This window comes from Lontra canadensis, unplaced genomic scaffold, assembly GCF_010015895.1.
Source record: "Lontra canadensis isolate GAN:19392208 unplaced genomic scaffold, GSC_riverotter_1.0 scaffold6, whole genome shotgun sequence".
NCBI lineage: Eukaryota > Metazoa > Chordata > Mammalia > Carnivora > Mustelidae > Lontra > Lontra canadensis.
In genome coordinates, this window is record NW_022631000.1 from 29,457,298 (window position 1) to 29,529,386 (window position 72,089).

At 41.9% G+C, this 72,089-nt stretch overlaps 1 protein-coding gene across 2 annotated transcripts; it reads right to left on the bottom strand.

The window, feature by feature from the left end:
• Positions 1 to 371: 371 nt before the first annotated feature.
• On the bottom strand, positions 372 to 30,125 carry ERICH6 (glutamate rich 6). Of its 2 annotated transcripts, none has more exons than XM_032852491.1 (14): positions 29,720 to 30,125; positions 28,841 to 28,898; positions 23,514 to 23,605; positions 20,884 to 20,946; positions 20,572 to 20,627; positions 20,364 to 20,480; positions 17,802 to 17,915; positions 16,682 to 16,839; positions 16,172 to 16,242; positions 15,064 to 15,209; positions 10,045 to 10,130; positions 7,987 to 8,142; positions 5,268 to 5,496; positions 372 to 650 (listed from the first exon to the last, which is right to left on the bottom strand). In XM_032852491.1, exons 1-14 carry the CDS (start codon positions 30,123 to 30,125, stop codon positions 387 to 389), a joined length of 2,016 nt encoding a protein of 671 aa, XP_032708382.1. In that variant the 3' UTR covers positions 372 to 386. The 2 variants fall into 2 exon arrangements, with proteins under 2 accessions (XP_032708382.1, XP_032708383.1); XM_032852492.1 differs by having other exon boundaries at positions 17,805 to 17,915; positions 29,720 to 29,743.
• Positions 30,126 to 72,089: the final 41,964 nt, after the last annotated feature.

Here is a 72,089-nt window from a genome sequence, read left to right on the forward strand (position 1 = left end):
AGATCACAAGTAGGCAAGGAGGCAGTCTGAGAGAGGGGAAAGCAGGCTTCCTGCTGAGCAGAGAGCCCGATGCAGGACTCCATCCCAGGAACCTGGGATCATGACCTGAGCCGAAGGCAGAGGCTTTAACCCACTGAGCCACCCAGGCACCCTGCTTTCTGTTTTTCTGATAGAATTTTGATAATGGACACTTAGGAATGATTATGCTCATTTTCTGGTGTCCTGAAAGTGAGTAGTTTTCCAACTATGAATGTAAGCTACTGATGACTCAGGATGTGTTCTAAATTTATAATAAACCATATTTCTTGGTATTTCCTGGTCATTACACTTTTCTTGAAATCTCTCACACTCCCTCCCAAAATAACAAAAAATGAAGATATTATAATTTAAGTATTTTCATTTATTATAGCTGATATTGTGTTCATTGTATCTTTTTTTATACCAGAATTGTGACAAAGGGCAATTAGTTTTACAGAAAGTGAAGAAAGATAGGAAGGTTGCTTTAATTTTTCCCAAACCTGGCTGGAGGGAAAATTCGCACATCCTTCAAGTTTATGAAACAGGCGCCGAATCTTTATTAAGTTGGCCAGCAGCAGCAGATCATCCCCATTCAGGTACCGGAGAACTGGAATCTCCTCAGGGTTAGGGAACTTTGCAGCAAAGAGAAAGAGAAGGGAAGCTCAGGGCCCCACCTGTGGCAGTGGGGAGTTTGTGAGGAGGCACCACCAATTTGCAGTAGGATTCCCTTGATTCCTTATCTACAAAGCCGGGTGGGAGGGGGGATAAGGTTGGGCTGCGGTGTTAATCTAATCTGAAGGAGTGAGCTAAAATGCTGTGGAGATTTGAGAGACCAGAGCAGGCCTGACCACATAGAATTTGAATACTTTCAAATGCTCACATTTTATTCAAGTAATGTATCAGCATATGCTGAGGGGAGCACCAAGATGCGTCGAGCACAGCCCCTTGCTGGAGAGATGCCCAGTGGGGAGAACATGGTCAGTGCTGGACTGGAGGCTGGGAAGGCGCTGACCAGGCGGCCTTCCTCAGAGAAGGGTAGTTTTCCTACCTGAGTTTTCAGATAGGACCTGGACTGAAACTCCTTTCCTTCTAAAATGTGCCCCTGCCCCGAGGAAGCCATTCCACGTTAACCTTTCCTTGACCCTCCCTTGGCCTCTGCACTTCCACTTCCTCACAGCCTTTGGTGATTTCAGGCTGATGTCTGAATTCCTGCAGCTGCAGGAAGGGGAATGATCTGTCAGGACGGTTTTGTCTGTGTGTACCCACATGTGGATTCAGGACCAGCTTAGGAGGGGCGTTTAGCCTTAGTTGGGGTGGGGTAAATGCAACCTGCTGCCATCAGTGTTACCACCTACCTACAAGAGACTCAAGAACTCACAGCATTCCCTTCTGCATCGGAAGGTAAGAAGGGAGGGAGGGAGGAACAGGGAGTATGAGACAAGAATAACAAGGAATGGGCCAGCATTTATAAGTTCCCTTCAATCCCGATTCCATAGAATCACATAAAACTTTTTAAGAGAGTAAATCAGTGATGGTTCTAGGAAATAGAAAAGATTCTGATCAGCAGGAATAATCTTACAGAATTCCTGAATATCAAAAAACAGATGGGACCATATCCATAGAGAGGTAATATGATCAAATAAAACCGCTAACCCAGAACACATCCAGAAATGAGGAGGAGGGACCCTGAGGTAAATACTAGAACAATCAGTTGATCAGTCGGGAGGCAGCCCTTACATGGGTGGGGCTGTACCTTTTTTCAATCATCGTGCCCCCGGGGCTGCACAGGCTGGAGCTGGAAGTCTGGCCCTGGGGCTAGCCTTCTCCCCCTCAACATATACCACTTTCCCAAAGGCCCCACAAACAAACTTCAGTAAGTAAAATAGGCAGGAAAGTAGGGATTCTCAAATACAAAATGAACACACAACCTGGAATCACCAAATATATGAGGAAATTTGAGGCTGTGAGAGAGAGGCCAGATAAACCTATCAGAGATACCAATATTCAAAAAGACAGTAGCCAGAGGAAGACTCTTGAATATGGATGGTTAATATTTTCTGAGGGAGAGAATTCTTGTCAAAGAGAAGCAATAACTAGAGGACTTGGAAATTCTATGCACATAGGAAAAAAGATGTGTTAATTTTTTTTAGAAAAGATTTATTTATTTAATTGACAGATGGAGATCACAAGTAGGCAGAGAAGAAGGCAGAGAGAGAGGAGGAAGAAGGCTCCCTGCTGAGCAGAGAGCCTGATGCAGGGCTCTATCCCAGGACCCTGGGATCATGACCTGAGCTGAAGGCAGAGGCTTTAACCCTCTGAGCCCCCCAGGTGCCTGATGTGCTAACAATTTTAGAGTGGTCATTAAAATGTATTAAAAGGTTGAGTCTGTTAGGTTGAGGAAAGCAACAAAATCCAGTTATATATTGTTTGCAAGAGACACATCTAACTTAAAATTGTATAAAAACATTGAAAATCAAATAATGCAAAAAAAAAACCCCAAAAAAACAAAAAAACCACACCAAGCAAATGCTAACTAAAAATAAAGCTGGTATAGCAATTTAACATCATACAGAATAGTATTTAAGGCAAAAGTCACTTGTAGGGACATTGGGAATAATACATGTTGAAAATATATTTTTGTCAAAATAAAGACAACTTCACTGATAACACTGAATCTCATAATGGGCGGAGCTGAAGAACTAATAGGTGAGGTGAAGATCAGGCTGGCCCAAGGCAAAAGGCACAACGCACCAAGGAGATAGTCAACATCTTGAATTTCCTAACCACAGCCTTAAGAGTCAACTGGGGAAGACCAGAAGCAGGGAGACTCATTAGGAAGCTCTTATGATTTAAACAAGAGATGAACTCGGCACAAAAGGCAGACAAGAGGGTTGATGTTAGAGCAAATGAGAAGTTTTGAGACCAAGGCTTTGAGACCGGAGGGGTAGGGGACATGGGGTTTATAGGACCTGCAGGGAATAGATGTGAGGCTCTGACGTGGAGAGAAGGAATACTGCTCCAAAGTGGCCTCAGCAGGGAAGGAGTGCAGGTGTCACTGTCTGAGGTGGAGAAGACTGGGTGGAGGGGGGTGGGCATTCTCTAGGATCTAATTTCGCCAAGTTTTTAATGCCCTCTTACACATGCAAATGGGGATGCCGGGTTGGAATCCAGATGTGAAAGCTAAAAGTTCAGGAGAGAGAAAATGAGGATCAAGATGGAGGTGGTATTGAAGGGCGGGAGACTCCATGAGACCACCTAAGGAGAGATTCACCTAGGGATATGAAGAAGAGCCCCCAGGGGGAGGCCTGGAGCCCCTCAATATGTAGAAAATGCAGAGGTGAAGAGAGCAAAGAAAAAGGAGAAGGAACAGTTACCGAGGTGGAAGGAAAATCAAGGGAAGCAAGGCAAGAAATGCTTCCAAAAAGAGGAAGTGAATAACTGGCTGGTACCACTGGGAGGCCACTCCATGTGGCAAAAATTATACTGCATATAAAATGTTATGGAGCCATTGAGAATAAAATAGACAACACTTGGAAATGTAGACATGGAAAAACCTCTAATACTCCTTAAGTGGAAACCAAAAACAGAATCCCCCCCAACAATACAAGCAATATGATCCAATTTTTATTGTAACAAAGATGTGTGTGAATAATTTATAAATACATTGAACAGAGAAATACTAAATTTGGGGTAGTAATGACCTTTAAGAAAGGGGTTAGAATAGATGATGAAAGGATGAAAGTGGAATCTTGACTTTTCACTCTATTTCTATATTACCTGAATCTTCGAATATGAGAATATTTAACATATCACTTTTGTAATTTTTAAAAACCTAAAGAAAGGCTGATCATGAGGATAATGAGAAATGGAACATCAATTTTTTTGGGGGGGCATCAAAACGACTCTTCTGATTAAAATTCATTTCTAAGGAACAAAGGGGGAGAGAACATTTTTTACATTTTTGGTAAGAAGGCATTTACCATGAATGTAACCAGAAAGAAGCCTATCTCATCAATTTCTAACAAAGAAGCTTGTCTGGAGCATAAATAGAGGACCCCAATAGCCAGACAGATGGAAAGTGGCTGGAATAGTGCTGAGTGCGTGGTAGACTGTCTTGAGGGTTTGGAGTTGGCAGACTCAGAAGTGTCCCTTTTGATTGGTCTCTATGAGATATTCCTGCCTGTGCTGAATATGGAGGTCATATTTCCACTTATTTAAAAATGTAGAAGTTTTCGAGGTTGACAACACCTTTGAAGTCTGGAGCAATCTCTTCCTTTTAATAATTGGTGAAACAAAGGACTTTGAGTTTAAGGGACTTGTTCAGAGCCACACCCTAGATATGCTACATAGACCTATATTTATCTCTCTCTCTCTCTCTCCATATATATATTTCAACATTATTGAGTTATAACTGACAAACTCTGTGTGGAGCTATCATTTATTGAATACTTAGTTGGTATCAAGCACCATGCTATATGATCTATACTTTGTATTCTTGTTGAATATTTGGCAATCTATTTGGTGGGAATCATTATCCCCATCTTATAGATGAGGGAACTGAAGTTCTATCACCTACTTAGCTAAGTGGCAGAGTTGAAGTATGAAACTATGTCCCTGTAACCTGAAGGCCACGTTCTTAACCACTGCCACTCACTGACAGTGTATTCTAGGCCATGCCCTGGGTAGGGTAGAGCAATCCATAAGGCAGAGATTTTGTCCTGGAGCTCACCATCTGGTAGGCAAGGCAGCCACAAGGGCAAGTAAGGCAGCATGGTCCATCAAATGCAGGGAGAGAGGTGAGTACATGAACACCCCCAGGGAAAGCCATGATGGACCCTGATTGGGCAAAGGTCTAGGTTGTCTGGGAAGTGTCTCCAAGGAGACGGAACTTACACTTGGTCTTTAACATGGTTGGAACCCAGGGTCTCCTGACTCAGCCCAGGGCTTTCTGCCAGAGCACAAAGGAAAAACAAGCACAGTACAAAATTGTAAACCCAAACCCCCAAAGTAGCACTACTTGGTCACAGAGTAAACACAATAAATGTTAGTTTTATCCACTCTGTACTACAAGGAATTTCTGAAGAACAAACAATAAGGTTTTTCACTTTGTGTTTTTTTTCATTGAATTCTAAAACTCTTAGTGGATAGCAGATTACACACAAGTATAATCTCTCAGTCATAATACTAACAAGAGTCATTTACTCTCATTATTCTAAATGCTTTGAACTGTTTTCAAAAAATGTACCTACCTTCACTTTGGTCCCAACACTGATTCTTGCCTGTTGGCCCATTGCTAGAAAAGTGATTGAAATCTTGTCTTGTTCTAAGATGCGAATTCCAATGTAATGGTTCAAAGCCAGAAAGACAGGTTTAAATGAAACAAAGGGTGAGGAAGCAACAGAACTGGACCAATTCCAAGCCCTTATTCTGTTGCCAGCTTGATCTGAGTATTGACCTCCCAAGATATTGATGTATACCCTGGGCAGAAAGGAAATTGAAAATTATAAACCATCATATTTTACTTTAACCTTGAAATTAGCCCTGTTGCTTGCTAGCCAAGGGGAGCAGAAGTTTACGCTAGCCAGCGGCATACAAATAGTGCAGAACCTCAGGTAATCTTGTGAGTGGTGATACTGTGACTGGATTTTATACTAATTTAGAGTGGTGGATCCAATCCAAGACCTACTGATAAACCAAACTGGGTCCCAAAGATGGAACCACGATGGTAAAGGGATCTGGAAAATGGTGTGCTAGGAAAAATGAAGGGGGAGCAGGAAAGGTTTACTTTGGACAAGAAAACATGGAGGTGAGGCAAGCAGGCTGTATCTGAAGAGGGGACAAGACCAGTGCTTAAATTTTCCCCAGGACACAATGAAGACCAGTGGCTGTTAAGTCCTAGAAGACCCCATTGGCCTCAGTACGGGACAGCGGTGTTCTAACTACCCAGTGACTAGGAGCCAGGAGTCCTCCTAGGAGGGTTCTCGTCAGGGTCTGGGTGTGGGCAGGAGAGACTCTGGGAACATCTCTGAAATGGCTCAGGATGCCAATGAAGAGCCTTGTGATGGAACACAAATTAGTGCTTGGACTAACGGGGCCTCTGTAGTCTCTTGGTATAGCTGATGCCACATTTACTACATTATATACATATCAGGCCCGGCACAGCCTGAGCCTCAGTGGCACTAGGGACTGCCATTCTACTTAGTTATCTCCTCGTGCTCTCTCACTCTCTTCCAACTTGGATCTCCATCCCTTTCTTGAGAGGGAATACGTACAGCTCTGGGTATTTAGAAAGTTTGCTGAATTTGATAATAAATTATTTTTTTAAAACTAGATGAATTGGCCATGAGGGGTCCTAGAGTAAGATAATATCTTATTTCTCCACTGCTGATTAGTGACAGTAATCTAATAACAGAAGTGTAAATGAGAAATTGAGGTGATGATCTTATTGTATGTGGGAGGAAGAAGTTTCCTTTCATCTTGAAATGTGGATGAAAATAAAACTTGGGTAAAATTATGTAGACAAATTGTTCACTTAATAACATTCTTTGAGTCTGTATCATGTACATGCTTGTAGGGACAAAGATTCAGAGTGTGACCTCAAAGACCATCTGTCCACGAGGGGAGATGGACTCGCTACACGAAAGGCAGAGGCAGGTAGAAGGGGCTATGAGAGTATGCAGAAGTCACATTAGAGGGTCGGGAATTCAATTAGTGGGTCAGGGGACTTCACAGACAGGAGAACAGTCCTAGAAACCAATGAAAATCTGGTGACAAATAAGACAGTGCCCCACCACATGTAATATAGAATTGTTATTGAACCCTGAAGGATAAATAGAAATTCTCCAGTACACATAGGGATAATGGACTGCTGCTTTAAACCTAAAAAACACAAGTGTCTTAACTTTCTCAAGTACTGATAGAATCTCCAGACTTTGTCAATTATGAACAGAGTTTCTCAAGATGAGATAGTTATTCCTGTACATAATTCAAAGGGAGAGTGTATGTCTTCTGTAAAGTTCAGGAAGTTGGAACTGCATTTGAAGTTAGAACCCAAATTTCACTTTCTCAGGCTAAATAATATGAGGCAAAGTCACAGAGTAGATAAGTTCATAGATCAAAATGGGATCAGGATCTGTAGACATTTTGTAGGTATGTTATTGTAAGTTATAGCTATAGGAATATTGGAATAGTTATAGATATATCTCAAAACATAACACACACAGAAAAACTATAACAACACAGTATGGCAGCTTCCATTATATTTCCGTAGATGATGTAGTATAACATTATCAGGCATCTTGTATAACATTATCAGGTTTCTAGAGAAACCACCTGGGTTCGTATCCCAAATCCCTCATGTGACCATATAATTTGTTTGGAGATTTTTTTTTCTAATACTGAAATACTGAAATCACAAAGTTCATATATTCTTACTGTTTATAGAAAGAATATGATGAGTTTTGTGTTATGTAGCTGTCTGGGATTTTTCCACTGAGAAGATATGGGACGACATTAAAAAAAACTTCTCTGAGTTGAACATTACTATCTAAAGACCACTAACTTAAAAAATTCTTACATTCTGTTTACTTTTATCATTTGAAAGAAAAAAAAGAAAACCTCCAGCTATAAGATGAATAATTTCTAGGGATTTAATGTACTGCATAGAGATTATAGTTAATACTGTATATATATTTGAACATTGCTGAGAGAGTATATCTTCAATGTTCTCAACACAAAAAAGAAGTGGTAATTATGTGACATGATGGAGGTGTTAGCTAATGCAATGTGATAATCATTTTGCAATATGTAAGTGTATCAAATCAACACATTTTATGTTTTTAACTTCTACAGTGTTATGTCAATTATATCTCAATAAAGTTGGAAAAAATGAAAGAAAAATAAATTTTCAAAACCAGTCCCCCCTCCCAACCCCCACAAAATGGCAGCAGGAGAAACCTAGAAGCCTACCAGACATTTCCATTGGGATGATAGCATGAACTTCTTCCAGAAGAATCTAACAATGCCAGGATCGCAGGGTCAGTTGGCATATCTTCTTGGACTATACAAGTAAAACCATTTATTTTATTGGGCACTCGGATGATGGCTAGGTTTCCAGATGGGTAACTGAGATCAGATAAGGTCCTTTGAGTTGTTCTAATGGCCCTTGACTATTCCGAGAATAAATTCAATTTATGAGAGAGGCTTTGAAACCATTCTAGAATAGGAGCTACAAAAAGCATTTTATGCTTTTTATGGGATCAAAATACATTTAAAGATGCAAAAAGTCTCAACAAAATACCAGCAAATGGAATCTAGCAACGTATAAGAAGAATTATATACTATGCCAAAGTGGAGTTTATCCCAGGAATGCAAGGTTGGCTTGACATCTAAAAATCAATCAATGAAATGTATTGTATTGATAGAATAAAGAGCAAAAAAAAAAAAAAAAGTGATAATCTCAATATACACAGAAAAAATATTTGACAAAATCCAATACTTTTCATGAAAAATAACTCAATGAAGTAGGAAAAAAAGGGAAACTTCTCAACCTGATAATGTCTAACAAAAACCCACAGCTGACATCATACTTAATGGCAAGAGGCTGAGTGATTTCCCCCTAAGATTAGGAAACAAATGAAAATGTCTATTCTTCCCACTTCTATTCAACATTACACTGAAGGGTCTAACTAGAGATATTTTATGAAAGAAGAAACGAAAGGCATCCAGATTGGAAAGGAACGATGTGAAACTATCCTGCTCTTGTATATAGAAATTCCTAAGGAATCCACAGAACAATATATTAGACTAATAAACGAGTTCAGCAGGGTTATAGGCTACAAGACCAATGTACAAAAATTAAATTGTACTTCTGTATACTAGCAGGGAACATTCTGAAAATGTAATTAAGAAAATAGTCCCATTTACAATAGCATCAAAACGAATAGAGTCTACTGAGGATAATTTACTGTTAATACTCAGTCCTATCTAAGCTGATCAGAGAAGATTAGAGGAAAGGTAAACACAAGATTGACTCTGAGTCATTTTGAAAAGCAGCCAGGGCCTTCAAGAGAATTAAGAATTAAAGACAGGGCCTGAAATGATAACTAATGATAAAAGCTGGAGGGTGTTATGTAAAATTTATTGATGTAATTAAAACAAGACCTACACTTTTTCTCATGGGGCCTTACCTAAAACTTCATTATACTTCGTATGCCATGAAAGTCATTTTTCTGCTTGATTATTGGGGTTTGATTAAACTTTTAGGAAACTATAACCAAACATGTCTTTCTCCTATAAAAGTGGGGCCTTCAGCCACCAAAAATCTCTCCTCATTTCATAGCTCTGTTTTTTACTTTCCTTGATGTATTAAATGGCCTTTATGTCAAAATAGTCAATGGCTTGGCCATGAGGTGGAGGTTCAAGTGATGAATAACTTAGTGTTCCATAAAATGGATATCGAATTTTTTTATTAAAAAGTAATGTGCTGCTCAGAGATGTATAAATTGTTACACATTTTCTGGGGGACAAAATCTATCAAAGCTTTAAAATGCCTAATTTCTCAGTCAGAGTTTCTACCCCTAGACATTCAATTCAAGGAAATAAGTGAAAAGTATACAATGAAGTCTGCACAGAGATGTTCATTTAGCTGTTGCATATAATAGCAAAAAATTGTGATACTGCCTTTGAGGTTAGGTTAAATGAATTATAGGACATCTCTATAATGAAATACCTTGTGGTTATAAAACCAGTGGTGTATTTCTATCTTTATTACATATTATATGCTCATAACATTGTTATTTAATATTATATAAAGAGGGCAAGTTGAACAATATGAATAATGAGTTGAAGAATTGACTTTTAAAGAATTATATATATATATGCTCATAGAAAAAAGGAAAGGTGTATAAAAAAGATGTTAACAGCTTTTCTCTAGATGACAGGGTTTGGGGTAATATTCTTTCTTTGTAGTTTTGTATATATCATATATATAATAAAGCTAATAAAAATAACTCATTGAAAGGATACAATATTTGTGTTGTTCCATCAGGAAATGAAGTCAGAAACTTGCTCCCATGTTTGTAGTGCTTCTCCAAGAGCTCTTTCCTCATGATCTATGTATGTACAACAGAAAATGAAAGGTCCCTTAATGTTAATTGTTCCAGATACAGTGTATTAATTATGATAATAACAGGCATTGGTTGCTTGCTAGGCAGTGATACAAACCATTTCTTAATTTAAATTTTTGGCCCTGCAAGAGTGACAAGGAACAATCTTAAGAATCATTAAAGATTATTCCTAGCCCCTGCAGATAACTTGATAAAAGCTTTCAGGCAGGCATCTGACATTACATATCTGTTTGAAAGGCTTTAAAAAAAATTTTTTTTTTTACCTTATTCACATATTACTCTAGAAACAGAAAATTAAAGAGCAGCCCTAGCACAATGGAAATATTCTATGTGCTGATTGTAGTAGTAGTTACATAACTGCCAAAATTCAGAGCACTGTACATCTAAAAAAGGTGAATTCAAACTGTATATAAATTATACTTCGACAGAGTGACTTTGAACTCAAGTACAATCTGTAGCATCTGGTCTCTCTTCAGGATTGCTCTTAAAGTTATTTGAGTAAAACACTGATGGCATATGAGAAGAAGAAAAAAATACAGGGAGATAATCCTTATTATATCTCCAATTTTAACTATTTTATATGTAGTACTTAATAGGGAAATGAATTTGTGCCCAGTAACATTTTATAATGAAAGATTCTTTTTAATCCTAATCTTGTATTGATTCAATACAATTGATTATATTGAATTACAATTGTATTGAACTACAACAATGTAATCGATTCAAGGATTTCTAGGGCTAAACAATGAAACTACTGAAATATGTAAGTGTTGCCATTTATTTTGGAAGTTAACACATTTTTATTCATTTTTAAAGTTATGAATATGAAATACATTAAGAACAGTGCTAAAACATGCTGTTTTGTTAGTGAGTAATTATAAAGTGAACACCCATCGTTATCACCAACCAGGTCAAGAAATAGAATAATACCAGTACTCTAGGAGCCCCTCTGTGTGTCTATCTCAAAGCCTTTCTTTCCTAGACATAACCGCTACTCTGACTTCATAGTCATTTCCTTGCACTTTTACAATTTCTAAACAATATAGCTTTAATTTTTCTCATTTTGAATTTTACATAAGTAAAAACATACATCATGTGTCTTTAATATTTTGTTTCTTTCTGTTAATATCATGTGTGAGTTTCATGCATGTTCCAGTGTGTAGCTGTGGTCCACTAACTTCCGTTTGTGTATAGTATTTCAGGGTATGAATTTATCCCTATTTATTTAATGGTTGCCTGAGTCATTCCCAGTTTTTGACTATTGTAAACTGAGAACATTCTTATGCATGTATGCAGGTACTCAGTTCCCCTTGGATATTATGACCATTTGAGAAAAATGGGCCAAAAAAACTCTTGAACACTTCCGAAAGGAGAAATCTCAAATGGTCAATAAATGAAAGGTGCTCAACATCATTAGTAACCTGGAAAATTAAAACCACAATTAGAGATCAGTATATATCTATCATACTAGCAAAGAAAATGTAAATTCTGATAGTACTGACTATTGGAAAGGATGAAGAACAAGAGTCACTATTGTTTGCCTCTAGTGGATCAATGTAATACAGTCCAACAACTTGGAAATCGTTTTGGCTTCATCTAGTAAAGTGAAAGACAGGCATAGCCTGGGATTCAGCAATTCCATTTCTGGGTATAGTATCTGAGAGAAGGGTAAATATTATAGCTTAACTTCAGACTTGGATAAATTAAGTTTACTTGCTGAAAATTTCTAGGGTAGCCAGAAAAATAACAGGGGCAGAGAGTATAACTCCCAAGCTTGTAGAGGTAGAACAAAAAACAGAATGATATATTTTAAATACCCCTCCCCAAAAGACAAGAAGGGATAAAGGAAAAGAAAAACACATAACAGGGAACAAATAGAAAATATCAAAGAATGTCAGTAATTATGTGTAAATAGACTAAATACTCCAGTTAATAAAAAAAAGAATGTCAGATTAGTTTTAGTTCTCTTTTTAAGGAAAAATTCCAACCATATATTTTTTACAAGAGACAAATCTAAAATCTAAGTATATAAAAAGATTATAAATAAAAAATGATATATGAAAATACTGAATAGTCTTACTAGAGATAAAGAAGATTACTTCATAATGATAAAAGTTTAAATCCACCAGGAAGATATAACATTACAAAATATTTTTCCCATACTTAGATAATTTCAACATATATAAAGCAAAATTTCACAAAAAGAAAAGGAAAAATTAAAAATTCCATAATCATAATGGGATATTTTGGCCTACCTCTCTCAAAAATTGCAAGGATTTTTAGACCAGAAAGGTAATAAAAAAATAAAATATTTGAATAACGCCTTTCATAAATTTGACCTAATGTTCATGGATTGGAAGATTAAGTATTTTAATGATGACATTCTTCCCAAATTGATTTATAGATCCAATGTAACTACAATCCACATTTTAACAAGATTGTAGTATTTGTATGTGTTGAGGTAAGGCAGTTCCTCACAAGTTGATTCTAAAATTTATAGGAAATACCAAGAACTTAGAAGAGCCAAGGTATTCTTAAAGAAGAAGACTGAGAAAGAGGAATGTGATCTACCAGATATTAAGATCTATCACAAATTAGAGTAATTAAGACAGTGTAATGTTGGGGCACAATAAAGAAATCTATGATACAGGATAAAGAGTCCAGGGGTGCCTGGGTGGCTCGGTGGGTTGAGCCTCTGCCTTCGGCTCAGGTCAAGATCTCAGGGTCCTGGGATCGAGACCCACATCAGGCTCTCTTCTCAGCAGGGAGCCTGCTTTCCCCTCTCTCTCTCTGCCTGCTGCTCTGCCTACTTGTGATCTCTCTCTTTCTGTCAAATAAATAAATAAAATCTAAAAAAAATAGAGTCCAGAATCAAGATCATGCAGTCATAAACATCTGATGTAGGACAGCTGTGCCAGTGCATGGTAATGGAGAAAGGAAAATCTTTTCCATACCTGGTGCTAGATACAACCAGGTATATATATATATATATTTACACACACACACACGCACATATATTTCAAGATTTTATTTACTTATTTGAGAGAGAGAGACAGCATGAGGGGAGTGGTAGAGGGAGATGGAGAAACAGACTCCCCACTGAGCAGGGAGGCTGATTTGGGACTCCATCCCAGGACCCTGGAATCATGACATGAGACAAAGGCAGACGCTTAACCAACTGAGTCACCCAGGTGCCTCTCTATATTTTTAAAATGAAATTAGAACCACTACCTCACATTATATGTAAAACCCAATTCCAAGTGGATTAAAGACTTAAATGTGAAATGCAGAACTACAGAGATTTCTCATTTTCATATCATATCATAAACTTTATTCTGTATTCTTTACTTACTTTTATTCCCATAGAGAATTTTATAATTTTTTTAAAAAATCTTTTTTCCAGGTCATTAGTTCTCTTTTCAGTTGGGCCTAACCTGTGTTTAACTGTCATCTTTCAAGTTTTTAACTTCAGTTTTTATTTTTCATTTCTATAAGTTCCATTTTTTTTCTTTACAAACTGATTATGTCACGATAGTTTTCTGTTCATTCCCTCCATATATCTTAAAGCTGATATTTTATTTTCATGAGCATAGTTTAATTTCCAAAGTCTTTGCAGGTCTTTTTTTAATTAGATATTATTCTTCTGGGTTTTCAGTTGTGGTGTTGAGTTTTCTTGTGTTCTTGATTCTTTGTCACTTTGTGCTAGTAACTGAACCTGAAGGATAATTTGCAGGAGAAATTTGAGGGCCAGGCAGGTGACTCTCCTCCCGACAGGATTTGGGTTTGATTCTGTCAGTCACCTCGTTTCACTGCCATGGCTTAAATTCTTTATACCCAAGAGAAACAAATATGGTCTCCATAAGTTAGTTTCTAGAGATCTATTCTGAAAAATATACTTATATAAAAATCCACTTATACACAAAGATATTCAAAGCAGTATTACTTAATATAGCAAAAAATTGTTAACCTGCATGTCTAATAATAGGGGAATGGTTAGACAAACTACATTAAAAAAACCACACAGATATTGAAATGCTGTTAATGTAAGCTATATAAGATCATGGAAATATTTTTTAATGAAAAATTTTAAATAAACTCTTAATTTTAGAACAATTTTAGATTTACAAAAAAAATTGTGAAATAGTACAAAATATATCTCAAACCCAGTAGTGTATCCTATTATTCATATCTTACATGAGTATGGTACCTTTGTTATAGTGAAGGAAACAATATTGGTACAATATTATTAACTAAAGTCCTTACTTTATTCAGATTTCATAGAAATATTTTTATAATAAATTTAAAAACGAGATAAAAATTATACATGTAATATAATTACAAGTGTTATTAACAAAAACCAATGGGTAAAAGTCTAGAACAGTGCCATCTAATAGAACTTTTGGTGATCAAAAGAGTGTTCTGTACCATCAGTATGGTAGCTGTTAGTCACACACAGCTGTTCAGCACTAGAAATGTGACTAGTGTGACTGAAGAATTCCATTTTAAATTTTATTTCATTTTAGTTATTTTAAATTTAGATAGCCATATGTAGTAGTTGCTACCCTATGGGGCAGTGTGGATCTAGAAAATACTGGAATATTAAAAACGAACTGGGGAAGTGCTTGAGGCTTTTGGTGATTTTCCCCCCTTCTTTTTAGTTTTTAAGGGTTCTAAATGTTCCAATGATCACATTTTAAAATAAAAACACTTTAACTAAAATAGATCACCGTAAAATATATGTAAAAGCATTGTTACAAAGTCTAGTAGAAGTTAAAGAGCCAAGTCTGTACCATTTCTTCTTGACAAAGAGTTAAATGTGTTCTGTAGCCAACCTGTTATATTCATTATGACAGCTTTTACAATTTTAGGAAAAACTGATTTTAAAGAGTTGTGAGTAAAAAAATTACAAGAGAATTACCTTTCCACCTGCTATTCTAGCATCACAGCAAACAATGGAAATTTTTCTGTTTTCTAGTTGGAAATCAAGCAGTCTGTCAGCAATTGGCTCTTTTTCCGGAATATCCACAGAAAGTTGATAAGAAATTGTTTTTAAGTGCTTTGAATCTAATGGGAAAAGAATCACATGAAAGTGGATATTTGTTTAAAGTGTTCAAAAACCTCTCTTCTAAAATGAAATTTCAAACCCTATTACAAAAGGATCACTTCATCAGACTTTTTTTTAATGGAAGAAAAATGACGTCCTTCATTAAATTAAAGTGAGTATCTTCTTTTGTTAAAAAAATGAAAACGTTCCTTTGTTAAAAGAAGAAAGATAATTTTTTATTAAGTGGAATTTTCTGGCCTTATGTTTAGTAGGAAATAGTGGAATATCAAGGAACTTTATAGTAGAGATTTAGTTTAAACCACAACAAACATTGATCTTTTCTAAGTATCTTTTCAATAGCTCTGAGTGGTAGAGGAGCAACCCCATATTCAGAAAGATTAAGTAATTTACCCCAAATCAGCCAGCCTATAGGGAAAAGAGCAAGGATATAAATCAAGAACTTCTGATTCTAAAAATCAGTGCTCCTTCAATTTTACCCCTAACTAGAACAACTTTACAGCTACCTGTAAAGTGGTCTATAGATGTTGCTAATTTATTTCGATCAATAACAACAGTAAGCAGAAGACAAAAACCTCCAAAAGCCACATAACCGAAACACCAGATTTTCTGAACCATTTTAACTGAGGCATTGACTAGAATGAACATTTTATTTGTTTATTTTTTAATTATTACTATTTTTTAGATTTTATTTACTTGAGACAGAGCAAGCGAGAGAGAGAGGAGAGAGAAGGAGAAGGGGGAGGGGCAGAGGAAGAAGCAGACTCCTTGCAGAGCAGGCTCAATCCCAGAACTCCCGGATCATGACCTGAGCCAAAAAGGCAGACCCTTAATGACTGAGCCTCCCAGGCATCCCTGGAATTAACATTTTAAATATTATTTTTTAAATAAACCAATTTCAGCTCTTAGTCATCTGAGCTTTCTATGTTCAACTGATGGATAACATCAGCGTTGAGGAACTCACCTTCTTCAGAAAAATTAGTCTGTTCATTTGTCATTATTGCAAATTGTCTGGCCATTTGTCGCTCCTGTTTTCTACAAAATTGAAAAATATGATGCAAAAGTCTGAAATGTGTTTTGAAGCTTAAAACAGAATTTTAGTACAAATTTTAACTGTTTAAATGCTGCCCCTTATTATTTTTATCTTTAAATACTTGTGAATCCAGGCATTTGATCAGTACATACGGGTCTCTACTCTTTAGTCAACAAATTTCTCCAACATGGGAATTCTAAATTGAGCTGAGAATTTGCAGTTGGTAGATTTCTACTTTAAATTGGTGTGTTCACAGAGTTTCTGGGAGCTTCTGAATCTCAGTAATATCCACCAGGAATTTTAATGGGTTTGCTTTGGCCAATTTTTATTTCTTTACTGGGAACACATCTTCAAAATTATAAATTTTGAAAAAACAAGGTTTGTCAACAAAAAGCCCTCTTCTTCAGTGGGCCTGAGGTTCAATATCAAAGGTTCAGTTACCTCCGTAGGGCTTTTTCCTTTGCTTTGAGTCTGTCAGCTTCACTGCCATGCGCTGCGTGAGGCTTAATACAGATTAATTCCGCTGTAGGGCCCTGGGTTTTTTTCTTTTCCTCATAGATGTAGTCAATCAGATTTTGAAAATACCTACAACAGGAGGCCTGAAAAATAAAGAGGCCATTTTTCATTTCACTAGTCCTCAATGAAGATAATTAGAGAGGGGAAAAAAACAAAAAAACAAAAATGGCTAATGCATTTTGGATAACGATCAATGGTTACTTTTTTCTGGTAACAGCTTTCTTGAGATAGAATTCACATACCATAATTCACAGCCATTTCAAGTGTACAAGCCACGGGTTTTTAGTGAATTCACAGAGTTGTGCAAAACGATCGCTGCAGACAACTTTTAGAGCATGAACCCTTATGCCTCGACACTTCCTCCCCATCCTCTTCTCCTCTCAGCCCCCCAAAGCCACTAACTTGCATTCTGCATAGGTTTCCTGTGTGTACAGTTCATATAAGTGGAATCAGACACTTGTGGTACTTTATGATCAGCTTTTGCTTAGCATAACGTTTTCAAGTTTCGTCTATGTTGGAGCATGTAAGCATGGATCAATACTTCGTTCTTTTTATGAATGAATAGTATTCCATTATATGGATACACCACATTTATTGACCTGTTTATCAGCTGATGGTTATTTGGGTTGTTTTCACTTTTCAGCTGTTATGAATCATGTTACTAAGCACATTGGTGTCCAAGTTTTTGTGGAGGTAGAGGTTGTCAGTTCTCCTGGACATAAAGCAAGAAGTGTAGTTGCTGGGCTGTAGGTAACTGTGTATTTAACTTTTCAAGGAATTGCCAGACTGTTTCTCGAAGGCCAAACCATATTATCTTCCAGTTTCTCTACATCCTTGCCAACATTTGTTAGTATTATTCGTCTTTCTGATTATAGCCATCAGAGGGGGTATGAAAAGGTATCCTGTTGTGATTATGATTTATATTTCCCCACCAGGTAACATGTAACCCTGTTAAGCCTTGTAATGCAAGGGAAGATGCAGGAGAAAATACTTGATACGTTTAAAAATAACACCATTTCCTCCGTGAACCTGCTTTAGAACTTACTTCTTCTATTGATTCCGAGTTACTGTCATGAGAGATAATATCCATATTGGAAAGAAATGTTCTTAGGTTGCCCCCACAAAATTCACACTGGGGTGATATTTCCTCCTCTTCTTCCTTCAGGGAGGGGAAAGCAAAAATGAATCAATGCCCACAAGGAGGCCCAGAGCCTCTGGGAGCAGCAGGAGTCAGGGCTCTGGGTGGGGCCAGCAAATGTCCAGTAGGGGAGCAGGGGTGGGGCTGGGGGATGTGCCAACCTGTCAGGATCCCTGGGGGCTGAAATAGTTGGTGGGGAACTTGCAAGGGGCTGAGATCCTATACCAGAAGGCAGCAAACTAGCAAGGTCTGTATATTCCAGTAATGAGACATTATTTCTATTCAAGGGCTAAAGAGGCAGAGGTGGTGTTTTGAGGGCTTCTGTCTGGTTCACCAGAGCACAGAGAGCCCATTGGGAACTTGTGGGTCCTTAGGGTGCCTCCTCAGTGAAGAAAGAAAGTTGCACAAATGACTTTACTATTGACATCAGAGTCCGGTTGGGGGTATGTGGATTACAGTGTGTGACTGGATGCAGGAGACAAAGGATATCACACATTAGGCCCAGATTGGGGTTCTGAATTCTCCTGTCTGTGCTGTGAGGATAATTTTGAAGGGGCATGGGAGGCCACGGGAAGCAACAGGAGACTTGGAGTTAGGGGTTCAAGGCTTGAGGCACTATGGCCATGTGAGTGTCTGAGGTCACGACTGTGACTGCAGGGGCTTCTGGGCAGGCCAGCAGCCAAGCCCAGCATAGGCCTCCAGGAGAAACCCATCTTGTGCGTGGCTTGCAGGTCTCGAGCACTACCAGGCCAGCTGTATCTTCCGTTCTCTGGGACTGGCAAAATGGCCACTGTGGGGCCAAAGGGTGGATGAGGTGGCCGGTGCCACCAAGCGTTCATCACTGGGGAGCGAGGGCTACTGTCTTGAGGCTGTTGAACTACCCGATAATAAGTACTGTGCATGGCTGAAAGTGAAACACTTTGGGAGGCGTGGGTAAAGCCCCGCCCTGGACAGATGGTGGTGGAACGTCTAGTTTGTCTCCCATGTGACAGGACAGGCGGAAAGAGAGTGTGGCGATGCCATTTCCCTACCAGGGTCTGGGTCATTAGCTTTTCAGCCCATAGTCCCTTCAACCCTTCACCTGCGGGAGAAGGAAGGTGGAGATTCTTCCAAAGATCGTGGGGGCGCTGGCCTCTGCACCTGAAGAGGCTGCAGCTGGAGAGGAGAGCTGTCATAGCCCCATGAGATCTGCTGTGTGTAAAGATCCGGGGGCCAGTGTAGGGCCCACTCCCCTGGAAGAAAGGCTACCAGGCTTTCTTCATGTTCAAGACCATCTCTGGGGGTCAGCAGAAGAAAACCCCAGACACTTCCTTGGGTACAAGCTTTTATGGTTCAGCAAGAGGAAGGAGCTAGGTTTGAATCAAGAATTTCAGTCTGAAGAGTCTGAAGGATGAGCCTAAAGTTTAGAAAAACCTGGACAAATACAAACAGCAAATACCGACCCATATTACATTCCATGGCATGTTTAGTGTGTCCGCCTCATTAGACTTGTAGAGTTTAATGTGCTGCCCCAAGCGGCTATGAGCAGCATGGGGTGTGTCCGCCCAGCATCCCCACACACACACATCTGCCTCACGCCGCCTCCCACGATGGCTGGCTCTTATTTCCAGGGAGTAAGCCTGCACCTTTAGTGTACCCCAAAGTAAATAATGAAGGAGGTTCCAGTCTGGGGACGATGAAGCTCTCTCCACGTAGCCAAGCCACCCGAGTTTGGAAATAATCATACCACCCATCAGTCCCTCCCAGCTCTGGTGCAGCAGGACAGTCCTGTTGGAATTATGAGGGCGGCCTTTCCCTTGCCCACCAGGCAGAGGCAGTAACTGGTCACTTAAGGTGATCAAGTATGGCAGACATTCACCTTTGTTTCCAGGCCTTGTGGCCACCGTTACAGGATGAATCGTGTCCCCTGAAACAACAGTTTGGAAGTCCCAACCCCTGGTCCCTGGGAATGGGGTTTTATGTAGATATGGGGTCTTTGCGGATGTAAGCAAGTGAGAATGAGGTCATTAGGTCATAATCCAACAGGACTGGTGTCCTTGGAGAAGAGGGACACCGGGACACAGACACACAGAGAATGCCGGGACAGCTGAGGCCACATAGGAGTGGAACAGCCCCAAGCCAAGGCAGGCCAGGGTTCCATGGCCACGCTGGAAGCTAGGAAGAGGCAAGGAAGCATGCTGTCTGAGAGGGTGGACCGGCTGGTGCATGGACTTTGAACTTCTAGCCTTCAGAACTGTGAGACAGTAACTTGCCGTGGTTTTAAGCCACCTGGTTGGCGGTACTTAGTTCCAGCGGCCCCAGCAGACAGACACAGCCACCCTGAGTGCTGTTACACATAAAAGAGCTCCTTGCCTGGCTTTGTTTTTTAGAGTATGTTCATATCTTCTGGGCAAATTGTCGTGTGGCTTATTACATTATGTATTAATAAACGAAATTTTAAAATTTTAAAACAATACGAATTAAAATCACCTTGAAGTTAATGCCTAAATTGGAACTCTCTGGTTTGAATGTCAGAATGGATGGTGGCCCGATGCTAGGCAATGTTCTCAGAGAAGGCTCAAACAGGGTGATGAAATCTTCTTTAAACTACATTTTTAGAAAGAGAGAGAATTGATGTTTGAATAAGTGATATTTACCATGAACACTGTTGACTATTGGACTGATAAACATTTCTTACCTCCAGCTCACATAAAATACTCAGTCTTCGCTCTTCTGGATTAATTACCCATTTTTCTGAAGAGAAAAGCATCAATTTAGAAAGAAAGTATAAAATCTTTGTAACAGTCTTCTACTCTCTTGTCACCCACTACCCATCTCAAACACACACACACACACTTTTACAATGTCTTGAACCCTTTTCCCCACCTCCTCAGGTAAATTCTTAGGGGAGGGCATTTTGAGAGGGGCGGGCACCATCCCAGTTAAGGGTGGTTCCCCAGTGGCAGCTGGCCTTTGCGGGCAGAGGGAAGGACTCCAAACATCCATTTACCTCTTAACTTAGAAGCCAGATTTTCAGGTTCAGTTTCTTTGATTACAGAGGTTGCTTCCTTCCCTGTAAAATGAGTGTGGATTTGTCATCAATCCTGACAAAGTGGGAAAGAAGTTTAATGTAAAAGAAAATATGCCTTTCAGAAAAAGAAATACCCTTATCTGTGTTTGTTTTACCTTTGACCTCATACCTTTTACTTTTTTTTTTTTTTTTTTTTTTTTGCCTTTTCCAAATAGCTTTTTATCAACTGTGGGGAACAGAGGAAAGCCACCACTGAAGGATCATATTTAAAAATGTTTCCCTGTTCCTTTCTGGTCCTAGACTACTACAGAGATGCACACTTTACTTGATTATAAACGTTTTTTCCAGACTCTTTTGTTTCCCTCTTTCTAAAGTACTACTTTGTCTACCTTATGTCTGTTATTCTGTAAAAGACTTTTCAGGTTGAAGGGTGCTCAGGGTTCTCCTTTAAGACACTGAACTCAACCATGAGGATTATTCCCTCCACAGATTCCATGGCAGTACTGGAAATGGGGAAGGTAACCATCAGCAACTTTGAATAAATGTCTAGAAGATTTAAACGGATAGAACTGGAATGATGGAAACCAACCAGATCAACCTATAGTGGGATAGAGGTATGGGGAGGGAGCTGGCCCGTTTGCTCACAGAGCCAGGGCCAGCAAGGACTGCTGCTGGAGAAAGAAGTGGGTTTCAGAAAATGATGCACTTCCTATGTGGAGTATCTGGAAAAATTTTAAATGTGGTTTAGGTATTTTGGCCAACAGAAATACCAGCACTGGTATAAAAAAAATGTATGCCCAAAGATTTTTATTAAGTCATGAGTTGTTAAGGGGAAGAGCTCAAAACATCAAACCAAACCAAACCAACTCTGAAATATCTAGCAATCAGTTTTATTACATAAGCCACAATAACTGTATATAAAGTAACACTATGCTGTTGTTTCAATGAATTAGATCGATCTTTCATGACATGGAAAGGTGTCCATCATGCACTGCTAAGTAAAAAAGTTAAAGAAGAGATAAAGTTGCCATTACTCATGGGAAATGTTAATTGTTCCGCAGACTTTCAACTTACAAACTATTATCATTAATAAGAAATTTCAGCAATGGGTGGGCCAGATACAAGATTAATATATAGAAATCAATAATTTTCCTATGCATTGACAATAATTAGAAAATATAATGGGAAAAAAGTGTCCAATTGTTACATCAATACAGGACTATAAAACACCTAGGAATAAACTAGGAAGAGCTGCATGAGTCCTTTATGGGGAACCCCCCCCCCACAAAACTATGAAAGAAGATCTGAAAGAAATGGAGGGGCACACTTAGGCTCACTAGGTTCCTGCTTGGTTCAGGAGCGCCCATCAGATGAGGTGGCCCCGCCGCCTTCCTTGGTAGCCTAGTTAAGCAAACCAGAATCCACGCCGGTCAATTCCTGAAAATGCCTCAAGGTTAAGAACAGCCAATGGGGACAGCCAATGAAGCTTCCCAAATATCTCAAACCCATAAGCTCTCCAGTTAAAAAATGTCCTAGTTCTGCTCCGGGGTCTTCTCTGTAAGAACCTCCCCCTGCCCCCGCTCTTGCTGGGGGAGCGCTCCTAACTATCTCCTGTTGGGCACGACTCCATTTCAATCCGTGTGCTCACACTTAGACATCTGAAAATGCCTCAGTTTATATTGTAACACTGCTAAGATGGGGTGACAAATCATGACTTGACATAAAAAATGTCAAGTTCCATTGAGAAATCCCATCAGAATTACTGCGTAGATTAATTTGGGAATGATTAACATCTTTTTGGTATTTGGTCCATTTTCCTGTTAGATTTTGTCACTCTTCTGTGCAAACCCTGTAGTGTCTTTCTACTTCGTTCCCATTTATAAAGATCTGGTCCTCAATTGTCCCATTGACCCTCAGATCCTCCTCCTACTTACTTCCCTGCAGCCACACTGACTGCCCCCTTGCTCTGGGAGGAGGCCCGTGCTAGTGCAGTCCGTGTGCCTGGAGTCCTTTTTCCCCAGAAACCGTTCTGGCTCATTTCTCTCACATCCTTGAGGTCTTTGCTCAAGTATTTTAGCTTCTCAGTGAAGATTTCCCTGAGCACCCCGCATCACCTTGCACCCCTCCCACCCAACATCTCCTGTCCCTTCCTCTGCTTTTTCTCCTTAGCATATCTGTTGTCTAATGTACTATGTATTTGTGTATTATCTACCTCACCAACCCCCTACACACCTTCCACACTTTAACACCAGATCACTGAGACAGGGTTTTTTTCCTTGTTTGTTTGTTTTTCTTCATTGCCATTTCCCTAAAACCGGGTCTGGACTATGATGGGTGCTTGGCACGTGGTAGGTGCTCGATAAGCCTCTGATGAATACGCGACATAATATAAAAAAATAAAAAAGTTCAAAGAAAAGGCTATTCATAATTCCTTATACTGGGATAAATTAAAATTTTCATTTTTATATATTTCTTAATGGTTCGCATTTAGAAACAGCATGCATTTTAATTCTTAATAAAAAATGAAGACATATATCAAAACATAAGGGCAGATTTTTTCTTGATGCGAACATATCGCCAAGCCAAAGCTAAGAAATCAAACTACTCACTCCTCCGCCTTTTGCCAGAAAATTCTTGAAGCCAGCTTTCTTCTGTTTGTACTGATGTTGGAATTCCTGGATACAAAGTGTGATACATAGTCCTGAAGTTTAGACAAAGTGTTAGTTTTGAGTATATCTATAGAGTTGTTAGCAGTTCTTTGGAACACAGCACATTTTAACAGTCAAATACTGCAGGTACGTAGGAGAGCCTGGTTTCTATTTTCTTTGAAATATATTCTTCCATTGTTATCTCTCAGTAAAGTCAGGCACAGTGTGTTTTCATCATAGGGCAGTGTTCCTGAGTCCCAGAGGCTCCCAATACCATATCCCCACCCCACCCCACCCCCACCCAGGGAATAAATTACCACCACTATATCGGTGCATGTGTGTTGGTGGTGACAGTGATGGAATGTATGTTTAAACATTTATTTGAATTTAAATGAGACATATTGTACATTTTATTTAAGTAATTTCTATATCCAACATGGGGCTTGAACTCTCAATGCTGAGATCAAGAGTGCTATGCTCCTCCAGCTGAGCCAGTGTCCCACTTAAATAGCTTAAAAATAATCCAAACTTTTTTTTTTAAGGGTTGAAGCTCAATGCTTTGTAATCAAACAATTGGTATTCTTTCTACAAGTAGTTCAGTTACTTGAGTTATCACTGACATGATAGAAAGGCAGAAATATATTGATTTGTGCTAGTTAAGATTACTGTTACCAGTAATAAGTGAGTAATAACTATTGCTTCAAGTTTCTTTGTCTCTTTGAATTTCAATTTTTTGTAATAATTTGCTGGATCTTCTGAAGTTATCAAATCTTTTTCAAATAATTGAGTCAACTTTAGGTTCTCACTTTTTTTTTTTTTAAACCATTCTTCATTCTCTTTAATTCTCTACCTTCCTTTTTTAATGCTTGGTTCCTTGGCACATTGCATCACTGGGATGTTTTAGTCCTGAAATGACTGTGTCTTGTAATAAGTGAAGAATAACTCTGCCAAAACCACCTCTGCAAATCTCTGGGGGAGTCCTGTTTATCTCACCTACCAGATAAAGAAGTTATGGGGACCAAGGGTAAAGGCATATATATACATACATCCATATATATATATATATATATATATATATATATATGGATATATATATGGATATATATATACACATATATATATATATATATATATATGGATATATATATACACATATATATATATACACACACACATATATATACATACACATACAAATATATACATACATATATAAAGATTTTATTTATTTACTTATTTATTTACCAGAGAGAGAGAGAGAGAGAGAGAGCACACACAAGCAGGTGGAGTGGCAGGCCGAGAGAGAGGGAAAAGCAGGCTCCCCACCGAGCAAGACCCTGACGTGGGCTAGGACCCTGGGATCGTGACCTGAGCGAAAGGCAGATGCTTAACCAACTGAGCCACCCAGGTGTCCCAAGGGTAAAGGCATATTAAAGAGCAATCCCTAGACAGCATTGAATGTTCAGCGTTTTTTCCCGAATTCACTGGTTAGCAAAATCAATACATTATCCACCAAAGGCTCTTTGCCTTCCTGAAACCAATACCAAAGATTATTTCTGAAATTCTGTGTAAAGATGGCGGGTGACTGAGGATAACAAAATTAACATTTATAGAGATCTTACTATGTAGTAGTCCCTTCACAACAGTTGCCTTACTCACGTTATTTCATTCCAATTAATAAAAACTAATCAAGGCTGTATTAATATTCCCTTTCTCCACACAAGGAAACTGAGGCTCTAGGGAACTTCTGAAACATTGCATGGGGCAGATGGAGATGGGGCCCTGACCTGTACGGCTTCAAAATCTGTGTTTCTCCACATTCATCTGCCGCCTACAGTTGGCCCCATTTTCAACCAGAATAGTAATAGGGCAATTAAAAATAGGAGGTGAGCCAATAGTGGTTGCATTTTTATGACTTCTTAAGGACAGATTTCCTCAAAAACACAATCTCATGAAATTCACCAGAGAATGCTTGGAAATATAAAAGAAGCGTCTTCTTAGGAAGATTTATGAGGGGAAGTTATGAATTTGATCAAGTAAAGAGATTTTCCCACATCATAGGAAGTTCAGGTCAAGATGGCATTTGAGCACCCAGTTCCCTCCCTATCCAAGATCTTACTGAAATAACAAACACAAACAAACAAACAAACAAACACAAAAATAGCCCTGGAGGGGCGCCTGAGTGCCTCAGTCTTTTAAGGTCCCACAGTCCTGGGATAGAGCCCTGGAGCCCCTCATCAGGCTTCCTGCTGCCGGAGAGCCTGCTTCTCCCTCTCCCTCTGTCTCCTGGCTGGTGTGCTCACTTTCTCTCTGTTAAATAAACAAATAAAATCTTAAAAAAAAAAAAAAAAGCCCTGGGAAATAAGAAACATGTCATCAGTAGACCAGTAATATTGAAGTCCTTAAAGAACAAAAATAAATGGCTTTCATTTGATGGAAAACCAGAGTGGAGAACACCACAGCTTCAGAAAAAAGAGGTAAGTAAAGTTCTTCTGGGAAGTTCTTCGCTCAGACTCAACCAAATGCAGTGAGGAGGGAGCTAGGGACTGCCATCAGAGGAGTTCAAGAAGTCAACTCAAAGCAGTTGGCCAGTGCCACAGCCAGGCCCCTTCTTCTCCCCTTATACAGGAAGGTTGTTTTTATTTCCAGATGAAGCCCAAAGAACTGCTTCCTACAAAGAGCGGGCAGCCTCTCCAGGGAGATTTTGGGTCTGAAAGAGAAGCAGAGCACAGTGAGAGTTTCCACAGGACCTGCCGGATAGGCCTGGATGAGGAAGGAGGAAGGGACACCCCACCCAGAAATGAAATGCCTGAAGAACTCCGACCACGCAGCAATGTGTCCTTATCCTAACTCTGGTAATAGTGGGGCATCCAGCTTGCCTGCTTCCTGCCGACACTCAAGGAGGGGCTGGCTCTGACAGGCCCCATCCACCCACGCATGCTCGAATCACCACCAAGCCCCCAGGACTGCTGTGAGGAACTACTCAGCTGCAGAACGACTCCATTCTGGCTGCCTACCGGCCATTCATTTATAAATACAAACTGATAACCCAGGCTTACCAGTCACCTAAGGGCAATCAATAGTATGGAAGACAAGCACCAAGATAAACAGAACTCATCCTGAAAAGAAAGAACTTCAAAGAACAAAAAAGAATACTCTCAAAAAAGATTTACAAGCAACAACTATTTGAACAGCAACACAGAGCAAGATCTGGTTCTTGGAAATGACAAATACGAACAAGGAAATAAAAATTTTTGTACAAGGGCTGCGTATTATCTTATAAATACCCCAAATCTTAAAGATATCTGAGAGGGCCAACAGCTATCCAGTAGGAGTTCTAAAGGAAAGAACAGAGACAAATGAAAGAAGGAATCAAATGCCACAAGTATCTGAGAATCAGAACGATCAGCAATACCGGGTACTAAAAGGCAAAGAAACAATATCTTCAGAGCTCTGAGGAAAAGGGCTTTAAATGTATTCTTTTATGCTATGTTATATTATTAATTAAGTATGAGAGTAAAATGAAGAAATCTCCAGACAGGCAAGAACTCAGGAGTTTGACTACCTATGAGATCTGCATGAGATAATTACCTAAGGAGTTTCTCCAGCTAAGAGGAAAGGAATAGAAGCTGGGAATCAAGAAAATGTGGCCACTGCACCCAACTCAGGAAAGCTTAAGACAATTAAAAACAACTGAGAGGTGAAAAGTTCTCCTTTTAGGAACCAAGTTTTACTAGCATAGGATTTTTTTTTTTTTTTGGTGCACTAATCCAATCACATTATTGGATTCTTAGCATGAAATTATATTGTTGATTGGCTTTCAATTTTTATAATTAACCTGTACTGACTTAATTATGATTATAAAACACAATATGAACATAACAAAACTTGGCAAAGTAAAATGACTTTATATGACTATATATTACACATTAATATAGTTTGTTATAAAATGTATATAATGTGTTAATTGGGATAGGAAGGAGTGTGAGGAGAGATAGAAGAAAGTAGAAGTGCATTAGTGTGTTAACTTTTCATAGTAAGAGTTAATAGGTAGGGCTCCTAGGTGGCTTAGTTGGTTAAGAAACTATCGCTGTTTGGCCCCACATCATGATCCTGGAATCCGGGGATCGAGTCCTGCATGGGGCTCCCAGTGGAGCTGGGAGTCTGCTTCTCCCTCTGACCTTCTCCCCTCTCATGCTCTCTCTCTCTCTCTCTCAAATAAATAAATAAAATCTTTTTTTAAAAAAAGGAGTTAATAGGTAGTCGCTAAATTTGATAAATCAGATAGAGATTTAAATACCTTAAAATCCTAAAGGCTAAAAAAACTAAAAATAACATCACTACCAAAAATGAAGAGGAGAGAAATAGTATGAGTTATAATCCTCATCTTTCATGGGTGGGAAGTCCATAAATATGTCACAAATGGATAAATCAGAGAATGAAAATACACTATTTAAATTTATATTGGAGTGGCATCTGGCTGGCCAAAGTCGGTATAGCACGCAACTCTTGACCTTGGGGTTGTGAGTTTGAGCCCTACATTGGGTAAAGAGATTACTTAAAAATAAAATCTTAAAAAAAATACAAATAAAATTATATTGGAAACAAACTTAACAATATGTTAACTGGTGAGTGGGAGTGTGGGGATGAAGAAGGGCATGGAAATGTTTTATTTTATACCTTTATATACTTTAATATTTTAACCATGTACATATTTTTTTCTTAAAAAGTTGAATTAAAAGGATAAATAAAAACATAAAAGTGGGACAGAACAATCCTGGTGCTTAGGAATTTAGAATTTGCTTGTAAAAGCAAAGTTTAGGTGAATAGTAATTCAAGATTGTGGACTTAGGTTTAGTGTGAGATTTCAGGGAAGATTTATAAACATGTCCCAAATGGAATTTCTCTGGTCTCTTCCTGTGCTGAAGGCTAATAGTAAGAATAAGACCATAATTTCCAGTCTCCTTCACAGAATATGTCTGTAATCACGGTCTCATTTAGCCAATAGAGACCTAGGTCCTAAATGTTCAGAACCCTTGCTATTGTCTACCTGGCAGAGTGTTATTATTTCACGTTTTATGAAGTGGACATGCCATGTTTGCACGTAGATGGACAGGGACCTTGTCTCTATCCCCAAAGTGTCTAACAGTATGGTGTTTTAAAAAAACCTTTTTGAATAAATTACTCGTAAGTGCCCTGGATTATTTTACTCTATTTCCAGACATGTTTATCCAAGAGGTAAACACCATCAGCTTCCAAAAATAATATGAAAGCAAAACATTTCTTACCTATTTAAATTCGTTTCAGAAAAGTCTTTCCTAAATGTCTGGAATATTTTAGGAAAACCTGTTGAATGAAACAGTAAACAATTTATCCGCTCTTCCTAGATCAGTGGTTCTCAGAAGGGCAATTTCTGCCACCACCCCACCCCCCAACATCTAAAGACATTTGTGATTATCATAGAGTGGGGGCTAAGGGCATAGTCCCTGCTAGAGGCAAGGGATGCTACCAAACATCTATAAAGCAGAGGACAGCCCCTCCCACGCTCTGCCCAACCGAGGAGGACCCTGGCAGAAATGTCAACACTGGGAGGTTGAGAATCCTCTAGATAACTGCCCTGCCTCTCTTTTTAAGGAAGTGACTAGCGTGGTTTTAGCACAGGAACTTAAACACGAAGTAGGTTTTTTGGAGGACGGTCTTAGAAGCATAACACTCTAAAGGCACTACTGTTCCAGGAGTGGGACGTTCGTGTGTGTGTGTGTGTGTGTGTGTGTGTGTGTGTGTGTGTGTGTGTGTAAAAGAGGTTGGGGGGATGGGGGACCGTGGGGTGGGGGGAGATAGAAAGAGGGAGGGAGGGAGAGGGAGGGAGGAAACAAAATCACGGCCAGAATGCACAGAGGAGTACTACCAAATGCGCTCCATATGGCACCACCCAAACTTCAGTTTCGCCAAGCGTTTCAACGATGTCCTAAACTCTGAGCCATCACAAAGGCTCGGGCAAGATTTCAGTGCCTCGGACAGAGGGGCCGGAGATAGACTGGGTTGTGTGTGGAGTGTGCATGTATTTAGAAACCAGCCGCGCAAGGAGACCAAGGCTCTGAAGTCGGGGGACCCGCAGCCCTGAGGGCCCGGGAAGCCTTAGAGGAAGGGGCGGGTAGGGGCTGTACTTTTCTGGGGAGTGGAGGTGCTCCACTGCGAGCTCCAGCTCTGGGTCTCGCTCTGCGACGGTCTCGACGTCTGGCTGAGCGGCGGGGTCGGGCTCAGGCTGGGGCTCAGGATGCTGGTAAAGCGGGGAAGGTAGGGCTCTGAATTTTCGCCATTGCTGTCACCGAGCTCCACAGCCTTCCAGAAGTACTCATCGCTGAACGTCCCGTGGACCTCCACCTTCTTCTCCGCGTCCGCGGCCTCCTCCTCCTCTTCCTCCTCTTCCTCCTCCTCCACCACCTCTTCCTCCTCCACCTCCTCCTCCATCTCTGCCAACACCTCCTCTTCCTCCTCTTCCTCCTCTTCCTCCTGCCGGTCCTCTTCCGTCTCGGGCTTTCTGAAGCTGCGACGCGAGTGGAAGTTGGCCATGGCTGGCGGGAAGCGGGGTGGCCGCTCGCTCGGTGGCGGGCGCTGCCGCGGGTCTAGGCGGGAGAGCGCGCGAGCTATTGTGCGTCTGTCTCCCTGGGCAACCGCCCTCCGCGCGCTTTCTGAGCCTGGGGATGTAAAGCCGCAGCACCCGCGGGGCTGGGGGAGGGGCGGCGGGGCGGTGAGCTGCTAAGGAGCCAGGACCGCGGGCAAGCGTCTTTCTCAACTGCTTTCCCCTCGCAGCCTGTGGCGAACTGACCTCCCTTTCCTCTCAGGTCCTTTGAAGCGTGTTTGTTTGTTTGTTTGTGTGAGTGGGGTAGCGGGAGTCACTATTGACATCGTGAGGCCACTTGGTATGGTTGAGGCTGGATTTTGGTTTTTGAGTAGATACATGTTTGTTGGAACTTACTGTAAAACTTTATTACAAAAACAGGCACCGGCCTTTGGGTCACAGTTTGCTGCTTTGCTTTTTTAATTGATTTTATCTCGATTAATGAGATTTTGGGTGCCCCTTAAATTTTGTGCCCGAGATGGGTGCCTTGCTCTAGACCCAGTCACGCTTGTCGCAAAGCCTGAGGCATCTGGCTACTCTAAGTACCACCTGTGTCTTTCCGGGGACTTTGTTTTCAGTTTATTGTATTTTTTTGGTAAAATATTTGTATATACACAAGGAGGTAGATAGAATGATAGGTAATGTACGTTGTTTACTTACCACCCAGGCTGGAACATACATCTTCACTGTAGAGTTCAGCATCCTTTGAAAGGCCTCTCACGTCTGAGAAACGTTCCTAGTGAGAGAAATTGTGTTTTTGCTGTTTGACTTCACCTCTAAGGTAAAGGAAGCAAACTGGGATTCTCCGTGGCTGAGGACACCTGGCTGTTGTGAAAAGGGCCTGGACTGACCCTTATATTAAGTGAACAGGGTTAGGTCTAGAAGTCTTCTTGTCTGATCTCTGTTAAATCACTTGACCTTGTTCAACTTCAGTTTCCCTGGGGGTAAGTTGGGAATAATTATACTTTACCCCTGAGATGTTTGTGGATATCAGTGAATGTGAAATGACAGCCTATAACTGTTGGAGCCTTTCAGCCAAAGACCATCCTAGGAACACACATGTACTTAAATACATTATCACCGATTATAGCAAGGTGTCTTAGTAAGAGCGTAGTAGGGTGTAGCCTTTAGTTAGATGATTCAGGAGAAGGTCTAAGCAAGCAGGGTTTTGCTCTGAATTGGATGCTGTCAGAAAGTGGGAGCTGTTCTATGATGGAGTATTTTGTGGTGGCTCGGTGACTTTATTTTTATGATTAGACAAAACCATGAAGTCGCTTTGTTTTATTTCATTTTGTCATGGTGTCAGAGGGACCTTGTGTTTTGCTTAGCTTGGGAGGCTATATCAAAATATCATAACAGGGTGGTTTATAGACGACAGGAATCTATTCTCATCTAGAGGCTGGGATGAACAAGATCAGACAGACTTGATGTCTAGTGAGAATCTGCTTCCGGGTTCATACGCCTCTGTCTTTTGGCTCTGTCCTCATGTGGCAAAAGCAACAAGGGAACTCCTTGGGGCCTCTTTTATTTTTATTTTATTTTATTTTTTAAAATTTTTTATTTTTTATAAGCATATAATGTATTTTTATCCCCAGGGGTACAGGTCTGTGAATCGCCAGGTTTACACACTTCACAGCACTTACCATAGCACATACCCTCCCCAAAGTCCATAACCCCACCTCCCTCTTCCCACCCTCCTCCCCCCAGCAACCTTCAGTTTGTTTTGTGAGATTAAGAATCACTTATGGTTTGTCTCCCTCCAGATCCCATCTTGTTTCATTTATTCTTCTCCTACCCCCCTAACCCCCCACGTTGCATCTCCACTTCCTCATATCAGGGAGATCATATGATAGTTGTCTTTCTCTGATTGACTTATTTCACTAAGCATGATACCCTCTAGTTCCATCCACATCGTTGCAAATGGCAAGATTTCATTTCTTTTGATGGCTGCATAGTATTCCATTGTATATATATATATATATATATATATACCACATCTTCTTTATCCATTCATCTGTTGATGGACATCTAGGTTCTTTCCATATTTGGCTTTTGTAGACATTGCTGCTATGAACATTCGGGTGCACGTGCCCCTTTGGATCACTACGTTTGTATCTTTAGGGTAAATACCCAGTAGTGCCAATTGCTGGGTCATAAGGTAGTTCTATTTTCAACTTTTTGAGGAACCTCCATGCTGTTTTCCAGAGTGGTTGCACCAGCTTGCATTCCCACCAACAGTGTAGGAAGGTTCTTTGGGGCCTCTTTTAGAAGAGCACTAATTCCATTCATGAAGACTCTCCCCTTAGGACCTAATCACCTTCCAAAGGCTCCACCTCCAAATACCATCACCATGGAAATCAGGTTTCATTGTAAAAGAGGGCACATTTAGTCGACAGTATCTTGTCTGAGGTTGTTATTCTTCCAGAATGTTTCTGTCTGACAGGAAGACAAAATGACCTGGCTGCATCAGACCAGCTTGTAACAATCATGAGCTCTAGCTGTGAATATTAGGTCAGTTCCTGACATCAGGGACTCCCATTTATGAGCTTTCCAGCCCAGAAAACTTGTACTAACAGGGCTCTTAAGGGAGCAGGAAGTAAGAAGATAGGTATGGAGAATCACAGGCAATATGACTGTCAAATACTTAATGAGCACTAGGAGCTAGCCCTCTGCTGGTGCCGGGCCATGGCTGTGAAGAAAGGGACGGTCCCCACCCTCACTACGCCAGGACAGTACCTGCACCTTGGCAGGAGTCTGGCAAGCTATGGGGTCCTGAGGCAGGACAGGGCAGATGAAGGCACAAAACTGCCCATGCACTCCAGAAAATCAGAGGGAAAGATATTGTAATATTCCAGGAAGAAGGAGAGTTCTCATAGGCTAGCAAAGCAGTCGGTACAGATAAGAGATAGTTTTGCTGCTCTGGAAGGAAGAGTGAAATGTGGAGAGGAGGCGTTTGGAGAGGAGGCGAAAAGCAGTTGAAAGCATGTCAGGAGGCTCAGGGCAGGAAAGGGGGCTGGCACAGGGAAGTGCGGTAGAGAGGACGAAGTACAAATAAAATAAGTGTGTTTTTTTTTTTTTTTTTTTAAAGCCCAACCTTTTTCTGGGCAATAAAAGCATTTTGATGCCAGAAGGGCCCTTTGAGGTGACACAATTCACCAGCTACTTGTACATGGGGAAATGACTTGTTCCAGAGGAGGCAAGCTTATTTCTTCCCAGGGTCCTAAGAGAGCAGAATGGAAATGAGATGTGGGTGTGTGTGGGAGTAGGGGGCAGGAAGGAGAGAGCAAGTGTGAAAGTACTTGTGCTTAGTCTGTGTTGCCTGCCCTTAGCTTGGTTCAGTGACGGTTACAGCATTTTCTCAATCGTGTAGTGAACTCATTTTTATGTAAGCCTTATTTAGGACCTTTGTTAAGGCCTTTTTGAAAGTCTTAGGAATCCTTTCTTTGGATCCATTTACTCTACAAAAAAAATTATTTCCTTTTCATGGAACATCATTCTCTGTTTTGGCCAATGAGACACAAGATGGCACAGGGCCATTATTGTTTCCCTCCCCTGGCCCAGGAGCTCTCTGAAACTGGAGGCCTGGGACTGGAGAACCGGGCACCGCCCCTCACTAACTTACTCCGAGCTTGTTCAGCGTTGGTCCCTCAATTTGAGATTCCTGATCTGCCTAATTCACGGGGCTGTTTTGTTATACAATTTGGTTATTATTTTTATTATATTATACATATGTTAAAATTTTTTCTTGTTGAGAACTAATCTTCTTTTTATTCTATTTTTAAAAAAAAGATTTATTTATCACAGAGAGAGTGCGAGCGAGGAGGGGGTGGGAGAGGAACACAGAGGGAGAGGGAAAGAAGCAGACTCCCTGCTGAGCATGGAGGCCCTGTATGCAGCTCAATCCCATAACTCTGAGATCATGACCTGAGCCAAAGTCAAGAGTCAGTCACTTAACCGACCAAGCCACCTAGGTGCCCCTTGTGTTTTACTTTTAGAACCACACAGTTTTGTTTAGAAAATAATGTTACTTTTATAATCTGTAAAATGTTTTAGGTGCTTCCAATCTAAGTTGATTTTTAAACATTTTTTTCTTCTCAAAAGTATATAGTCCTATATAATTGTTCTCTGTTGTCATCATTTGGTATATTGTTTCTCTTTCTGTTTGCCGTTGTCTGTCTGAAGGTGGACATGAATACATCCACCTTGAGAAAGGCAAGAGAGAGAATTTTTGCCCAGTGCAAACAATATTTGCAGGCAGAATATTTTGTAGATAGCTCTCAGCTCAGAAGGAAAGCACTGGGACCCTTCAGAATGCCTTGGTTAAGCATTGCTCTCATTCATAATAGAGGAACAATAGCAAAGAGCCACAGCCTTGATGAGGGCTGAGGAGTAATGAGCCTGGCTGTGTCCATTTGGGTTGCTCTGACAAAATACCACAGACTGGGTGGCTTTTTATAAACAATAGGCCTTTATTTCTCACAGTTCTGGAGACTTGAAAGTCCCCCGTCCAGGTGGGGGCAGATTTAGTATCTGGTGAGAGCCTGCTTCCGGGTTCATTTACCTCTGTTCCTTCCCCTACCCCTCTTCAGGTGGGGAAGGGGAGGGGACTCTGTGGGGTCTTTTCTGAGAACCGGAATCCCATTCACAAGGGCTCTACCCTTAGGGCCCAAGCACCTCCCAAAGGCTCAACCTTCTAATACCACCACATTGGGCTTTATTTAGTATTTCAACATAAGACTTGGGGAGCACACAAGCATTCAGACCTTAACAATTAGCTATGAGAGGAATCTTTGTAAATGTCAGGACCCCTCCCCCTTTCCCACAAGCTCCTTTCACAAGATGATTTCTGAAAGCATGCTTAATGCCTCTTAATTAGCAGTGACATCCACTTTATCTTTCCCTTTAATATTTTATATCAAACGCTATCCGCCCTGATTGCTACGTGCGCAGCAGAGACTGCCTTGGGAAAGATGCTGTGGCAAACACCTGTCTCTACCCAAGTCCCTAAATCCTGCTGCTCTCTCCTCCCTGGTTTCCTATCATCTCACTAGTTCTTTAGAGGTCAAGCCTGGCTTTAGAGCCCTTTTGCTTCCATCCCTTTCAATCTGTAAGCCTAACTCTAGTTATCGTTTCTTGACTCTGGATTGTCTCTACAGTTACAGAGAAATAGATGCTCTTTATCCCCGTTGAAACTAACCAGTGAGGGCTATCCCTCCCCTTCCTGCCTCCTCCTTGACTTCCCTTCCTTCCTCCCATCCACCCATCCATCCATCCATCCCTCTAGTACACTCAGTAATTCAGTGATTTGTTTATTCAAAAAGCGTTTCTCAAGCCTGTGCTCTATAGCAGGCCCATTTCAGGTCTGAGGAAGCAGTGGTATACACGGTTTCTGTTCTCACTTGTGCTGCTTAGATTGGAAGAGGACCACACAGTAAATAATTAGTGTGCCTGAAGGTCAGAAGTGCTGTGGAGAAACAAAGTGAATGTGTGTAGGAGGGGTGCAGAGTTGTGGGTGGGAGTAGTTGCTTTTTGATAGAGGTGGGCACAGAAGACCTCTCTAGTAGGATAATATTTGGGCAGAGGCCTGAGGTAACTGAGGGAGCTTGTCAGGGGGATCTCTGGGGAAGAATGTTCCAGGCACAGGAGGGAGTGTGAGGGTTGGAGGGGCAGGGTGGCTAGAGTGGAGGAAGCAAGTGATCCATTGTGGAGGGCCTTTGGCTTTTCTTTTGGGGAAGATGGGGAGCCATTGGAGGCTTTGAGCAAGGTGTGGTTACATTTAGAGTCTGCTAGACTCACTAGACTATGGGAGAGCAGGATCAGGGAGGATAGATAGGATGGAGATAAAAGGTTATGGTAACGGGCAATATGTTGGAAGTGCAGCCCTAGGGCCAAAGAAATACTCTTAGGAATACAGAGATGAGTAAGGAAGCAGGGAGGGGAGATGTGACAAGTTCTCAGATAACTGTAAGAGAAGATGAAACGTGTGGCCGGCTGCCAGACAGGCACAGAGGATGTCTTGGAGCTCATTGAATTCACTCCTGGGTAGGGACCAAGGGGAGGGGAATCAGGAGACACTCAGGAAGGAGGCAGCCGTTACCTGGTATGACCTGGTAGATTATTTCTAAGTCAGAGCCCCAGACATTTAAAAAGTAATATATGCTCACTACAGAAAATCTGGAAATGCAGAAAATAAAGATAAAAGGGTAAAAAGCTTACCCATATTTCTAGCATCTTGAAACAGACACTATTAACTTTTTAAGTTATTTTCTGTCAGCCATCTTTCTGTGCATATTTATTCATTTTACATCTTGTGAGTATATATAATTTTGTACCATGCTTTTCTTCATTTGAACATGACATCATAAACATTCTCCTCATTTAATTTTTCTGTCATATCAGGCAGACATACCTCACTTTATTCCATAATTTTTGAATTCACTTAGAGAATTTTTCAACAAATATTTGATCTCAGTGCTTTAGTCTCTGTGAGGATACGCCTGGGAGTAAGACCCACGAGGCCCTGGCCTTCATGAAGTTTATATTCTGGAAGGAACTTACAAGAAGGCGTTAAAGAAGGAAACAAATAAATAAGCAGTTCTATCTGTAAGATAGTAAATTTGTGCTGTTTTAAACAACCAAGTTTGTGGTAACTTACTATAGCAGCAACCGGAAACCAATACACGAAGCCATTTCCACCTCCGGGCTCTCGCTCTCCCCACAGCTCTTCACGTGTCTGCTTCCTCCTCAGGCAGGTCTTACCTCAAGCGGCATCCCCTCACAGGGAACCACCCCTGTCCTCCAACATGTCATCCTCTTTCATTTTTTTCGAATTCTCCCATAGAGCCTTTAGAAGGAACCAGCCCTACCACCACGCAGACTTTAGCGTTGCACTCATTGCAGAATTCTGACCACAGGAGAAAGGAAAACGGACAAATCAGTGGAGGGCAGGTAGAGGACCATGTTTTCCCACTCTATCAGTTGGCTAGGGCTGCCATAGTGGAATACCACAGACTGGCTGGGTGAGGCAACAGAAATTAATTTTCTCATAGCTATAGAGGCTAGAAGTCATGACCAAGGATCCAGCAAATGTGGTTTCTGGTGAGAGCCCTCTTCCTGGCTTGCAGATGACTGCTTAGCTTTTTCTTCCTTGCTGCGTGAGCCCAGTGGAGGTGGGGGGTGGGCGGGTGGGCTTTCTGTTGTCTCTGCTTGTAAGGACTCTAATTCCGTTGGACTAAGGCCCCACCCTTTTATCTCATCTAACTGTGATTGTTTCCTCAGAGGCCTCATCTCCAAATATAACCACCCTCAGAGTTAGGGCTTCAACATAAGGAATCTGGGGAAGGCACAAACATTCAGTCCACAACATCTACCTTGAAGGAAACAAAGGGGCCAAGATTTCAGGTAAGCCATTGTGCCAGAGGTGATGACAGGCCTGAGAAAAGACGTCTGGATCTTGATGACTGGATTGCTATTTGTCAGGGCAGTTTCAGGGACAGGGCAGAAGGGTTCCCATTCTTCAAGAGCTTTTGTGTCCAAGAGGTAAATGCCAAGATGGGGAAAAGTCTGAGAAGAAAAGGGGAGAAGGAGCCCCAAGAAAGGAGCCCCTGGGGCGCCTGGGTGGCTCAGTGGGTTAAGCCTCTGCCTTCGGCTCAGGTCATGATCCCAGGGTCCTGGGATGGAGCCCCACATCGGGCTCTCTGCTCAGCAGGGAGCCTGCTTCCCCTCCTCTCTCTGCCTCCCTCTCTGCCTACTTGTGATCTCTCACCCTCTGTCAAATAAATAAAGGATCCCCTAAAATCCATGGTTCAGGACCTGGACTCAAGGAGCAAGGCTCCTTGGGTTTAAATCCCGGCCCTGAAACTGACCCTCAGCATGACCTGACACACCCACCTTCTCCGTGCCTCAGTCTCCACATCTGTAAAACAGGAGCAGTATTTAGTCCTCCTGACAAGCCAATGAGGTAGGCACTCATATTCTTTGTACTGATTTTACAGGACAGTCATAAGGGTTCGATGAGTTAATATATGTAATATCTTAGAGCAGCCCCTGACGCACTGTAAATATTGCGTTATCCACTTACATTTGTGATAGTCCGCCATCTTGCAGGTAGAGTACAGTAACAGCTTGTGGATGGGCACAGCCTTGTAGATACCTCTTTGAAAACTTGTCAGCGATCCGAAAAATAAGTGAGGTCAGGAAAAGATAGACTAATAAATACTCAAGTGTATTTATGGCCTGAGAAGGAAGTGGCAGGTTGATTATAAACTGTTTACATGTTCACTCTGCCCTGTCAGGGATGTCTGTTGGTGAACGGCTCAGCCAGGGTTCAGGTATAGGCCAATTTCCTAAGCTACGGGCCCCACTTCTCCTGCTGTGTCTTGTGAGACCTTTACCCACCCCTGGGTTCAGGTTGCACCAGAGGTCTTTGCGCTCCTTAACGTACCTGCCATCTCTCTCATCAGGACCGGTAGGTAGCCTGCTCATCTTGCTCCCCATGTACCCCTCCCCTGTGCCTCACCTGGCTAACGCTTTCTTGATTTCCATAAACCTCCCCACTATACCCTGATGGCCCCTCTGCGACTCCTCTCAGGGGAAGGCACAGATCACAGGCAGTTCCTGCTTGTCTATTTGTCCGTCTGTACTTATTACATTGTAAGTCCCACCAGGGCAGGAAATGAATGTCTCTATCTTGTCCTCCAACATGTCTTGATGGCCTCATAGGTACTTAATAGAAGGGGCTGGATCACAGAAAATGAAATGGGTTTTAGGTATAATTTAGGATCCCTCACTTCACAGGGGAACAACCCTGGCTCAGAGAAGCGTGGTGGTTTATCTCAGGCCAGAACTAGTTAGTGAGGACTACAACTCAAGTCATCTGGCCCCCAGGCAATGTTGTCTTCCCAACACCACAGAAAGTCCACGTGTCCCTTGTGCTATTATGATCAACCTGGGCCAATTTTTTAAAAATATGAAGTTTTAATGAAAATACACACATAGAATTTCTCAAACACATTAGGACAAGCTTTACTGATTAGATATTAATTAAAATATGAATAATTAGTATAAATGCCATAAACTTGGTGTGAAAGTCATCACATTTTCTTTTCCCAGTTAATCACTGAAGCCCTTAAATTAACTCACCTGCAGAGGCAGCTGCCCTCGGCTTTCCAGAGAGGATCATCCTCTCGCTAGTTGTGAAGCATCCCTCTCTTAGAATCATAATGACAGAGCTCTTAGCCCCTTCTGTTCCCATCATAGTTGCCTCAGACCAGGTCCCAGGACCCACCACGTCTCAGACCTAGATCTCCTGTCAGCCTTGAAGTCGTGCACTTGAGGGAAGACCTTTTCCCTTAAACATCCAGAGCACAAAGGGTCTGAGAAGATGTTGGAGCTACTTGACCTTCTGACCAAATGATATAGCTTCTAGGAGACATCCCAGGAATTCCCAGGTGCCCTACACAGGCCCTCAAGGAGTCTGGTGGCTTAAATCAGCTACAAATTCCCACCCTCCCTGTTCATATACTCCTTTGCAACGTAGTTTTCCTCCTCCTGTCAAGAAGTGAGCCCATGTCTCTGCTCTGGAAGCTGGGGTTTCTCATGTGATTTGCTTTGGCAGTGGGGCATTAGCAAACATGATGTGGGTAGAAGCCCAGAGCCCTGGTTGGGAAGCTTAGCAGCTTTTGCTAAGCTTTTTTGCTGCTGGGACCCCTGAGATCACCATGTGATGAAGCCTGGGGTAGCCACTGGAGGATGTGAGACCACGTGGAGCCGGGACAAGCTGGTAGGGCTGAGGGCCCTCCCACCTACCAGCTACCAACCAGCTAAATGTGAATGAGAGCTCCAGCTCACGCACCAACGGGCCACAGGGATGAGCCAGCTGGCCCAGGTCAGAAGACTTGCATGGCTGAACTACAGAAGCATGAACTAAACAAAATGGTGAGTTTTTTTGTTTTTGAAGTCACTAAGTTTTACGGTGGTTTATTGTATGGCAGTAGATGACAGAGTTAAAAGTGATTTTCTGTTGTAGCCTAGATAGTGCGGTAGCTGGAACTTCTCTAAAGAAATGAATAAACAGGGCACCTGGGTGGCTCAGTCATCAAGCGTCTGCTTTCGGCTCAGGTCATGATCCCAGGGTCTTGGGATTGAGCCCTGCATCGGGCTCCCTGCTTGGTGGGAAGCCTGCTTCTCCCTCTCCCTCTCCCCCTGCTTGTGTCCCTCTCTTACTGGGTCTCTCTCTCCGTCAAATAAATAAATAAATAAAATCTTTAAAAAAATGAATAACACTCATTTGATATCCTTCAGGTACGGTAGCATCCTAGGTATGGATGGAGATACACATACATGCATACATACACACAGAGGAGAGGGCTTTTTTCTTTTTTAATGTCAGGAACAAATAGCCCTGGGGAATAGGAATGAGTTAGGGGTAGGGGAGAAGTGAAGAAGCCCTTTAATTTTAGTTCTGTATACATGTCTATATAGATGTTTTTGCAATAAATAGATATTTACAATACCACCTGGGTCATTTTTGGGTGGGAGAGGGGCAGGGGCAGAGGAAGAAGAGAGTATCTGAAGCAGCCTTCATACCCAGTATGGAGCCCAACACAGGGCACCATCTTGAGACCCTGAGATCATGACCTGAGGTGAATCATGAGTCAGAGGCTTAACTGACTGAGCCACCTAGCGCCAAAGATACAAAATATTTGAATACATTTAAAATGTGTGTAGGTTCATTGTGATACTGCACAAATAACTGATTTCACTTGGTGATTATAGCCTATCAGTGGTTAAATAAATATTGACATCACGCTGAGGAGCTTCCATTTTGTTTCCAGCTTGTGGCCTAGGGGACCCAGTCCCCTTTTCTCTCAACCACAGTCTTTTGGGGTTTATCTTCCCTCAGGAGATGAGAGGAGAGCATCTTTGTTAGAGGCTCACAGCAGCCTTGGGAAGCTCTCTGCCACATTTCAGTCCTTGCTCCTTGCATCCATTGGTGGGTGCAGGGTGGTGGAGGGAAGGTATGGGAGAAAGGGATGGAGGAAAAAGAAGTAGAAATGAGTTCTGTTATTTTGAGAGGTGAGGAAATAACTTCACATCTTTGGAGGGGTTGGGGGGAGTGCCCAGGGGCTTGTTCAACCATCACCCCATTTGCTGACGCAGAAGCTCCTTCCACTGGATGACTCAGTAGGAAAGTTGTGCAACCTTAGGTTTTGAGTGCAGAAGAGTGGAGAGCAGATGGGGTCTGGGATTTCCAAGGACAAAAACAAAACAAAACACAAAAACCAGTGTCATGCAGGGAAAAAAAAACATGAATGAGCATAGAGGAAAATGTAGGTCTCTAAGGTTCTTTATTAAGGATGGGTTTAATTTAGAAACCTTCTGAAAGTTGACTTGTCCCCTTGCTTAATTTTATTACCTATCTACTCTTTGTCCCTGTCATTATAAAACCCTCTGGTGGGCAGTGATTGTTCGTGATGGCCCAGCATTCCTTCTCTCTACTCATCTTTCTTGTGGAGAACCCATTTCATAGGATTTAGATGAGGATGATCTCAAAATCTCTCTCCATGATCAGGAGTCAGCCTACAGTTTCCTAATTCTAGGAAATTCCTAATTCTTTTTGGAAATTATAGAATTCCAGAAAAAAATAGAATCTGTTCTGTCCTTTTTAATATTTTCAGATCCCCTGTTGAAATTCAGTCTTGTCTTTGGTCTATTTTAACCTTGTGAGCATAGCTATTTTTAAGCCAATGTCCAGTAGCTCCAATATCCAGAACCCTTCAGGTAGGTTTCTGTTGTATCTTTTTCTGCTCATTTTGTAGTTATTACTGTTCATGCAGTCTTGTCTCTTTAAATACCTGGTTTTTTTTCTTTTGGATTTTTTTATATAGTTCACACATGTTACGTTAGTTTCAGGTGTACAACACAATGATTGAACATACTACATGTTCAGCTATGCTTACCACAAGTGTATCCGTCACCGTGATATGTGGTTATTATTATTATTTTTTGACTTGTGCCAGACATTGTTATTTGAAAAAATTGTAGAAGTAATTTGACGTTTATAAAATATTATCTTTTGCTGGAGAGGAATGACATTTGCTTTAAGAAGGAACCTAGAAAGCCTCGTAATCCAGGATTACCTTAATCCAATTTCAGGTGATTATTATGATTTAAAGCTAGACTGCGTCCCTATGAGGATTATACTACTTTCACTTCATATTCTGCTGAAATGCAGCAGTCAGTGTCAGTGTCCCGTCTCAAGTGTGGTAACCCCACAGCACCACCTCTCTCCCATAGCTGGTGGGCTCTAATTCTCTCTCTCTCTCTTTTTTAAATGGCTAATTGTGGGATAAAGGATTTCATTTTTTTATTAACCTATAATGTATTATTTGCCCCAGGTCTGTGAATCAACAGTCTTACACAATTCACAGCACTCACCATAGCACATATACTCCCCAATGTCCATTAACCAGCCACCCTATCCCCTCCCTCCCCGCACCCCCCAGCAACCCTCAGTTTGTTTCCTGAGATTAAGAGTCTCTTATGGTTTGTCTCCCTCCCAGGTCCCATCTTGTTTCTTTTTTTCTCCTCCCTACCCCCCATGAACCCCTACCCTGCCTCTAAAATTCCTCATATCAGAGAGATCATATGATAATTGTCTTTCTCTAATTGACTTATTTTGCTTAGCATAATACCCTCTAGTTCCATTCACGTCATTGCAAATGGCAAGATTTCTTTTTTTGATGACTGCATAATATTCTAGTGTGTGTGTGTGTGTGTGTGTGTGTGTGTGTATGTATGTATACATATACATACATATATACACATACCACATCTTCTTTATCCATTCATCTGTTGATGGACATCTAGGTTCTTTCCATGGTTTGGCTATTGTGGACATTGCTGCTATAAACATTCGGGTGCCCATGCCCCTTTGGATCACTACATTTGTATCTTTAGGGTAAATACCCAGTAGTCTGATTCCTGGGTCATAGGATACCTCAATTTTCAAACTTTTTGAGGAACCTCCATGCTGTTTTCCAGAGTGGCTGCACCAGGTTGCATTTCCACCAACAGTGTAGGAGGATTCCCCTTTCTCCGCATCTGTCGTTTCCTGACTTGTTAATTTTAGCCATTCTGACAGGTGTGAGGTGGTATCTCATTGTGGTTTTGATATGTATTTCCCTGATGCCGAGTAATATGGAGCACTTTTTCATGTGTCTGTTGGCCATCTGGATGTCTTCTTTGCAGAAATGTCTGTTCATGTCCTCTGCCCATTTCTTGATTGGATTATTTGTTTTTTGGGTGTTGAGTTTGATAAGTTTTTTATAGATTTTTGGATACTAGCCCTTTATCTGATATATCATTTGTGAATATTTTCTCCCATTCTGTCAGTTATCATTTGGTTTTGTCGACTATTTCCTTTGCTGTGCAAAAGCTTTGATCTTGATGAAGTCCCAAAAGTTCACTTTTGCCCTTGCTTCCCTTGCCTTTGACGATGTTCCTAGGAAGAATTTGCTGCAGCTGAGGTTGAAGAGGTTGCTGCCTGTGTTCTCCTCAAGGATTTTGATGGATTCCTTTCTCACATTGAGGTCTTTCATCCATTTTGAGTCTAGTTTTGTATGTGATATAAGGAAATGGTCCAGTTTAATTCTTCTGCATGTGGCTGTCCAATTTTCCCAACACCATTTGTTGAAGAGACTGTCTTTTTTCCATTGGACATTCTTTCTTACTTTGTCAAAGTTAAGTTGACCATAGAGTTGAGGGTCTATTTCTGGGCTCTCTGTTCTGTTCCATTGATCTATGCATCTGTTTTTGTACCCGTACCATACCGTCTTGATGATGACAGTAGGATGCTCTAGTCTCCATGTATTTGAGTTCTTTCCGACTTTCCTCTTGTGGTTGAGTTCTAGTTTCAAAGCATTGTAGTCTGAAAATATGCAGGGAATGATCCCAATCTTTTGGTCCTGATTGAGACCTGATTTGTGACTGAGGATGTGATCTATTCTGGAGAATGTTCCATGTGCACTAGAGAAGAATGTGTATTCTGTTGCTTTGGGTTGGAATGTTCTGAATATGTCTGTGATGTCCATCTGGTCCAGTGTGTCATTTAAAGCCTTTATTTCCTTGTTGATCTTTTGCTTAGATGATCTGCCCATTTCAGTCCCCTACTATTATTGTATTATTGTCGATGTGTTTCTTTGATTTTGTTATTAATTGGTTTATATAATTGGGTGCTCCCATGTTAGGGGCATAGATATTTACAATTTTTAGATCTTCTTGTTGGACAGACCCTTTAAGTATGATTTAGTGGCCTTCCTCATCTCTTTTTATAGTCTTTGGCTTGATTGTCACCCCAGCTTTCTTTTGATGTCCATTAACGTGGTAAATTGTTTTCCACCCTGTCACTTTGAATCTGGAGGTGTCTTTGGGTCTAAAATGAGTTTCTTGCAGACAGCATATCAATGGGTCTTGTTTTTTTATCCATTCTGATACCCTGTGCATTTTGATTAGGACATTTAGCCCATTTATATTCAGGGTAACTATTGAAAGGTATGAATTTAGTGCCATTGTATTGCCTTTAAGGTGACTGTTACTATATATTGTCTCCGTTCCTTTCTGGTCTGTTACTTTTAGGCTCTCTCTTTGCTTTAAGGACCCCTTTCAATATTTCCTGTAGGGCTGGTTTGGTATTTGCAAATTCTTTTAATTTTTGTTTTTCCTGTAAGCTTTTTATCTCTCCTTCTGTTTTCAATGACAGCCAGCTGGATATAGTATTCTTGGCTGCATATTTTTCTTGTTTACTGATCTGAATATATCATGCCAGTATTTTCTGGCCTGCCAGGTCTCTTTGGATAGGTCTGCTACCAATCTAATAATTCTACCATTGTATGTTACAGACCTCTTGTCCCAAGCTGCTTTCAGAATTTTCTTTGTCACTGAGACTTGTAAGTTTTACTATTAGATGACAGGGTGTGGGCTATTTTTATTGATTTTGGGGGGTGTTCTCTGTGTCCCCTGGATTTTGATGCATGTTCCCTTTGCCAAATTAGGGAAATTTCCCTCCTATAATTTGTTCCAATATTTCTTCTGCCCCTCTCTCTTTTTCTTCTTCTGTGGGATCCCAATTATTCTAATATTGTTTCATCTTATGGTATCACTTATCTCTTGAATTCTCCCCTCATGGTCCAGTAGTTGTTTATCTTTCTTTTTCTCAGCTTCTTTATTCTCCATCATTTGGTCTTCTGTATCACTAATTCTCTCCTCTGCCTCATTTATCCTGGCAGTAAGAGCCTCCATTTTTTATTGCACCTCATTAGTAGCTTTTTTAATGTCAACTTGGTTAGATTTTAGTTCTTTTATTTCTCCAGAATTGGATTCTCTATGTATCTTCCATGCTTTTTTGAGCCCAGCTAGCACCTTGATAATTGTCATTCTGAACTCTAGTTCTGACATAATAATATTAGTATTGATAAAATGATTATCTATTGGTACTGCCTCTTGTTCTTTTTTTTGAGATGAGTTTTTCCACTTTGTCATTTTATCCAAATAAGAATATAAGAATAGGGGGTGCCTGGGTGGCTCAGTGGGTTAAAACCTCTGCCTTCAGCTCCGGTCATGATCTCAGGGTCCTGGGATCGAGCCCCACATCGGGCTCTCTGCTCAGCAGGGAGCCTGCTTCCCGCCCCCCCGCTGCTCTCTCTGCCTGCCTCTCTGCCTACTTGTGATCTCTCTCTGTCAAATAAATAAAATCTTAAAAAAAAAGAATATAAGAATAGATGAAGAGAGAAAAAATACTAAAAGGGTAGCAATGACCCCAGAAAAAAAATACACTAACCAATTCAGAAGAGACCCAAAACCAGGGGAGAAGAAAGGAGGAAAAAAACAATGTAGATAAATATATATATATTCATATTTATATATTTACATTTATATACATTTAATATATAATATAAATATATATACATACATATTTACATATAAATATAAATATAAATATAAATATATTTATATTTATATATTTATATATATATTAGGCTGGTGAATAGAACAGAGCCACACACTTGATTCTGGGTGTATTTTGGTCTGTTAGAAGAAACTGTCTCCCAGAATGTTAAAGAAAGAAAACATATATATACACAGAAATAAGGGTGAACATGATGAAGGGATGGAATATGACTGTAAAGATGAAAATTTAAGAAGATTCTAAAAAAGGAATTGAGAAGAAGTTAGTTGAAGAAGAAAAAAAAAGAGGAAAGAATGTGATAAGGCTGGATACTAGAACAAAGCCATGTGCTAGATTTAGGGTATATTTTGCTCTATTAGAAGAAATTGTATTTTAAAATTTTAAAGAAAGAAAAAACTTACATGTATACAAAAAATAAAGTTAAATACAATGAAGGGATAAAATAGGACTATAACAATGAAAATTTAAAAAGTTTTTAAAAAGGCATTGATAAGATAAAATAGTTAAAAAACATTAAAAAGAGGAAAGAGGAAAAAGTTAAAAAAATAGAATAAGAAAAAATAAAATTAAAAAGATTTAACTTTGAAAGACTAAAGGATCATGGGAAAAAAAGCCATGAATTCTATGTGTTGCATTCCCCTAGCTCTGGACTTCTGTGCTTCTCATTGTTCAGTGAACTTGGTGTTGTCTGGATGTTCGTGCTGATCTGGCAGAAGGACTTGTTACCGTGATTCTCAAATGTCTTTGCTGGAGGCGGAATTGCACTGCCCTTGCCAGGGGCCTGGCTAAGAATCTGCTCCGGTTTGCTCTCGGAGCTTTTGTTCACTGAGCACTTTCCAAAGAGCTCTGGAGGATGGGAATGAAAATGGCGGCCTCCCAGTCTCCCGCCCAGAGGAGCCGAGAGCTCAGCCCCTGGTCCTCAGTGCACCCTCAGAGAAAAGGAGTCAATCCCTCCCATCTCCCTGGTCTCCAGCTTTGCTCTGTGCTCACCCGGCCTGTGACTGAGCATTTCTCTCTCTGGCACTGGGCCCCGTTTGGAGTCTCCAAACCCAGTCGATTCCTGCAGCATGCTCCAGTGTTGCTCCTCCTTGGGGAGGAAGGTGAGTCTCCCTGGGTCTGCCGCTTGTGTGGTCCCTGCTCCAAGAGCAGTGGTCTGACTGTGCCTCAGGTCATGGTTTAAGGTAACTCTGAGCCGAAAGCCCCTCCTCGACTCCATCTCTGCAGCCGGCCTCCCTGCTCTGATACCTGGGGGCTCTGCCACACTCAGACACCCCCTGGTCTTTCTGTGACCCCAAAGGTCCTGAGACCACACTGTCCCCTTGAGGGCTCTACCCCCTGCTTAGCCTCTGGAGTGATATCCCTCAGTGGAGCAGACTTCTAAAAGTTCTGATTTTGTGCTCTGCTGTTCTACTGCTTGCTGGGAGCCGGCCACTTCCCCCGCATATATTGCCTCAGATTCAGTTCTTCTCTGCAGGAACTTGAGGTCACTACCCCACCGCATGGGTCCTCTGATTCTCTTTTTTTAAAAAATTTCATTAGATCATTCAAGGCTGTCAAAAATCTTACTCAGCCTCTCAGTTACCTCTTCCAGAATTGGCAAATGCCCAGGGAAAAAGCAAGTCCCAGTGTACCACTTTGGATTTCCCTCTTCTCTGCTATCTTAGCTTAGCTATTTAAACTGTCTTGTTGCCTCTTTTGTGACTCTAAGTAGGTTTTTTTAAAAAATTAAGTAGATGTGTCTGGTTTTTGTAGTGGTCCTCAGTGGGAAAGTTGGTCCAAATTATCAAAGCCATCATTACTAGAAGTCCTTTATGTAAAGTGCCAACAGTCTTGGATGGGAATATATATAAAAGGTGTATTTATGAGAACGAGGCATGAAATCTTAGCCTTAGGAAAGGAAATGGGATTGAAGCTCTAGGAAGACAGCTCTGCCCACTAAAGAAGTACATGCTAGGTTGTAACAGAGTGAGATAGCAGTTCAAATGAAGTCACAGTGTATTTATTTCTCTCTCACATAAAATCCAGAAGAATGTAGTTGAGGTTCTTGAGGTGGCTCTGACCTAGGGGCATCCAAGGACCTAGGTGTCCTCTATCTTGCTGCTCCAACAGAGCAAGGTCATCCTCACCCTCAGGGCCAATAACTACATTATCATTCCAGTTGGGGAGGGGGGAAGAGAGAGAAAGAGGAGGCTAACCAGGTTGTTGGGGATTTTTCAAGATATATAATCTGGAATTTGAATGCATCACTTCTTTTCTTGTGTTCTTGATCCAAACTAATTATTTGCATAGTCATCTCTAGAGATAAGAGAGGATGGATATGTAATTTCTTGCTGGAAAGCCTGCTGAGCTGTTAAAAGTTGTGGTGGAATGGGGTGGTGATGATTGTAATAGTAAGAGGGACAAGGAAAGAATGGATCCTGAGGATGGCGATCTCTATCATGACCCTGGTTAAGAGAGGTGGAGAATGAAGTCTCATACCCAGGTGGGCTCACGGGACAAGGAGGGGGAGACACCAAGTATGACTTCGCACAAAAGGAGGGGCGCATGGTGTTTCTGTGTGCTAGGAGAAGATGAATTCGAGTCAAACTTGAGTATGCAACAGAATTACCTAGAAGGCTTGTCACAATGTAGGTAGGTGGGCATCACTCCCTGGGGTTTTGGTTCTGTGGGCCCAAGGTGGTTCTGAGAATTTTTTGTTTCTAACAATTTGCTGGATGATGCTGATGTTACTGGTCTGGGGATCAAACACAGAGAGCACTCTGAGCGCCTGGGCTGCTTGGACTGGTTTTACAAGCATTGACGAAGATGGGTGTATTGTGTTATTATACCAATAATAACATAACTGAGCCCTGTGTTTTCCGTTGTGAAGTTCTGGGATCCTTCGCTGTTATATTACTGAGGAGATGATAGACTAGATCAACTCCTCACCATCCATGAGCATGACCACTCAACTTTTGATTTCCTCATACTCTGTTTCTGTCTCCAGGCTAAGACTGCTAGAATATCTTGCAAAGCCTTTTAAACCTCTTCACTTGAAGCATCTCTGATAAGCAGATGTCACTGTGTGTTTGCTTGCACTGTATTATTGTTATAGCTGTTTATACATATTTTAATGGGAACTCTATGAATATAGGCCTTGGTTCTTCAGGACAAAATGGAATGCGATTTATTTAGTTGTTTCCTCCCTCTTTGAGTTGGCTGAGTGGGGTAGTTGAATTTCTAGATGCAATTTATAGAATGAAGTTGAAAACAAAGGCAGATCAGTTTGAAAAATAATTATGTTGGGGGTGCCTCGTGACTCAGTCAGTTAAGGACCTGATTCTTGATTTCGGCTAAGGTCATGATCTCAATCGTGAGATTGAGCCTTGTGTGGGACTCTTCTCTCTCTCTCCCTCTTCTTGTGCCCCCACACACATGCTCTCTCTCCCAATCTCAAAAAAAAAAAAAAAAAAAAAAAAGAAAAGAAAAGAAAAAGAAAAAGAAAAAGAAAAAAGAATATTTCCTGAGAAAATTACCAAAAACTGGAAGGAATCTATTTATAGGCTTCATTTTTGATGACTGCTATCTACGACTTAGCTGAATCTGGATGGCTTTATTTCTGATTCCAAGTGGCATTAGCAGCCAGGTGGGGGATAGAGAAAGGGGAAGTTTTTAACGCTCTAGTATCATAATTCGCCCCAAGCAGGACATTAGGGGACACATCTGGGAAAATAGGAAGGAGCCCCCCAAAACAAAGAGAACAAGAAATGAGGGACAAGTAGGGACAGAAGCAAGGCCCAGGGAAGAGGCCATCACTCAGGTCAAATCCCAAGCAGCATGTGACTTATCCAGTGCAGTTCTTATTTTCTAAAATCATGGGGAATTCAATATGCTGGAAACGGGCTGAAGGTAGAGTGTCAGAGAAAATTTGGTAAGCATCTTGATACTAATTTCAGAGCTAGGTCACTCCAATCATTCTGTCAGAAGTCCAGGCAAAAGCTCTGGATAAAGAGAAAAATAAGGTCAAGAGACTCAGGCAGGAGAAGGTCAGGTAGAGCTATGGCTACAACTCAGCTTTGTTCTAGAAACATCCAGGGATTTCAATGTCGGATGAGAGGTAACTGTCAGTCAAAACTCTTAGTTTTCTGGACAAGCCTGTCTTAGAGAGAAGATCAGCAGTTAGATGCTGGTTCAGACACGTGGGTGAAGCTGCCTGGCCGGACCTAGTGACTCTTCCTGAGGCTGAGTCAGGAAGATGCTTCCTTTAAAGCTACTTATCCAGAATGTTCTGAGGAAATGAAAGACCTCAAATCCTAAAAATCCACCAGATGTTCTTTGTTTTTTTTCCCCTCTGAAAAGTGGTGCCTCTTAAACACCTTTTATAGAGTTTGGGGTCATTGCCTTTGTGGAAACAAGGCAAAAACTTTGTTGCTTTGGATTTCAGAATGTATGTATTTACTTCACCAACCTGATAAAGAAACGAGTTTGAAAGATGGCTATAGAGTGTTATCAAGCAGTATTTCTTCTAAATATGTCCTTTATTTAATGTTTTCTTAAAAATTATTATTGTCATTATTATTAGCAACCCTCCAGGAAACTCACTTTTGTCCAAACCTCCCCCTCTTCTAGTCACTACCCACCCCCAAGGGAAATCCCTGTCCTGTTATCTGACAGTGTCGATGAGTTCTGTCTGTTTTTGTCCTTTTATAAGTAGAACCAAACAACATATACTCTTTTGCATCTGGCTTCTTTCATTTGTATTGCTGTGTGTGGTTGTAGACTGTGTATTCTTGTTGCCATATGGTATTCATTGTGTGAATATACCAGATTATTTATTGATTATTCTGTTGACGGGTATTTGAACAGCTTCCAACTCAAGGCTATTATGAATCATGGTGCTTTCTAGTCTATGATTTCTGGTGAGCCTATATTTATATTCTGTTGGTGCTTTGTTTTTTAATTTTTTAAAAAGAGTTTATTTATTTATTTGACAGAGATCATAAGTAGGCAGAGAGGCAGGCAGAGAGTGAGAGGGAAGCAGACTCCCTGCTGAGCAGAGAGCCCGATGCAGGGCTCAATCCCAGGACCACGAGATCATGACCTGAGCTGAAGGCAGAGGCTTTAACCCAATGAGACACCCAGGTGCCCCTGGTGCTCTACTTTTAGTTGTAAAAATAGTTTACCATCACCCCCTTTGAATCAGAAATTGTCTGGTTGTTGCTGTCACAATTTAAAGGGGGAGCAAATGGGGTTCTCTAAGAGCAGAGCTCCAGGAGACCGGTAAAGATGATCAGTGTGGTTCTGGAATCCTGCATTGGCAAATTTCATCCCTTTCTATACGTTCTCTTACTTAACCCTTCCAACAGTAGTCCCACCCCCCCCATTTTATTTTAATATTTAAGATTTATTTATTTATTTGGGAGAGTGAGCACATGCGTGAGCTGGGGGTGGGGGCAGAGGGAGAGAATCTCAGTCCTCACTGAGCAGGGAGACTGACACAGGGCTCTATCCCATGACCCTGCAATCATGACCTGAGCCCAAACCAAGAGTCAGACACTCAAGCAACTCAGCCACCCAGGTGCCCCTTTTTCCTTCACTTTAGAGATGAGGAAACGAAGGCACACAGAGGCCAAACAGCCCACTCAAAGCCGCACAGGCAGCAGATAGAGGAGCCAGAATTGAACTCAGGTGGTCTGTATCCAGAAGCTGAGCTCTTTGTCACTCAGCTTTGTCGCCTCTGTACCCCCCATCCTCCTGTCTCTCTCAACAGAGTGAGTCCTCCTCCATATTTAAATATGCCTCAGCTCGTTATCTTAAAATGGAACCCTCCCATGACCACACATCTCCTTCTAGCTGTTCCCTTTTCTGCCCTTCACCTCCTAACTTCTTAATGGAGTTGCCTACTTGCCTCCATTTGATTTCCTCACCTCACTCCAGTCTAATTTTAAACCCTACTTTTCAACATGCTAGATCCTGCTAAGGTCACCAGTGACCTCTCTGTTGCTAAATTCAGTGGTCGTCATGTTGCTTCTTTTATTGTTGATCACTCTTCCCTTGAAACTCTTATCTCTTGACTCAAGTAGCTTTCCCAGTTCTCATCCTATCTCTTTCATCTCTCCTCAGCCTCTTCGGCGGGTGAATCCTCTTCTATGTGACTTTAAATATGGTGGTGACTCCTGCCTCAGCGCTGGCTCCTTCTCTTCTAATTCCACACCTTTTCCCTAAATCAGCTTATCTCCACCCAAGGCTCCACATTTACCATCTGTACCCTGAACATCCCCTGAGTTCCAAACTTGTATACAAGACTGTCCATTCCACCTCTCCGATCCATGTTTCCTAAGCACCTAAATTTAGTTTCTCTGGAATGAACTCATGAGCTCCCCCATCCTCAACCTGCTCCTTCCCTTGGGTTTGCCTTATCAAGTCCATGGAGCCATTATCCTTGATATCTGATATTTGATAACTGCAGAGTCATGCTTGACCTCTTCCACTTCATAGCCCTCAAATCCAATCAGTCACTAAGTTTCTCCCAAAACTTCTCCTAGTTGTCTCTCAAGTCTCTCTAGTGTCCCGCATTCTAGACTTGTTACTTTTGTCTCTGGCTTAGATTAGTTAACATCCCTTCCTGAAAGGTCTGCTTGCATTCCTTCTTACCTTTGTGTTTTTCAGATTGCGGCCAGAGTGATCATTTAAAAGTGCAAAAATGAAATCCTGCCATTTGCAAAGACGTGGATAGAACTAGAGGTATAAGTCTAAGTGAAATAAGTCAGAGAAAGACAATTATCACATGATCTCATGGACATGGGGAATTTAAGAAACAAGGCAGAGGCTCATAGGGGAAGAGAGGAAAGAAATGAAACAAGATGAAACCAGAGAGGAAGTCAAACCATAAGAGACTCTTAATCTTAGGACACAAATCGAGGGTTGCTGGAGGGGAGAGGGGTGGGGGGGGGGGGGGGGCTGGGGGATGGCCGTTGGGGAGGGTATGTGTTGTGGTGAGCACTGGGTATTATATAAGACTGATGAATCATAGACCTGTGCCCCTGAAACAAATAATACATTATATATTAATTAATTGAATTTAAATAAAAAAAATAAAAATAAAATAATTCAGGTTTCTAAAAAAAATAAAATAAAAGTGCAATTTTAATTCTGTCATTCAGCTCTCCAACTTAAAACCCTTCAAACAGGCTCCTTATTGCTTTTGGGAGAAAGGTCAAAACCCTGATCATAAGTTGTAATACCCCCTATGATCTGGCTTGTGTCTCTAGCCTCCTTTCCTCGGTGTCTGTACCATGGACACAGGCCACACCGGCCACCTTTTCGTCCCTCCCCCTTGCTTAACTTTCCCACCCTGCACGACCCCTCCGCTTTGGTGCCTTTGCCACCAACCCCTCTTCTGACCCCAAACTCATCCTACAGATCTTCACTCAAACTTCACTTCACTGGGTCCTCAGACGAGGTCAGGACCCTCTGTTATAGCTCAGAGCTTCCACTACTTCTCCTTCATGTGGCTGTTCATGATTGCAGTCACTTCCTTATGTAGATGGTTGCTTGGTCAGTGTCCCCTGATGGAAAGTTAAGTTCCACAAGAGCAGAAACTATTCCCGTGTGGCTGTCTGCCCTGTTTCCAGAACCCAAAAGAGTCTCGTATCTCTAACAGGGGCTCAAATCAGTGAATGAATACGTGACTTGCCATCTTTTATTTTATTTTTTTTTAAGATTTTATTTATTTATTTGACAGAGAGAGAGAGAGATCATAAGGAAGCAAAGAGGCAGGGGGAAGCAGGTTCCCCCTGAGCCAAGAGCCCGATGCTGGGCTCTATCTCAGGACCCTGAGATCATGACCTGAGCCGAAGGCAGAGGCTTAACCCACTGAGCCACCCAGGGGTCCCTTGACTTGCCATCTTTAGAATTTTCAATTCCATCTCTTCTGATTGTTCCTTACTCCTATTTTATCAATATGTTGAGGCTGTTCATAAAAATTAGACTAGGTTGTGAATTCCAGTATCAAAAGAAATGGTTTTATACATTTGACATCATTAGCCATCATACAAAACAAAACCACCACGAGCTACTACCTCACATGCACTAAGATGGCTGTGGTCAAAAAGACATGTGTTGGGAGGAACGTGGAGAAATTGGAACCCGTATGTACTGCTGGTGGGAAAGCAAAATGGTGCTGTCACTTTGGAAAACAGTCTGGCGGGTCCTTGATATGATGAACATGGAGTCACCATAGGACCCAGCAATTCCATTCCCAGAAATAATGCTTAAGAGAAATGAAAACATGTCCACACAAAAGCTTGTACATGAATGTTCATGTCAGCAGTATTCATGGAAATAATCCAAATGTTTATAAATCGGTAAATTGATCATTAAAATGTGGTATAGCCAGGGCGCCTTGGTGGCTCAGTTGGTTAAGCATCTACCTTCTGCTCAGGTCATGATCCCAGGGTCCTGGGATCGAGCCCCGAATTGGGCTCCTGGCTCAGCAGGGAGATTGCTTCTCCCTTTCCCTCTGCTGCTTCCCCTGCTTGTGTAGTCACTAACTGTCTCTCCCTCTGTCAGGTAAATAAATAAAACCCTTTTTAAAAATGTGGTATATCTATACAATGGAACATTATTTGCCAGTAAAAAGAAATGAAGTACTTACTCATGCTGTGACATGGCTAAACTTTGAAAACGTGCTGAGGAAAAGAAGTCAGTCACAAAAGACCATGTGATTTCATTGTTATAAAATATAGAATAGACAAAATAGGTAAATTCATAGAAACAAAAAGTAGATTAGTGGTTGTCTAGGATTGGTGGGGTTTGGGAAATTGAAGAGTGACTACTAATGGACATGTGGAGTTTTTTAGGGGTGATAAAAATGATCTACAGTTGACTGCGGTGCCATATATCTCTGAACATACTAGAAGGCATTGAGTTGTCCTCTCTAAGTGGGTGAATTGTATGATAAGTGAATTATATCTCAGTAAAGCTGTTAAGAAGAAAAAGATGGTTTACCTTTTTTTTTTTTATAATGAAGACTTTATTTATTTATTTGAGAGAGTGGGAGTGAGTGAGCATTGCAGGGGATCAGAAGGAGAAGCAGAGAGGGGAGCCTGGCACGGGGCTCGACCCTGAGACTTCAGGATCATGACCTGAACTGAGGACAGATGCCTAACCGACTAAGCCTCCTACGTGCCTCAAGATGGTTTACTTTTGAGGGTAGACTGGAAGCCCATCATTCAGATCTCTTCCACAGCAATTAATATAACAAGATTATGGAACACAGCCCGTGTCATCTGCATGTAGCTCTTCATTCCGGTACTCTCTCTGCAGATCATGGGCCCTTTTGCTTTGTTTGCTTTTGTTTTGATGTGACATTTTTTAAAGAAGATTTTATTTATTTATTTAACAGAGAGAGACAGTGAGAGAGGGAACACAAGCAGGGGGAGTGGGAGAGGGAGAAGCAGGCTTCCCACTGAGCAAGGAGCCCAATGTGGGGCTCAATCCCAGGACCCTAGGATCATGACCTAAGCCGAACGCAGACACTTATCGACTGAGCCACCCAGGTGCCCCTTGATGTGGCATTTTATATCTGTCTTTTCCCTTGACTCGTGAGCTCAGAGCAACTAACAGGTTTCCCCTCTCAGGACTGTTGTGAGCATTAAGTGAGTTAACAAATGCAATGTTCTTAGTATTGTGCCTGGCACATGGTAAGTGAACACTACATATTACCTATTATTATCCCAACCAAAAACTAGAGGATTTTATATTGTTACAGAAAAAATAGAGCCATGGCTTATATTTTGCAAGTTAAGTGGCTATTGTCTGTGTACATTTGCAAGTCCTATCACATATCCACTTCGTTTATTTTTCCCCTTATGCGAAGTCAAGGGCCCAGACATCCCTCCACTTCATCCTCACCCTTAAAACAGGGCGCAATAATATAGATGAACACCAGGGGGCAACATGCAACTGCAATTAAAAAAAAAAAAAAAATGGCACTCGTGAAACTCAGACCAGATCTAAAACATCTAGTATGAAGGGGTGAAACCTCTTTCTTTAATATAGTGTTTTGTAGTATTCTTCTATAGGAGGGAAATATCACTATCAGGAGGGTATTGCTGCTAGAAGGCTGATGGCAAGGTTACTCAGATTCTACCTACCTCTGGCTGCCTAAAAGAGGCTTATAACCATTTCCTCACACGCTGTGTATTCTATGTACTAGCTCTCATGAGAACACTTAGGTTTCCCTGTGAGCTGGTCGCTCTGATGGAAGGTGTCTGGGAGCCCCCCTTAATACAGCACTGCCTTTCAAAGCACTTTACTGTAGTATCCAATCTTGGGGATGGGGGCGCAGTTGCGCTTCAATTCCTGGGCCCCCCTTGGGTTGCTGATGACTTTCTGTTGAGGTATAGGTGCTCCCATTTGACGGGAGTCCTTCAAGGCCAGGAACCATACCTCACCTTCACCATTGTGTCCCCAGAAATTTGCAGGGCTTGGCATGTCCTCGTGAAGCTGGTTAAACATCTGCAGGACTAAACTCTTCCATGAACTGAGCCTGGAAAAAGAGAGCAATTCTGACCACCTGGTCCACGAGCAATGAATGGGACTCCCCTGAGTAGGACTATTCTTTAATTATTCTTTCTATAGTACAAAAGCAGTTCATGCTCAGAATGGAAAAAATCAGGCAAAGAGAACATTTAACATACTTCTAATCCCATCTCCCCAAATCTGGGGACTACCACAGACATTCTTTTCATTTTCTGTCAGAGCACAATATATAAACGTGTCTCTGTGGGTGTATGTACACACACACACACACACACACACACACACACACACACACACACACATAAACACAGTGTTTACATTTATGGCAGCACGGAACATAGAATTCCACTGTTTGATGGTACTATCTTTAGCTAATCCCCCTCTTTTGGGAACTTACGTTGTTTCTAAATTTTCTTTTCAAGAGCAGTCTGGTGACTATCCTTGTTGCTAAATCTTACCCCACATTCTTTATTAGTTCCTTAGGATAAATTCCCAGGAGGAGAATTTCTGGGTGATGGGTAATTTACATTGTCACCAACTGTGACAGTGCCCTTGAACAGATGAAAAGTTTTAATTAAACATCACACCAGAACTCTGTAATCTTGTCTGCGTGGTGTCATCGGCACTCAAAACATTTGGTGAACTCCGTGTTTGGTGATCCAGCCAATGACTCACATGAGAAAATAAATCTTCATCTTTCCTCCTGCCTTTGATCTTGGACTGTTCAGGAAAATCCAATTTGTTTTGAAAGGACAGAGAAAGCTACTCTGGAGGAGATTCATACGCTGGTGGCCCCAGCATCCAGAGCTAAGATAGACAAATAAAGGGACCATGGAGCATAAGTATTAGGTGCCCCAAAGGCCAGCTCTCATTGTATAGGTCTTAATGGACTTGTTTAAGAAGTTGAAAAAGTAGTGTCATGGCATTTTCCAGGTGTATTCCGCTTGATTCTTTACTAATTTGAAGGGTTTGTTTTTGTTTTTGTTTTTTTTTCCTTTCACCTAACATTTCTCCAAACCTTTTCAGAAATTAGAATGAACTCTACTTCCTCAGCAGCTGAACACCCTGATGGGTTGCCACAAGGAATCCCTTGGGCCTGGCTTTTTCTTAAAGGTTCCCAAGCTCCTCTTTCTTTAGACCTCAAAGGTGTACACAAAAAACTCAATATTTAAAAATACAGGAATTTCCTCACGGGAGGAGAGAGAGACAGCAGCCCCAACTGGGACTTAGTATTTCTGTCTTGAGGGGCTCAGGTGTGCTGTTGATTGATGGGAGTGGGTAGGGGTACAGCAGTTGTACTGGTTTTTGCTACATTCCGGGTTTATCTGCAGAGGTCTGGGGAAAGAGCTGGTTGGTCTAGGAGGGAGGGGACCCCAACTAATTCAAGCAGGCCCTTGGTGCTGCGATTTGTATTCTGTGCCGCCCAGAAATTCGCAGTGGCTGAGAAGCCCACCCAGCTAAGCCTTAAGGGCTGGTTTTCAAGGCCCTCTGTAGTATAACCTTCACTCTGCTTTTCCAGCCTTAATATCTATGCCTTCTAGAGACCTGCACAGATGCTTTGCCTCCTTTTGGCCCAGCTGCTGCTCTAACCACCACTGTGGCAAATAGCTCTCTGCACCTGCGGCCCAACAGCTTTCACTTTAGCAGTGCTGAGAAGCACTCACTCCCTGCCTGGTGTCTCCCCAACCCTGCAGTATGGATGCACTTGTCTCCTGGTTGCCTTCTGGCTGTGTGAGGGACCTGCCGTGATGTGGGGCAAACTTCAGTCAGTGGGGGATGGGACTGAAGGGTGAAGACCTCCCCTTCTGTCTGTTAGTTGGGCAGTTCAGAGGTCCTTCTATGTGACTCTTCAGAAGCCTCCAGTGGGATGAGGTCCCAGATGCTCACATGGTGGCCAGCTGATCTTGCACCCCTGTGTTGGCTTTCCCTCCTTGTCTGGTCCCCTCTCCCCCATCCTTTCCCACTATTCCGTGCAGGGAAACAACAGTCACACTCCTATTTGCTACTTTCTGGTTATGTTCCTGGCTCTTCATCTGTTCATTTCTTTGATATCACTTGGGGGCCATCTAGTATGTTCCTGGTGTGGGGCAGGGCCCTAAAATATAAAAATGAATGAGACCCGACCCTTGTTCTCAAGGAGCTGGTGGTTTAAGAGAGGAGGCCACAGCTGAAACCTGGCAGCGGGACATGGAGAATGCTAGTCCAGAGAACCAAGGAGTGGGGGTCCAGGCGGTGGACAATTGATCCAGTTTGGGGTCTCTGGGGAGTTTTCTTGAATGGAAAGTAATTTGCTGGAAGAAAGTGGAGGAAGACCTTTGGGGCTGAGGGAAGGGTTTGGGCAGACAGGAAGTCATGAATTTTTTTTTTTTTTTTAAGATTTCCTGTATTGGGACGCCTGGGTGGCTCAGTTGGTTAAGCAGCTGCCTTCGGCTCAGGTCATGATCCCAGGGTCCTGGGATCGAGTCCCACATGGGGCTCCTTGCTCAGTGGGGAGCCTGCTTCTCCCTCTGCCTCTGCCTGCCTTTCTGCCTGTGCTCGCTCTCGCGCTCTCTCTCTCTGACAAATAAATAAATAAAATCTTAAAAAAAAAAAAAAGATTTCCTGTATTTATTAGAGAGTGCGTACAAGGAGGGGAGGGGAACAGGGAGTGCGGAGGCAGAGGGAGAAGCAGACTCCCCCACTGAGCAGGGAGCCTAACTCACAGAGCTCGATCCCAGGACCCCCAGATCATGACCTGAGCCTCAGGCAGACACTTCACCGACTGAGCCACCCTGGTGCCCCAAGTCTTGAATGCTTTATGTCTGGAACCTGTGGAAAGTTCGGGGAGGCTGGAGTGGAGGGCGCAGGAGGAATGTACACAGGGGAGTCTCTCAGGATCTGGGTGCTCGCTGCACCTGGAGAGGTCTGAGAAGGGGCCTGGAGTGGCTTCTTATGTGTGACCAGCCTGGTTTTGTCCTTCTGTACCAGGTGGCCCTCCCACTCTGGCCTCAGCCACCGACTGGGGTAGATATCTGCAGGGATGGACTCGGGACAGGCCTGAGGCCCGAGTCTGCTGGGGTGCTCGCGAGAAGCTGAGTCGTGCCTCACCTAGCTCCTGGTAACGTGCGAGGCTTTTCAGCATCGGTTTCTTGCTCTCATGGAGAGCCAGCATGAAGCCAGCGCCTCTGGAACAGCCGGGAGTGGTACGGTCTGTCCTTCCTCCCCGACGAGAATGCCCATGTCTTTGCCCTGGCGCTGGCCGTGCGGACTCGAGCTTGTGCATGCTTCTGTGTTCTCTGCTGTGCAACAGTCCTGCAGTTGGGGCTGCGGGTGGCTTTCCCACGGACTCCCACCCCCTTGTGGTAACCAGGCAGCTTCTGACCGGGGCCAGGCCGCTGACTTTCAGAACAGAGCAGACTGACTGGTGACTGGGGCGATCAAGTAGACCCTGTCATGAAGGGGTCAGCAGTGGTTGGTGGGGGTAGAAATGAAAGGACACACAGACAAGGCCCTGGGCAGAAACTGTGAGAACAAGAGAAGGAGAGCAGAGGGGATGCCTGGGGTGGTGGTGGAGGGGTTCCTCAGCCAATTGAGGATTGGCCTCTTGGTTTCAACTCAGGTGGTGATCTCAGGGTCCTGAGATCGGGCCCTGCATCAGGCTCCACACAGTGGGGGCAGGTTGGGGGGCAGACTGAGATTCTCTCTTTCTCCCTCGGCCACCCCACCACATACTTTCTCTTTCTCAGATAAATAAGTAAATAAAGTCTTTAAAAAAGAGAGCAAAGGAGAGCAGAGAGGAGCAGGGTGCTGGCAACAGCGTGGGCACAGGCGGTGTGGCTGAGTCACCGTGAGGCAGCAGTCCTGGGAGCTGTGAGATAGTGAGGGCCCCCCAGAGTGGCCTGGACCACCTCTCTGTTTCTGAACTCCGCCCCAGACTCCAGCAGCCTGTGGGTCTGGCTGGGCGGGTGCTCCCGGGAGCACAGAGAGACACCCACCCTCCTAGTCCCTTACACATCTGAACTCAAAATGGCGTCAGGAGCTGCATGGCCCGGGATGGATGCCGGCCCTGCCGCCTACTGCTGTGAGAACTTGGGCAGTTACCTGCCCTCTCTGTGCCTCAGTTTCCTCCTTCATGAACCGGACCGATACAGGTGTCCACCTCGTGGGATTGTTGTGATGAGTGCACGAGCGAAGGACCCAGCCTGCAGAGAGGAGCCGGGGGCAGCCGGAGCAGCTCTGTGACCAGGGAGTGGTCTGGGGCTGGGTGGGACATGCAGTTGGATAATTGCGGAGAGTGGAAGGGACCCGTTGACAAAAGGTGTGGGTGAGGTGCAGGGACAGGCAAGGGAGGGCAGAGCCCCCTCTGGCAAGCATTCGCAGGAGCCTCTCCCGGTCCCCTCGCCTGAGGGGGCGAGGAAGGAGCAGTTAGCAGACACCCGGCAGTCTCCAGAGAGGGCAACTGGACAGGAACCGTGGGCTCTGGACAAGCCTGCCGCTGGGCCATTCGGCCCTACAGGGAAGAAGTGGAGGGGATACAGACCCCCAAGCCCTCTCCTCCCTCACACTCATCTCCTGCCCATGCCACCCAAAGACCAGTCCAACCGGAGGTGAAAGCCCAAGGCAGCACAGAAGTCCACCTGCCAGGGCCCAGAGCTGGGGGTGAAGGGTGAGCAGAGAATGGACAGCCCGTCCCCTGGGAGCCACAGCTGCCCCAGCAGCCTCCAGGAGAAAGATGGCTTTGGGCTGGGCTTGCTGAGTCACGGCCAGAGGGCGCTGGTTGCTGGGCAGGGGTGATTACGGATTACCAGGGGAAACTGCTGCGTGTGTGTGAATATGGATATTACACAGGTCGGGAAGGGGAGGTTGAAGGCGGTGCCTGGTGTGGGTCAGGAAGGAGGCCGCCTGGCCTAGCCCAGGCTCCTCCCCAGGGCCCCTCTCTAGTCAGCTGCATGGGTGCCAGGCCTTGGGCTTCCCTCCTCTCACTGACTCAGGTCCCTGTGGTCCAGACTAGGACGCTGAGGCTTAAAGTTCTAAAAGCCAGGGGTCGTTAGGAATGCCTGAATGGGAGCCCTGGGGGGTAGCTCTTCACTGTCTCTGGTCTTTAGTGCTGAGTGAGCGCTGCCCAAGTTGTGGTCACTACAGGCCACTGTAGGAAGTTTTGTCCCTTCTGTGTTTTACCTGTATCACTTACTGAATATTTTCCTTTTGGAAATTGCACCCCCCCACCACTTTTTTTCCTCTGGTACTTTGAACAGTTTTTGTTTGAAAAGGAAACTGTATCACTACCATAATTGGAGAGCTAGGCTCATCTACAGTAAAGAAGGTAAACCATCCCTAGAAATGCAAAGGAGTTTCTGGCCGCCAGCCTGGTGGACTGAATATCAGAACAGAATGATTTCAAAATAACTCCCTTTCAGTTGATAGGTTGTCCCGGGAAGCTTCTCTTCCCTCTATCTGTCGGGTCCCTAAGATCTTTTATCACTGATCTGATATTGGATTGGAGCCAGAGCAGTGCTGGTAGCTGGTAAATGCTTAACAACCAGCTCTCCAAAAATAAATGTAGACACACACACACACACCCTCTCTCTCTCTCACACACACTCTTAGTATGCATCTTACTGATAGCAATGACCTGTAGCACACAAATTACAAAGAAAAGTGTATAGTACTCTTTATTGTGAATTCTATATATTCAATTGATTCTCTGGGAATGTTTCCTTCCTTCCTTCCTTCCTTCCTTCCTTCCTTCCTTCCTTCCTTCCTTTTAAAGAGTATTTGTCAGAGAGATGGAGAAAGAGAGTACAAGTAGGGGGAGTGGGAGACAGAGGAAGAAGCAGGATCCTGCTGAGCAAGGAGCCCGACACGGGACTCGATCCTAGGACCCTGGCATCATGACCTGAGCCAAAGGTCAGATGCTTAGCCAACTGAGCCAGCCGGGTGTCCCAGTATATAGTACTCTTTACTGTAAATTCTATATAGTCAGTTGACTTCCTCAGAATTTTTTCATTGCTCTTTGCTGAGCTCACCTATCTGTACCAACCTGAGGTTGAAATTGACAAAACAGGTGTGGTTACAACATAAGTGTAGGTTGATACTAGTAAGATCAGAGAGAAGAAACAAGGACACATGTCAGAAATTCATTAGTTTGTCAATATCATCAATGATGTGAGTGACTTCTTTGTTAAACTGTGTAATAGTTTTCAAAATACTATAAAAATATTTCCTCACAATGTTGTCCTATTTGCTCTAGAATGACTGGAATATGACACACTTTTCGTTAAAACTGTACTACTAGCATTTTTCTCCCTTACTTTTTAAAGTCCAGACAAAATAAAACAATAAGTCAAGCCATGGTGTGGAGCATTTGCTGATTTCTGTGGTATAAATACTCCTACCATGACCCATTTCAAGTGAGCTAATGTGCCATCCCTGAGCGTGATGCAGAGTTGAGAGGGGAAGCCCCATGGCTCATTCTTTCTAGTATCTCCACCATACAGATACAATGGACACAAATCCTCAGCAGCCTAGATAATAGTTAAATGTAGCAAAATAATTGGGACAGTGGGAGTACTTAATGCTTTTATTTTTAACATAATTTATCTCATTGTAAATTTTTATAAATTTGATTTTTAGTAATAGCTATATTTATCAACTGAATCCCCTGATTCCTCAAAAATTCACCACAAAATTCACTCAAAACTTGTGCCAGCTTCAGTATACAGTGATTGTAACTTTAGTGATTGCATATGCACTCCTCATGGCACCAGTGTCCAGAATAATCTCTGCTCTTCTTAGATGGACACACTCTACTCAGCTCTACCTCAAAAGAATAGCAGAGAGTGTCTCTCTCCTTATTTCTCTAACTTCATAGTCTACTTTCCTTGTTACTGACTCTGCTCCCCAGATATTCCTTGAACATACCAGGCACATCCACCCCAGGACCTTGGCACTTGCTATTTTCCTTACCTAGAATGTTCTTTCTCTAGATGTCTGTGATTCACTCCCTCACCTCCTTCACATCTTTGCTCAAATGTCCCATCCTCTCAGTGAAGCCTTTCCTGACCACCCTATTTATAACTGCAATCCCTCTCCTCTGCTATTCCCCCACTGACCATGCTTTACTTTTATGACTGTCCTGCTTTATTTTCCTCCATAGCATCAGTTACTTTCTATGTATTACGCTGTATAAGATCCTCCTGTATATTTGTTTATTGCCTGTTTTTATCCATGAAAATGGAAGCAACACAAAGGCTAGGTTTTTTGCATATTTTGTTGAATTCTTTGTGTCTGAAACCATGCCTGGCACAGGGTAGGTAGTCAATATATATTTGTTGAAAAATGAATGATTCAATAGTGGGTGCCTAGTAAATATGTATTGAGTAAACAAATGAATAATGAATATTGCTTCATGTCCTGGAGGCACAAACTTACCAGGGGGAGATGTAAAAAAATACATATATATATATGTATATATAGGTACATATACATATGTGTGTGTGTGTGTGTATATATATATATCAGCTTTATTGAGGTATAATTCATATACCATACAATTCCCCATTTGAAATACACAATTCAATGGTTTTTAGTGTATTCAGAGTTACGCAACCATTACTAATATCAATTTTAGAGCATTCTCATCACTCTAAAAAGAACCACATGCCCATTACAGTCACTCTTCACTGGCTCCCAATATCCCCAGCGCCAGGTAACCATTCACTTACTTTCTGTCTGTAGATTTGCCTATCCTGTACAGTTCCTGTAAATGGAATCATATAATATGTGACCTTTTATATTTGGCTCTTTCACTTAGCAGAACATTTTCAAGGTCCAATGTGTTATAGCATGGATTTGTGTTTTATTTCTTTATACTGGTGAATAATAATCCATTCTATGAATATACCACATTTTATTCCTTCATCAGTTGATGTACATTTGAGTTTTTCTACTTTTTGGTTATAATGAATAATGCTGCTATGAACATTCATGTACAAGTGTTTGTGTGGGCATATGTTTTCATTTCTCTTGGATATATACCTAGGAGTAGAACTACTGGGTCACATGATACTCTATGTTTAACATTTTGGAGAACAGCTCACCAGCAATGTATGAGATTTTGAATTTCTCCACAATCTTACCAATGATCATTAGTATCTGTTTTTGTTTTTTTTTATTATTATTATGTCCTTCTTAGGAGGTGTGAAATGATTCCTCTTTGTGACCTTGATTTGCATTTCTTTGATGGCTAATGATGTTGAGCATCTTTTCACGTGCTGATTGGCTATTTGTATATCTTCTCTGGAGAAATGTCTATTTAGATTCTTTGCCAATTTTTAAATTTGGGTTATATATTTTGAATACTAGATGATTATGAGATGTAAAACTTGTAAAAAAAAATTGTGAGCTGTGTTTCACTCTCTTGATGTTATCTTGTAAAGCACAAAATTTTTAAACTTTGATGTCCAGTTTGATGATGCTCAGAGTTTTATAGTTTTAGCTCTTACATTTAGGTCTCTGATCCATTTTGAGTTAATTTAAACATGTGGTGTGAGGTAGGGATCCAACGTCATTCTTTGACATGTAAATATCCAATCATCCCAGCATGGTTTGTTGAAAAAGCTATTCTACCCTTGAATTTTTTTGGCATCATTTTCTAAAAACAGGAAGATTTTAAATCAGATTTGTGTAATCTAATTTGTGTCTTTGTGATTTATTTTGGTGGAAGCATTGAAAATTCTAGTCAAGATGTATTTGGCATAAAATCCATACAAACTAGCTCAAGAATAAAGGGAATTCTCCTACTGCCTAGATTGTGATTTTTTAAACATTTTAGTTTTGAAAAATTATTATGGAGGTATAATTGACATATAACATTATGTTAGTTTTAGGTGCAAAGTGTAATATTTCAATATTTGTATATATTGTAAAATGATCACCACTATGTCTAGTTAACATCTATCACCATACATAGTTACATATATCTTCTTGTGATGAGAACTTCTAGGATTTTAGGATTTATTCTCTTAGTAGCTTCCAAATATACAATACAGTAGTGTTAACTATAAAATACCATGTTGTATGTTATAGTCCCATGACTTATTTATTTTATAACTGGAAATGCATAGCTTTGACCCTTTTCACCCTCTTTACCTCCACCTCTGGCAACTACTGATCTTTTCTCTGGATTAATGAGTAGTTTTTCTTTTGTTTGTTTGTTTTTTTAAGATTCTACATATAAGTGAGATCATATAGTATTTGTCTTTCTCTGTATGACTTATTTAGCATAATGCCTTCAAGTTCCATTCATGATTTCACAAATGACAAGGTTTTATTTCTTTTTATGGCTGCATAAATATTTCATTGTATATATATACCCCATTTCCTTTATCCATTCATCCATGGATGGACATTTAGGTTGTTTCCATGTCTTAGCTATTGTAAATACAGGCATACCTCATTTTATTGGCTTCATTTTATTGCGTTTTGAAGATATTGCATGTTTTACAAATTGAAGGTTTGTGGTAATTCTGTGTTGAGCAACGCTTTTGATGCCATTTTTCCAACAGCATTTGCTCATTCATGTCCCTGTGTTATGTTTGGTAATTCTTGCAATATTTAAAGCTTTTTCATTATTATTATAATTGTTATGGTGATCTGTGATCAGTGATTACAACTTGCTGAAAGACAGATAATGGTTAGTGTTTTTAAGTGATAAACTATTTTTTAATTAAGTTACGTGCATTGCCTTCTTTTTAAAAAAAAATATGCTATTGCATATTTAGTGAACTACAGTATAGCCTAAACATTTATATGCACTAAACATTTATATACCAAAAAATTCATTCTTCTCACTTTAATGTGATACTCACTTCATTGTGGTGGTCTGGAATGGACCCTGCAATATCTCTGAGGTATGCTTGTAATGCTGCAGTGAGCGTTAGGCTGTGATCTTTAATTATTATTTCTCATTGAAAGAATTGAAGGCTCCTCAGAGAAACAGTTGATTCTAGGTTGAAGGCAGAAGGAATGAGATGAGTCTGGAACATTAAAGATCACTATTTATGTCATATCAAAAGGACCCAGGAATTAAGCTGAATAAGCATTCACCAGGCCAAGATGGACTGGTATGGACATCAATAAGGATAATAACTACAGTGGATTGAAATACATAAAAAATGTTTAAATCCATGATACATAATGATTTTTTAAATTTATTTTATTTTATTTATTTATTTTTTAAGATTTTATTTATTTGTCAGAGAGCGAGAGACCATGCAAGCATACAAGCAGGGAGCGGTAGGCAGAGTCAGAGAGAGAAGCAGCTCCCTGCAGAGAAAGGAGCCCTATGCAGGACTTGATCCTGGAACCCTGGGATCATGACCTGAGCTGAAGGCAGCAGCTTAACTGACTGAGCCACCCAGGCACCCCCATAATGATATTTTTAAAAATGTTGCTTCACTGGTTACATTGGAGGATGCCAACAAATCATCTCACTGTTTTGTAAACTCATGAAGGAAAATGAACATTTATCTTACCTTTCCCTTATAAAATGTACCTTCAAATAGTTGAAAAGGGAAAGTTTCTTACTATAGAAGTTTTCCAGCTAATAAAGATAGATTGACAGATTTGGAATATCATTCTGTATCCCTAATTAGTGGATATGGGCTATCAGTGGTTGATAACATAACCAGTAGAGACTGATTGATTGACTGATTTTGCCCTTCCTGCTATGGAAGGACACAATGTCTAGTTAACATATCTAGTTAACCACTCAGGAAGTAACCGCATTTACAAAAGAAAAAATCAAATCTGATTTTGATCAAGCCTCTTGTCTTAACTACTGATTTAAAAGAAATACAGGGTGCAGAAGATTCTATTAAGTGATCATCTGGATGCAATGAAGCCACAGGTAACTGCTATAGGACATCTGCGTTCTTGAATAAAGAATTTCAGAGAAAGAAAAGAGATGGAGAGAGAATCTATAGATTGAAAGAGATGGAACCATTTCATCAGTATGATGTAGGATCTCACGTGGATTCCCATTCAAACAGAATACTTCAACCAGGGACATAGGAAATCTGACTGGGTATTTGATTATATTAAGGAATTATTAATTTTAACAGGTCTGATAACAGTATTGTCATATAAAAGTTATCATCCTTAGATACTCTATACTGAAGTACACAGAGATGTGAAATGATATAAATACCTGGGATTTGATTTTAAAAATCCACATGTGGAGGGTGTCTGGGTAGCTCAGTCGGTTGAACATCTGACTCTTGATTTCAGGTCATGATCTCAGGGTCGTGGGATTGATCCCTGCATGGGGTTTGGTGCTCAGTAGGGACAGAGTCTGCTCGAAAATTCTCTCTCCCCCTCTGCCCTTCCCTCTACTCTCTTGCTAAAATAAATGAATCTTTTAAAAAATCCACATGTGACAAAAAAAAAAAATACACATGTGGATGTAGGAGAATAGATGAGTATAGTATAGATGAAGCAAGATTGGCCAAGGGTGGATAATTGTTGGAGTTGGTGACAGTACATCAAATTCATTACATTGTTCTCTCTTCCTTCTTTTAAAAATTTACATAATAAAAGGTTTTAGAAAGCATTATAAATCTTGACAACAATAATCATAGAATGAAAATCAGTGAGAGAAAGCATGTGTTACTTGCTGTAATGGTGGTGGGTGGGAGTCAATAAATACAGTCTAAAACTGAGAAAGGGAAAAAAGCAACTAGGGGAGTGTCTTGGGAAGGCACAAGGGGCCGTCTCAGCACATGATAGCTCAGAACAGGAAAAAGAGTGTCGCTGGGACTTGTGGGGTGAGGAGTGAGGACTGGGACCTGGAAGAGTGGGCAGTATGGCTGCTCACTCTACCTCTCGGGGTCCCTTGCTCCCCTTGTCTCTGCTTTTCTTGCTGGGCTCATCTTGGCACAGCCCCAGCTTCCCAGGACTGTGTGGGTGCCATGCTCACCATGGACAGTCTTCCACTCTCTTGAGAGAACTGGGTTGGTTGCTGCTCAGCCAACAAATGGGCTGGCCTTGGATTAGGTCATATCAACTGAGGCCAGCTTTGTAGTCTATGAGGGGTGTGAGTTATTGGGGGCTCCCATTGAGTTTTCCAGAAACAAGGCAAATTCTTTAGAGGGAATAGGTTTAATTGTGGGCCATGTGAGCCATGATGATTAGCTGGTACGGTGATGGATTAGATAAAGGAGAGACTGGAATTAGGAGATCAGACAGGACACTGTTGAACTCCATAAATATTCACTAGACACCTTCTGTGTGCATGACCTTGGATTAGGTGCTGGGGATGTAGGAGTAAAGGAAATATTAAAGTTGGAAAACCCTGTAGACGGGATGGTGAGGTGGACAAGGCTGGACTTCGGCACTGACTGCCTTGGGGTCGGTCAGGGAGACCCTGCTCCTTTTTCTTTTCTTTGCATATCCTCCCCACTGCCTGAGCCCTGAAAAATCCTACCCCGCTCTCAAGGCCCATTGCACATACACTGCCTCTTCCAAGGAGCATTTCTGATCTTCCTTTGAACTCCATATCAGTTTGAATGTCCTCTGACTATCATGTGCTTTGTAATAACACAATTTGTGTAGCTGCACATTTTATGATTGTAATTTGCCTTTTGTCTTCTGCTTTCAGACTTGAACTAATCCGTTAGAGTCCCTATGCTTGCCACACATGCAGGCAGGCCCATGGGATGGGCTACAGTCTTGGCCTTGAATCCAATTTTCACTGCTTGCAAGCTGTGTGATTTTTTTTTAAAGATTTTATTTATTTATTTGACAGACAGAGATCACAAGTAGGCAGAGAGGCAGGAAGAGAGAGAGGGGGAAATAGGCTCCCCACTGAGCAGAGAGCCCAATGCAGGGCTCGATCCCAGGACCCTGAGATCATAACCTAAGCTGAAGGCAGAGGCTTTAACCCACTGAACCACCCAGGTACTCCAAGCCGTGTGATTTTAAGCAAGTTACTTAGCTTGACTTTCTTCATGGGTGAATGAAAATGGTAATATTCACCTCAGCATGTTTATGAGAATTAAATTATATCAAGGATATAAAGAGCAGAGAAGGAAGCAGAGAACAACTGATGGGTGTGTAGTGAATGAGGACCACGTTAGGCCTAGAAGGGTGAGTAGCATTAGCATAGCTGGACAGATAAGAGAGTACATCGCCAGAGGTATGCCCTCCAGTCCCTCAGGGGACAGGGGAGAAGGGTGGGTTGGCTAGAGAGAAGGGCAACAAGGGTGCCACACTGGACAGGACATATCTTCTTGTCAGCAGAGGCCTCTGTAACTCTAGGACTCAGGTAGCCCCACGCGCTTGTCCAGTGTAATGGAAACTCTGCCTTTGAGCTGCAGCATGCCTCTTACTTGATATCACTGTCGCAGGGTCTGGAGGCAGTAACTGGAGCAGTACTTTAGGGCTTGTCTCTCAGGGAGCTGGAGATGGACAGTCTTCTCAGCGATATTCAATAGCCGACCCCTCTGTTCTACTTAATTCTGATATTTTCCTGAGGGGTTTGTGACACCAAATCCTCAAGGGTTTCCCCCACCTTGGTAGCCATCTTAGAAGTCCCATTTCTGGGCTCTGGTTCCTCATGTGGCAGTTGTTTGACACGGGCCCGAGTCACACTCTCCTCTATCCAGATTATCTCCCCCGGTCTTCTTATCCCCTCACAACTTAAACACCATCCATATGGTGGTGGCCTCTGAAATGATACCTACAGCCTGGCCTCCCCTCAGAACTCCAGACTTAAGCAACTGTCTGGGTGCTGCCTTCACCCATGTGCCTCTCTGGATTCTCCTTTAAACAAGCTCTTTCCTGATCTCGTTCACTTCAGCAACCAGAACTCACCTCGTTTCTAAGGGGAGAAACCTAGGAGTGATCACCTTTGGTTCTTCCCTTTTTCTTATTCCTATAACTACTATTCCACCCCATTTCCCCATTACCCCATCTAATGCTTTAGCAATCTCTGCCAACTCTACCTTTAGGACTCAGCCCAGGGGCGCCTGGGTGGCTCAGTGGGTTAAAGCCTCTGCCTTCGGCTCAGGTCGTGATCTCAGGGTCCTGGGATCGAGCCCCGAGCCGGGCTCTCTGCTCAGCAGGGACCCTGGCCCTCCCCCCGCCCCCGTGCCTTTCTGCCTACTTGTGATCTCTGTCTGTCAAATAAATAAAATCTTAAAAAAAAAAAAAAGACTCAGCCCAAATCCAGGGCACGTAGGTGACTTAGTGGAGTGTCAGACTCGGTTTTGGCTCTGGTCATGATCTCAGGGCTGTGGGATTGAACTCCACTTTGGGCTCTGTGCTCAGAGGGGAGTCTGCTTAGAATTGTTTCTCTCCCTCTGCCCCTCCCCCTCAGTACACACACTCTCTCTCAAATAAATGAATACATTTAAAAAAAAAATAAAAGCCCAAATCTGCCCATTTCTATTTAGCTCTCCTCTGCCCATTCTTGTCCAAACCATAATTATGTCTCACAAGGACAAATGCAATAGCATCCCAAATGTGTGCATTCTTGCTCACTGCAACCATTTTTCTTGCTGAGCAGCTAGAGCCAGATTTAAAAATCTAAATCAGATCACTTATGCTCCTTAAAAATTTCCAATGGCTTTCCATTGCACCTGGAAAGAAATCTAGCTTCGGCCTCACAGGGCAAGGATCTATCTTCTTACCGACCTGCCCTCAAACTGTCTCCCCTGTGTTCCAGCCACACTGGCTGGTTCTACCACAAGCCTTCTGTACTTGCTGTTTTCTTCTTCCCTTGTGCTTCCCTCCAGATGCCTTTTCCTTGGCCTTCTATGGCTGCTCAGTGTGATACAGGCACCTGGTCATCTCTAGCACATCTCTCCATTTCTGTTATCTGCAGAGCAGTTCTTACTCTCTACTATTTTCTTGTTTATTTTGTTATCTATTGTTCATCCCCTGACTTGAATGTTCATTCCTTGAAAACAGGCATGGGCCTGTTATTGTATACTGCTTTATCCCCAAGACCTAGTATAGGGCCTAGCACACACTTGGTGCTGTAGGGTCTGGAATTTGTTCGGTTTTAACCAATTTATAAACTAGTAAGTTAGCCTTTTACTATTCCCTGGATGCTGGAGGAGACATGAGACTCCAGGGTCAGAAACACAAGACTTTATTACTTCCAGGACAGCAAGCAGCATGGTATCAGCATGCTTGCCTCAGGTTCTCTTGTCTCCAGTCCTCACGGGAGATGTAACGTAGGTCAGATGGAGGCTGTCCGAGCAGTGACTTTGTGTCGCAGGTGTGGAACACCGAACTTGGGGAATTCATGACTTTTATAGTAAGCAGTAAGCAAGCCTACTCTTCGTCCCTGGGGAAGGTATTACTTCATCCCTCAAGGTTGCTTGCTGACAACACAACCCCGAGAAGGGCCCAGGTAAAGAGCAGTAAGGCCTTGTATCCC

What these genes read in the sequence shown, in the direction of transcription:
- ERICH6 (XM_032852491.1), bottom strand. Translation starts at nt 30,125, where the DNA reads ATGGCCAACTTCCACTCGCGTCGCAGCTTCAGAAAGCCCGAGACGGAA. An exon ending in TCTGAAACGAATTTAAATAG is followed by an intron (nt 23,606 to 28,840) that starts GTAAGAAATGTT and finishes TCTAAACTTCAG; the next exon opens with GACTATGTATCACACTTTGT. An exon ending in CATCCCAATGGAAATGTCTG is followed by an intron (nt 5,497 to 7,986) that starts GTAGGCTTCTAG and finishes CTTTCTGCCCAG; the next exon opens with GGTATACATCAATATCTTGG.